This window comes from Clytia hemisphaerica, unplaced genomic scaffold, assembly GCF_902728285.1.
Source record: "Clytia hemisphaerica strain Z4C2 unplaced genomic scaffold, Clytia hemisphaerica genome assembly, whole genome shotgun sequence".
Classification (NCBI taxonomy): Eukaryota; Metazoa; Cnidaria; class Hydrozoa; order Leptothecata; family Clytiidae; genus Clytia; species Clytia hemisphaerica.
The window spans coordinates 102,319-174,407 of record NW_027103384.1 but is presented as its reverse complement, the minus strand read 5'-3'; the positions used below and the strand labels follow the sequence as shown (position 1 = coordinate 174,407).

Sequence of the window (72,089 nt, the reverse complement as noted above, 5' to 3'; positions counted from 1 at the left end):
AAATCCAGATCTTCATTTTCTTCGTCTAGAAAAAGAAGAAGTACTTTCAAAAAAACTTGTTGAACAGATGTGAAGGTAACAAAAGTCTTGTAGGTGCACTACCCAATGGATCACATAATCGTAGTACTACGAATTTTTACCGGGGTTAATGGAATTTTTTAGTTTATCTATCAGGTTCAAAATTAATAATGTGATTTCTCCAGGGTGATTGATTGTTCATTGGGGTTTAAATTAACGCTATTTTTGAGGATATTTTTTCAGCAGGGCTGCATTAATTGGGGCACTGAAACTGATACCGGACGACCGATGAAAAATATAACTTGTCGTAAGCTTATAATTTTTTTTTAAACACGAAATACTTGACTGGTCGTGGCAGGATAGATAGGAAGAATTGTAAAATGAAATCCCTTCGCTAAAAGACAAAATCTCGTACCTTAGGTAAATTAGATTTTGCGTTAATAAATTTTCGGATTTTCGAGAGTTTTGCCCATTTTCGCAGTTTTCTCTCTTAGCGAAAAATTTATTATTGACAGAGTATTACCAAAACCTTGCAAAAAAAAAAAGGAAATCAAGTGAACAAGAGGCGGATTCTCAAAATTTTGCCCATGCGATAATTCACAAGTTACAAGTTTTAATGTTATTTTGAACTTTTCAGGTTTTCGAAAAAAATCAAGAAAAAATAACCCAACTTTTTCAAAAAATCAGGTTAATGAAAATTTTTAATTTTTTTTCTTCCAAAACTCAAAGCTGTTCAAAATGAATAAAAAATATTTTCTATTTTTAAGTAAACTTACAGTAAACTCACTCTTATTCGAACCGCTATTATTCTAATATTTTTCTATATCGAAACAAAAAATTGCCCCCCCCCCCCCCTGGCTGGAAAGTGGTTTAAATTACTCTCTGTCATTCGAATCTTTTTCTAATACGAAGAAAATTTTTGCTCCCATGAAGATCGAATTATAGAGGGTCAACTGTATCGGTATTCATTTTAATTTGAGATCGCTTTTTGCACGATATATCTGGAACTAACTAGGTTGTGCCGTGTTATGTTTTCTGCAGATAGGACAGCTAGTAGTTTTTTATTAGTTTATACTCTGACTGCTTGCGTGACGGCAACGGTAAACCAGTGCTTTTTCATTTGAAAAAATATAGCGCGTTTCTTTTTTTTCGGTGAGATTACGATTTAAAGTACAAACGGTGCTGGGATCCGTATAAATCTGAACTATTTGTTGTAAAAAAGATCCATAAATAAAAAAAAGGTCTGACCATAAATGTATTTTTTCTTCAGTACAGTGGCAGGTATGAACTTTCCATCTTGCCAATGCGCAAGTACTTTATCCCCTTCACAAACTTTCCCAACATTTTCTTCATCAAAGGAAAACAAATCAGTGATTTTAGATAATTTTTTTCCAGATATTTCTACTGGCGAAGGTTCTAATAACACATCAAGAGCTTCATCTGATATCTAAAAATGAATATAGAATCAAGGTGTTAAGATGGAAGGCCAAGAAAGAGGTCATTAGGTGATCATCTTATGGAGAAGTTAGTAGATTAGGGGTAGTAGTGCAGTGGGTATCAGTTTTGACTGCCTCTCATAGCATGTGAGAAGAATTTGGTAGATAGAAGCCTCAAAAAGCCTGTCCGTATAGACTAAACTTTAGGTGTTGCTTTCATAATACATCGTGAATGAGGTGAAATTGAACCAGTTAAATCTGCAAAGAAAACAGTTCCAAAGAGACGAAACTTGAACACTCTATAAAGAGGCTAGCCATCATCAATTAGTAGGGTATATTATACTCTTAGCTAAAGGAACCATGGTCCACTGAAAAGAAAGAAAACAAAGACACACCACTTGCTCCAATTTTCTTTGGTAAAATGCTCCATCCTTTGCGGACTTCGCTAGCAATGTTTGGCCGGCAGTTCCTGGTCGATTACTACCCCCAAATGCTCTATCCAAGGATGAGTTTTCTGGCAGACCGTGATGGCGAATCACTTGGAGCTCCTCCTCTTTTTTGGTGTACTGTACAACATGGAATGTGCCATATGTTTTTTCACTCAAATTTTGCCAGAAATGAGCAGCATTTTGATCCTGTATTCCATCTTTTACATAAACAACGTGGAGAGGACGTCCATCACAGATCTCTTCCACACATTTCTCAACGATGGATCCTTTCTCACTCGGAGGACCATCTGTAAGTAAGACAACACCATCACTATCTTCTTGACTGAATGCAGATACCAATGCTAATAAACTGTTCGTTTTATTTTCAAAAGTTAAACGATCAAGCCATCTTGATAATAACAGTATGTTTTGTTTTGTGCACGGTAAAAGCGATTCTGAAAATGAGGAGTCCTTTTTAGTGAAGCAAGACACATTGAACTCAGCATAGTTGTTTGATTGAAATAAGTAGTGAACCAGAGATAAAACAAATCTTCTTGCTACATTGACATATTGATACATCGAACCAGAATTGTCTAATACAATGTTAAGTTTATTTTCACTGATTGACTTAGTGATTCCGTGAAACTTTCCTTCGATTTCGAAGTCCTTCATTGTGAATACTTTGCAAAACCCTGTAGAGAAAGTATGGTTATTTAATCTCTTAGAAAAACTGATTTTAAGTGAAGATAATGATTTTTAGGTGGTTGATAGCAGTCAAAAACAATGAATGAGGAGTAACAAGAACTGATGCTTGGTATAAAACAGGATGTATTTTTAAAAAAGTAATAAATTGTATTAGTAGGCATCTATTATGTGTATGTGGGTGCAGGTGTTTTAGACGGATAAATAGAGGGATGGTTCGAGATCTTTGCCCTATTTAATCCTTGTGCGATCATAAGAAATAAGAACAACCACATCTTTTTATTGAACGATATTACAAAATCAAAATTGGGAAATTTTGCAAAGGACCAGAAAGGACAGGAAAGTTTCCCACCATATACATGGGTCTATTATTTGAGCTTGTTAACTAGCACTACTAAATGGAAGTAAAATCGAAACTTGCTAAACACCTTGCTAAATTGATAAGTCAGGAATCTTTGAGCTACGTTTATTTGACATCAGGTTTTCAAAATTGCTTCCTTCCTGAGGGAATTAAAGCACAAGATGGAGTAATGTCGTATTGAGTAAACAGCGGGATTAATTTTTGCGGGGATTAAATTTTGCAGATAAGATCTTTTCAAATTTCCATTATAATTTATTTTTGCAATTTTAAGGGCTTTGAACAAAAGGTCAGTTTTGAGATTTTAAGATAAACTATTGTTTTGAGTTCCTTAACACTTTTAACAAAAAATTGTCTTTAAATAAGCGGGGGGCTTGGAAGAAATCTCAAAACTTAATAAGCGGGGGGGTTGGAATAAGAATGTCCTGGGTGGAAAATTTTCATAAAAATACTTAGCAGGGGGACGGCTATTTGACACCCGAGTATTTTATCATGAGTAATTAGCAATTTAATAATAAAAATTAAAAAAAGGGATCCCCCTCAAAAAGGGCCAAGCTCAAGATTTAAGGTTAGCCAAATAGAAAAATTCTCAGTTTTCTCAGACACTAATTTTGAGATTGGACCTTTTGCCTTGATGGCAGCGTTATAAAACTGGTACTTTTTCTTTGGACTGCTAAGCTATAACCTTCAAATTTCACACATACTTTAGGCGTACAAACTTCGCGAGCAGAAACTTTCCCGAGATCGAAAAATTCCGAGATTTATGACGCATTTATATTCGCGAATTTGACAAAAGAAATTTCACAAGCATAAACTTTTGCGAATGAGGTATATTTTTAGTAAAAAATTCAAGTTTTCGATGCATAAAACTAATGTTTTGATCGCTCATATGTATTCAAACCAAATGATGGACTTTTGCATAATATCTACACTAAATTTTATCCTTGTTTTCATTAAAGAGGAAAGTGTGAGTGAATTTTCTTTAAGATTTTTTTTTTTGCGACCATAAACTTTTAAGACATTTACTTTCGCGAAAAGGGGTAAAATTCGCGAAAATCGTGAAAGTTAGTACACCTGAAGTAGGTTTTTAAATTAACTAAGAAATGCTTACTAAAAGATTTTTGAGAATCATAAACTATTTCAATTTTGGTAACAACTAATTTGCCATTAGTTTGTGTCAAATACATTTTCCTTTTTAGGGACCACTCACATATCAATTCTTCCCACAACTAACATCAAATTAATGCTAATTTAGAAAATAGACCCACCAGCCCACATCCCTTGAATTCCAAATTCAAAAAATGTCAAAAATTGATGAAACTCTAAATTTTCTATTTCTTATACAGCAAAACCACTAGCAATTGTGGGAAGAATCAATATTGAGTAGTCATGTTGAATAAGAGTTAAAATTAAATAACTAATTACTACAGCATAAATTTGTTTAATAATAATGTCATCTAATTGATTTGTTTTTTAAAAAACAGCTGTTGCCTACCTTGCAAATGCAATTGTACAGGATTAGGGTAAAAATTTCCCGTAAGCAAGGGCAGTTCCAGAAAAAAATCATGACCTCCCTGTGGACGACAGAGATTTTTTGAAATATTTTTAAATTGAAAATCCTAAGAAAATTTTAAAAAAGATACGGAAAATCCAGGGTTTTTCCTCCTTATTTGGTCATCAGTAGGATCGAAAAATCCATAAAATTTGCTCTATTTTTCTTGCCAGGTATCCTAAAATCAAAGATTTTTCCCTAAGAAATCTTTAATGTAACAGAAATCCTGAAGTTCTTTGAAGGTAAATTGTTACGAAAAATCCATGTCGTCAACAAGGGGGGTAACAGACTTTAACTGGAACCATGAATTTATAGACACTGGATAAACAACGTATAAAACGGTGGAGAGCGAAGCATTGTCTTTCTTTTGTTTAAGAAAACAATCAAGGATCTAGCTTTGTCTGCAAAGGACAACTGTCATGGCAGCTCGAAGTTCTCTGATTTTGAAAAATGATTAATAACCTCATTTCTAAAAAGTCCTCTATTGTTATCTTTTTGTACTTTTACTCGCCAAAAATTTGGAAATAAATGCTAAAATACTTAACGGATACATGTATTAAATCTGGTGAGACAAAAACATCATCAGAAAAGAAAAATCAAACAAAAGGCCTAAAATGACACAGAATTTTAAGTTGGCAAAATCTTTCTAACATCTTTCTGAGAAGAGCTAAGATTGACATATATTAGATATGAGTGTTATGGCTTCACCGTGATATGAAAATATTTTGGAGGCTCGTGGTGGATTGGTGGTTTTATTGAGGTTAAAGTTTGAAACTTTCTGGTGTCAACATTCGATTTTTTATACATAGGATGTTTTTCCTGGTTTTTCGTATCTTTCTTGCGACTTGAAACGTCATAATTAGCAATCATTTTGATGCCTCTCTAAGGAAAACTTAATTTTGATTTGGGAATTGAAATGACTGTGTTAAGATGAAAAAAATGATTAAAATGTTACGAAAAATTGTTTAATGAAGGAAGGAGAGTTAACAATAATGGCATTACTGCGGACAAGGCTAGAACAAGAAAAATCAATGAAAATATAGCTCGTTGTTTATCCAGTGTCTATAATAAATTCTTGCTGGAACCTATAACTGGAACTGCCCAATCTAGGTGTTTATTCAAAAAGTAGGCGAAAAGGTCTATTCAATAGACAATAGACAAATAAATGATAATAACAAGATGACAAATATAATAATTAGAAGCTCCTGCATGAAAATAATATGACAAGGAAATATATATTAGTATATCATCAGAATCTCTATGAATTTCTTCAAATATATATATTACATTATTATATTATGTTTGTTCTCTTTCACATAACTCCAGACGTAATTAATTGAACAAATAGTATTTAATTTTTAATCGAACTTTGTTGTCCAATTAATGTTAGATTATTTTAAGTTCGGTTATTGAACTTTAATCGAATACTCTCAAATTCTTCAAAATATAAAGTTTGATTAAGTTCGATTAAAAAATCGAACCTTATCAAACTTTTTAAAAAGTTTGACCTTGAAATAGTTCAATAAGTTTGATTACATCAATCGAACTTAATCAAACTTTATCCAGTTTAGTGAAACAATAATTTGAGAAAATCCTTCTAGGCCTCTACGAGCAGGCGCAAAAAAAAAGAAAAAAGATCGGGATCTGAATTTGATTAATCAGTGCGTCACAAAAGCCACCAAAACACCAACTTTTTTCGAGTTTTGTCTCGTTTACCCAAATGCTGCAATATCGCATAGGCTTAGGGCTCAAGACTAGAACCGCCAATACAAGACATTTGACTGACCGAAAAAAATTTATGATCATCAATTTTGTCAATTGTCAGAATTGTTTACTCCCTGGAAATACGCAACTTTCTGAAGTTTGATATATTTTCGGTTGTGCTTCATTTAAAAAATAACAAAGATGAAAAATTACCATCCATCCTGCGGGTAAAAAGAGGTATTCCGACTAGTCTACGAAAAGGGCGCTCGCGCATTGCATAGAGTTTCTGGCAAATTAATATATGCATAAAACTGACAAAATCCTTTCTTTTTTATTCTTAGGTGACATTACCATTGATCCTGACTTGACAGGAAGAACAATGGAGAACCAAATTTGACAATGCATATTTTTTTTTTTTTTTTTTTTTTAGCATAGTATTTGCAGTGATAAAAAGATCTAAAAATAGTACAACGTAATTTTGCTTAATATTGATGATAAAGTAAAAATCTTTCCTAAACTAAAAAACATTCGCAGGAGTAAAAAGAAGACATTACTGTCTTTTCACCTAACCCCTTTATATTGTGAAGTCGGGTAACTGCATCAGTGGAGGGAAACTTGCATAGCCATCAAATGACTGACCAATCAAAGGAGCAAAATTTCAAAACAAATGAAATAGGCAGCTCCGCTCGCAGATCTAATCTACCATTTTTGTTTTGATTTAAGTTTGTATTTTAATGACCAGACAGGTCATTCATTTGAGGGCTATGCATGTTTGCCTCCACTGATGCAAGTTACCTGATCTCACGGTAATTATTACGAAAGGCCAGGAAAGTTTGTGTGACGCAAAAATAGAGCGATAAACGAAGCGCTAGAAAAACGCCCACTGAGAATTGAAACTAGAAATTTATTGAATATTTCACTAACAAAGTATCAAACATTTTTTTTTGAAAGTCAGAGGACAATTAAAGTGAATTTAAGGATGGATGGATATTGGGGGATGGGCGTTTTGCACGTTCCAAGATCGGAAATTAGAATAGACTAAAAGACAGAGGTGTTTTAGTACGTAATATTAATTCATCATTTTTTTTTAACGAATGCAAAATGAATTTTTGTCTTTTTGAATTAGGGAGATATTATGAAATATATAATATTTGATTGTCAAGGCCAAAATATTTTTCTTTACTTTAATAATAATGTGCTGTGTCCCTTCAACACTTACTCCCAGATCATTTTAGTAGGCACTTCAGTCATATGACTAAAAGCACATTGTATATGTTGAACCCGACTGACCGTAAGAGTAATTACATAAATTAATGTGGAAGTGAACGCTTGAAACAAATGTTTGGGAAATCAAAAAGACAACTTTTGTAAGAATGTTAAGTTTTTTGAATATCAACGTTTGTGAAATAAGATTATGTAATCTGCACCAAAATTTTTCGCCTGAAAGAGGCGACCAAATAGGCCACTATTTTCAGGGCTTTCTTGGCGATCTTACATCCCGAACATATCCCCAACATACCTACAACATTGTAGAACATTTTTTGTTGCCAAACTTTGTTGAACGGAGTTTTTGCCGAATTTGTCTAACTTTTCATATTGTTGAACTTTTCTTATTATCAAACTTTGTGGAACGTAGTTTTTTGTTTAATATGTCGAACATTTCTTGTTGTCAAACTTTGTCAACAGAGTTTTTTATTATCGAATTTCTTGAACATTTCTTGTTGTCGAACTTTGTCGACCTTAATATGTTTTGTCAAACTAATCTAATAATACTCACAATTTTAGCGACTTTTGAAAAGTTTCAATTAAATAATTTAATCAAACTTTTGCTGTTCGATAAAGTTCGACAAAGTTAAATTAGTTCAATTAAATTGAACTGTTCAATTAATACAGTTAGTGGAAGTACTTTGATCAGTGCGTCACAAAGTGGGATATACACAAAACTTCGTTTATCGCGCAATTTTTGCGTTTCACAAATTTTCTCGGCCCTTCGTAATAATAATTAAATTTGGTTCTTCATTGTTCTTACTGTCAAGTCAGGATCGATGGTGACGTCACCTAAGAATAAAAAAGAAAGGAATTTGTCAGTTTTATGCATATATTAATTTACGAGATATTCTATTTGCTGAGCGCGAGCACATTTTTGTAGACTAGTCGGAATACCTCTTTTTGCTCGCGGGATCAATGGTACAACTTTTCATCTTCATTATTTTTTTAATGAAGCACAACCAAATTTTTTTTTCGGTCAGCCAAATGTCTCGTATTGGGTGTTCTAGTCTTGAGCCTTAAACCTACGCGAGATTGCAGCGTTTGGGTAATCGAGACAAAACTTGAAAAAAGCTGGTGTTTTGAAGCGTTTCTGTGCGATCGCAATATCGCACTTTGTGACGCACTGTTGATTTGCAAAGCATCTCTAGACGGTGTCAATCGAACGAATCGAACGCCGAATCAATCGAACGCAATTGAACGCAATCGAATAATTGCAATTCGATTGTCGAACGCAATCGAATCGCAATCGAATATTACCCAGGATTTGCTGTTTAATTGCTTCGATTACATTCGATTCTATTCGATTACGTTTGATTCTATTCGATTCCGTACGATTGTATTCGATTACGTTTGATTGATTCAATTGTATTAGATTTTATTCCAATTTAATTCAATCCCAATCAAACTCATCGAACATAATCGTAATCGAGCGAAATTGAAGATTAATCCAATGTAATTGACAATCAATCGAACCAATCGAACATAGTCAACTATCAATCGAAACAATCTAACCTTACTCGAACGCAATCGAACACGTTCGATTACGTTCGACAATCGAATCGCAATTATTCGATCACGTTCGATTACGTTTGATTGGTTCGATTGCGATCTTTGTTCGAAGTTGTTCGATTGACACCGTCTGGGCATCTTTATGTCACATAAAACAAAAGAAAATATCAAAAGAACAAAAGAATTACCATTTTGCAACCATTGGGGATCGCGATTTTACAGAAATGAGAAATCCTTTAGTGGTCCTCTGTGGAAACAATTCCTTAGCTGTCTAAAAGCTTTTGAATTTTTTGGAGCGCATACAACTTAAAATATATGTTATTATCATTATTATTATTATCCTCATATCGAATAATAAAGAAGCATCTTCTGAAAATTTCATTATTCTTCCCCCCATAAAAATGCAAAAATGATAAACGAAGAAACTTTTGTTTTCTAATTGTCTTTTTAATCTTAATTTTTAATATTTATATCATTTTAAGTTTTCAAGTTTTAATTGATTGTACTGGGGTCTTGAACTTGATTCAAGTAACTCTCATCCTTGTTGTTGCAAATACATCCTTTAGATGACTGATGTTGTTTTTTCTGAAAGCTTGATTTCCTATTGTGACTAACTGACTAAGAGGTTTAAAAAATGACTAGTTTATCGATTAAAGTACACAAACAAAACCTATGTCAGTCAGGCACATCCTGGCAAATGAACGGGGTATTTTTCACTTGCGATTGGTGGCAAATGCACGGGGTCGAAAACAAAAGTGATGTTATAATAGGACTGAATACCCCACGCAATTGAACCGGGTTGGAAATATTTTGCTTCATTTCAAAGAACTGCATAGATGAAATTTTTTTTCCATGGGTCAATTTTGTCTTCGAAGATTGAAGGAACTTTTAACGAAAAAATAAAGTTCCCAGTTTTCTTCCTTTTTTCCCATTTTCAGTTTGAAGTTCATTTTTATTCATTTTCACGCTTTTAGCCTGAAACGTCCTATCTCATTTACACTGGGTGACGAATACCCCATGCAAATGCTCACCCCGTTCATTTGCCAGGTCCAGGATGTGCCTGACTGTATGTCACAAAACATGGAGCGCTGACTTTTAGTTTTAATTACTTTCTCTCACTCGTTTGGTTTCCGTAATGAAAAGAAAGTCATTATTGTGAACTTTGAACATGCTTTAAATGGAGGTACTTTCACTAACTGAATTACGTCTGGACAACTTCATCATATAATTTTAATCAGTTAATACTTCATCCATCCATCACGTATAAAACAATAACACACACTGATGCATATAATTTATAGCAAAGGTGTGTATTAAATACTTTTCTACCATCATCGATTTAGTGTTGGAGATTTAAATTATTCCATTACTCAACATTGTCTTGATTAAGAAACAAAAACATTAAACTTGTCGTCGTAACGTCGTCGTAATTGAGGGGGATTTGAGATTTCAGCCATTTACTCTCGGCTACCATTATGTTTCGAATAAACAAGTCCCGTGAAGTAGATCTGTATAAAAAATAAATGAAACAACTTTGCTCATCGTGTCCCGCAAAGATTTGCCCCGCAAAAAACAACCTCGTCGTGTTGTCGTGCGATTTTTTTTTCCGTCGCGCCATGCCAGCAGCCGGAAGACCATCAAAACATTTACAAAACAGAGAGAAGGGTGTTCGAATGTTTTCTTCTAGATTAGCAATAGCGTAGAAGCGGATAAAAAATTCCACAGCTTTCAAACTTTGTTGATAAAAACAAGGGTGTTTTTTCATTACTTACGCGCTAGACACAGATAGCAGATAAGTGGTTCTCGTCAACGGTCCTTTTCATTTAATAAATTTGTAGGGGCGTTGTAAGAAAATAGCTGGAATTAAAAATATTCGTGCTTAACATCAGATTTTCAGTGCTTCAGATAACATTCCAGATTTAACGTCGAAAATTGGTCACAAAACCTTTTCTCCTCAAGAATACCGAGGTACAAGAAAGTAAAGTATCGAGGCCGGGGGTACTACTTTAGGCGTACAAACTTTCGCGAACAGAAACTTTTGCGAGGACGAAAAATCACGAAATTGACGACATTTACTTTCGCGAATTTAACGGAAAAATATTTTTCGCGAGCAAAAACTTTCGCGAATCAAGACGTAAAATTGAGAATTTTCACATGAAAAAATGGCTTAGAGACACAAATACTTCTTTGGTTGGCTTGAAACATTTGTCCTTTGACTTATTAGTGCCATATAAGTTACATTTTATTCAAAGTTTGAAGTTTTGCAGATTTTCTATCTTGTCAAGAATTTTTCACGAGCATAAACTTTCGCGAATGGCCCTTCCTAGAATTTTTAAAGACATTTACTTTCGCGAAAAGGGCAAAAATTCGCGAAAATCGCGAAAGTTTCTGCTCGCGAAAGTTTCTACGCCTAAAGTATAGCCCGGCTTTTTCGAAGCAGACCCTTATCGGGACTAGAAAAGATAAAAAATGTTGGAAAATATAATGAATTTTACGATCCTGGGACTAATTTGGTTTATTTTGCTGTTAAATGGAAAAAAATTAGTTTGAAATGAAAGGTGACAAAAAGGATCTTCATAATTCCTTGACTTTTAAAAGTAACTATTAAGTATCAAATAAGGTCAATAAATGAGAAGTTTTTGCAGGTCGCGCGGGCGGGAGGGGTGCTCTTTTAAGTGAACTAAACTTACCTTGCAAAACCAAGTGGATATTCAATGATAAAGAGGTACGGAGGTAATCAAATTTGTCGAATTTGTCAAGAAAACAAATCAAACAGGCCAAGAACCAACAACAAGCCATCTTTTGTAGATTTTTGCTTTTGTTTACTTTTGATGATTTTGACAGACGATTCGAAGTGTGCGTAAAAAATGATAAAATAGTTTTTGTTGCAAAATTTTAGAAAATTTTTTGCCTTGTTGAAATAGATAAATAAATTTCAAGAAATTGCACCGTAAGAGTCAATTTTTCGCCAGAATTTTCTCTGTATTGTAAGGGTCCAACTGTTAGACTATAATTTTCGTCCGCATAAACAGCAGTAGTGGTTACACTGGGTATCCTCTGCTAACGTCATTTCTAATTTGAAAAGAATGAATTATAAAAAAAGAATGAATAAACACCCATGTCGGATGAAAATGTTGGATATTGCGACGAAACGATCTTAAAGAGATCCAACACCTTTCCAAAATTTATCCAACATTTGTCCAACATTTCAATTTCTATGTTGGAATTGTTTACCTCGGCCTTTAGCATTTCTTTTAGAGGGGCAAAACATTGAAATTTTCCTACTATTCCAAGCCAACCCTTATTATTATGGGCGGGGATTTCAAAAAGGCACCCTATATCCTATGAGGGCGACACATCCGTGAACCCTTCGCTTGCCTCCTATAAAAGTGCCCCTCCCCCCGGTTAGCAGTTTATGATAAATTGTTATTACATGGATTTGGATTGGATTGGATTTCAAAAGTGCAATGGACTGCAAAAAAGACTTTCTCTCAAATCAAAGTCAACTACCGTTATTTCTCTAATTTAGTGCGTCCTTTATAATGCAGATTAATTATTTTGGCAAAGTGGGACTAATACACTCTTCTCGAGATGCATAAATTTATTGTTGTCCTCGTTTTCAAACAGATTTCATTGCTATAAAATTACATATTCACAATGATAATTGTGTTGTTTACACCTCATGAGACATTTTGAATTTCAAGTACTTTTAATTTAGAGTTAATGTTTGCCTTTTGGGAATTTAAATTGGTTTAAATGTATAATTTCATGCAATGAAATCTGTTCAAAAACGATGACAACAATAAATTTATGCATCTCGAGAAGAGTGTATTCATTTGCCTTAAAAATTAGTACGGACGCTTTTTCACCTATTTCTGATTTTCCTCTAATTTAATGCAGTTAAGCTTAAGGTCGATTTTTCCTCTACTAATTATAGGGTGAATCATAAAAGATGCTGTTAGTGTTATAACTTATAATTATATTTCAGCAGGATCTCTTTTTCTACAGTCTAAAGTTACAAATCAAAAAAAATCTATCTAAAACTACAAATCAAAAGGATCATCTTGGACTTCTTCTTCTTCTTCTTGGAAGAGGAGGAGGAGGAGGAGGAGGAGGAGGAGGAGGGAGCTTTGCTTCGACATACACTGCTCGTAAAAAGCAGGAACTCCTCACTTTCAGGGGATCCGTGGTGGTGATACCACACACGTTAAAGGACTTCATCACCATGTCTTTGTTTGTCGGACAAGGTTTTGTTAGCCTTTTCCACCCGATTCACAATATCCTGTCGTGTTGGTGGTGGTAGCTTATAATCAGTAGCTGTTTGTCTTATTATATTTCCTCTTATTTAGTGCGGGGAATGACTGAAATTGTCCTCTAGTTTTAGGGCGGTAATAGTAACGTCAACAAAGTAATTTATTTCCTCCTATTATTAGTGCGGCACCTCTAAAATAATTATTCGGCCACGCTAAATAAAAGAAATGACGGACAAATCTGGCATCACTCTTTATATGAGTTTTGAGAGTTCATTACCCTAGTGCAAGCTCCATACCATGTCTACAAAACAGGCTGGTGCTTAAGTATCAGTAACGGATATACTTGTCGCAGAGTGGAAAGAAAATGTTATGATAAATTGCAAACAATTCACCGAAGAAATGAAGTGTGGCGTGAATTGCATCCAGACCCAGAGTAACTATTGTTTTGCCTAACACTGTACCAAATGGACCAAAGAAAAGGCTGATAATCGAAAGGGCCGATATTTTTGGATAATTGTATAGCTTCGCTTTATAATGGTTCTTGGTCAATAGTAAACATGTATTGATACAGTCTGCTCTAGACATTAATGTGGTAATTTTGCTATTCATCTTTGATTCTTTCTACAGTAATTAATTAGATTGACATTATGTGCGATGAAATTTCTTTACTTGGTCGTCAAACCGTCAGACTATTGATGTGTTTTTTGTACAGCTACAGGTCTGAACAAAACGGAACGAAATTAAGGCTCAAAGCGCCAAAACTGATTTCAATTTGGATTAGTTGACTACAAAGTTTTTTTATAAGAACAAACTACCCTTAAAGGAAGAAATTTTGGCGGGAATTTAATTTGGCGGTCGCTTAAAAATTTAACCTTAAGAATAAGATGGCGTCAAAACAGCGAAAAAATAGCAAAAACACCTTAAAAGAGATCATATTTTCAAAATGTTTAATTTGGCGGATGGCGGAAAAAAGAAATTTTGGCGGGAACTTAATTTAGCGAATTTCAGTCAAATCCGCCAAATCCGCCAAATTTTCTTTCCGCCAAAATTTCTTCCTTTAACCCTATTAGCCCCAAGCTTTTTTGACTTTTGTATCCCCAGGGGGGGGGGGTAGAATCTACCACCCTCGATTATTTTCGATCTAGAAGAGCTATGGCCATGAAATTTGGTACAGATGTTCTCCATCATGATACAATTTTCCAGGAAGAAAAAAAAAATTGATTACGTCATTCAGAAACTGATGACGTCATCACAAAATTTCCACCTGTCGGAAAAAAGCCCAAATATATGGTTTACAAAAATGTCTATTACAGTCGAACCAATAAAGATATTTCAATTCTGTTTGAAGATTCTGAAAGATAAAAGACTGTTCTTTAACATAATTGCCGGTTTTGCAAATTCCATGAAGAGTTTTTCTTAAAATCTATGCTGAAAATGAGTAAAATTTTCAAAATTTGATGACGTCATAAATGATGACGTCATCATTTTCAAAAATTTTCTTTTGATTTTTTAAATTTGTATTATCAATGTCTATCACGTGTCAAAATTTGAAAATGATTGAATAAATAGTTTAGAAGTTATCAGCACTTTAAAATTTTGAGTTTTAAGCGATTTAAGCTGGGTTTTATGTCATGTTTCACAATAAAGTCATAAAACCTGATCTGGACAACCTATGATCCTAAAATTTTGCACAAGTACTCTTAATAAGATTTTATTAAAAGTCAGAAAGTTTCAAGTTGTTTGAAAAATTTTTCTCCGAGATATAAACGAAAGAACTCCAGCGTGGTAGATTCTACCCCCCCCTGGGGCTAATAGGGTTAAGGTATTTAAGAGCATCTAATAATAAGGCTTCGATGGGCAAAATGCTAAAATCAAGTTAAGAACATTTTAAGGCTTTGCTTGCGGACTCGAAAACACCCGCTTCGTTAGTAAAATGGGTCAAAATGGAGAACAATTTTAGGCTTAAATTTTGAGGTCTGGGGTCGGCGCTCGAAACATTTGACTTTAAAAAACAAAGGGAATAAATTAATGCAAATTTGGCCCTTTTAGCCCGCCAAATATCAAATTTTATATCAAATATTGCTGATTTTGGAGGGGTAAAGAAACGCAGACAAACACAGCTAATGTTGAGTTAATAGACGATATCGGATTTAGATAAATGCAATGCATTCTGGTTTCTAGGGACTCTCAAAGGAATTATTTATGGATTATTAACCGAAAAGCCGGTCTCTCTGAGGAAATATTGACCGAGGGCACGTGTGCCCGAGGTCAATATTTTCCAGAGAGACAGGCTTACTGAGGTTAATAATCCATTTATAGCCATGCAAAATAAAGTAATAATAAATTAATAAAAGTAATTAACAAGTGTATTCTATTGTTCTACATCGTAAAAATTAACATTCTAAAGAAGTCAATTTCATAACTGGTCACTATGGGGAAATATTAAACCAGCCACGTGACATCAATTATCCAATCAGTTTTCTCAAAAATGTTTGACAGTTGTATTGCAGGGCTATAAAATCTATTATAATCGATCTATTATCTATTATAATTCCTTTGAGAGTCCCTAGAAACCAGAATGCATTGCATTTATCTAAATCCAATATCGTCTATTGAGTTAAGTTAACTCGAATTTTAAATGTGCACCTAAATTTTTCGAGTTAAGTTAACTCGAAATGCATAATGTGACATTCATTTCCGAGTTATCTTGAAGCATCACAACCAAGTAGTTGCCCAAAATATAACGCATTATCGAGAATGAACGTTTTAAACTCGGAAATTTAACCTGTAACTATTGATATGAACAACTCGGAAACTCATTTTGCGTAACTCGACATTCATTTTGTAGACCGAAAAAAATTAATTTCCCACCCTGTGCTGACAAAAAGTCAGAAATGTGCAGTGTCACTTGAGCCTTCTGGGCCATTGACCCTATGCAGTTCTAGTTCACAAATTTTATAAGAACTGGAAGTGCGTGTTTTGAGCCTTCTGGGCCAACGTAATTAATTCCTCAACCCGAAATATTAGCTCTGTAGGGCATTCATAGCCGAGACTACTCCCTAGTAATAAGCGATTTATAGACGTAAAATCTTGTTCATGGTCAAATGTAAGATTTCATGTATTTTTCTAGCTGACAAGAACGCTGAGAAGCCACTTAACCCCTCCCAAATCGAAAAATCCAATGAAGCAAAGTGGAAGTACTGATACTACAATTCTCGCCCGAATTATTCTTATATTTTGATGTCACACAAAGTAGACTAGGGTTTTCCGGGCCACGTATTATGACGGGGAAGAAATCAAAAACATTTTTGAGGTTCGCAATTACGACTGCAACTGCATTTCGTTGGAGATATTCTAGTTCGTTCTGTTTCTTTGGAAAAGAAAGGCAAAAATCATTTGGGACGCTATTTCGTATTAATTTGTTCCGCAAAACATAACTTTATTTAGGGATCGCTCGCATTAATTTATTCCGCGACATATTTTTACTTTCAATCTAATAGTAGAACGGGAATGAAAAGACGAGACCGTTGAAATTCGGGGTATTATACACAATTTTTCTTTCAAAACGAATGACTTAGTCCTCACTCTCGACATTCTCTGTATGAAGTCCTAAAAAGAAAAGAAGGAATAAAATGATTTCGATCAAATTCTATGCTAAATTAATTTTTCAAACTAATTTTCTTAGCAAGTTTAATATACACCATAATGCGTCTAATACAGGAGAAGTATGTGTTGTATGATGATTACTATTATTGTTACGGGAGTCTGTATACTTTCGGGTACCTAATATCCGAAAGGGGGGCTGCTAAAATTTTCCACCCAGGACATTCTTATTCTAACCCCCCCCCTCCGCTTATTGATTTTTGGGAAATTTTTTTTTGAAAGTTCCCTCTTTTGCCCTAATTCTTCTGTATTAGCCTCCTTTTTGAAAATTCCCCCCTGGACATTTTTATTCCACCTCCCCCCGTTTATTACAACCCTCCCGGCTATTAGGTACCCGAGAGTAAACCACTGGAAGACCCCGGTGTACCGGCCTTATAGAAACCCCGGCTAGTTACGCAGAAACTTGCGTAGCGAGAAAACAATCAAGCAACAACAAACTCTCATTACAAAATCAACTCAAATGAAAAACTTTTAACACACAAATCAACACACATTTTTTGTTCAAGAATTTTTTTTGATCGGGAAAAAATTATAATTGCAATATTGACTCTTTTCTTTTGTTTGGAGTTAGCGCACAAAGGTTTCTAGGCGACTAAAATTGATTCCTTCATTACTTTTTGCTTTATTTCTACTATGTCTGAATTAGTCGCCTAGCTTGCTAGACAAGCTAGACTGTACTAATATACTAAAGTCTGTCTCAATATAATTTGCAGCGGAGACAAAAAAGTTTTCACTTTTGATAGAATTCGAAATACTTTAGGCGTATAAACTTTCGTGAGCAGAAACTTTCGCGATTTTCGCGAATTTTGGTCCTTTCCGCGAAAGTAAAAGTCTTCGAAAATTCTTAACAGTACTCTAGGGGCTGAGTTAGGTCTCTATGCGCATCGCCGTATAGTCATTTTTTCTTTTGATCAAGAAAATAGAGCATAAGAAGGAATTATCAAGATTTTTAGTAATGCTCAGTTGTTTCAATAGTTTTATTACAACATTGAATTATAGTACTACAAACTACAACCTTTTCTTGCTGCCAAAAATGCCCAGAAATGAGGGACATCTTCATAAAAACTTGGTTAATATTTGGATTTTTTAAGACTTGACCGACAACCGACATTGTGTTACTATTGTTATTTTTTATCAAACCATTGTAGTTTTAACTTATCTTGTTGTGTTTATTAGGCAAAAACTTGTTTGAAAAGAAAGTTATTTTATTTGTTCTGTTATAAACATCCCTAGAAACGTTTGGGTAGGGGCCATTCAAAAAGTACGTTCATCCAAATTTCCCTATTTTCAGACCCCCCTCCCCTTGTTCGTCAGCGTTCGTTTTGAAGTACACCCCCTTTGTACGTTCGTTTTTATCTCAAAAATTTTACCCCCCCCCCGATTTTTCGATTTCGCCCAAATTCTTACAACAATCACAAATACATAAAAAATTGATAATTGGAGAATTTAGACAAGGCAAGTTCAAAGAATATGATTTTAGCGTTATTCTTTAATCTTATCGCACCACCTTTTTGCTCTCTAATTATCTAATAATTGCTAAACAATTATAACATACACAATTGTTTAGGGGATTAACAATTATCTTCGGTTATCGATTCAAAGAAAAAATGTAATTAGGAGATCGATAGAAAAAGATTTTTCATAGACTAAGTTAAAAGTCACGCTTGTGACAAGCATCCCCCGCAAGAGCGAACGTACACAGATCGACTTGACCCCCTCCCCCCGTTCGTTTTCGTTCGCTTTTTTTGCTGACCCCCCCCCCCCCGGCGACGAACGTACCTTTTGAATAGCCCCGTATTTTTTGTTTGGGAATTCTCTGTGTATTCCTCTCCTGATGATCTTTTCAACGAGGTCAAAACCACTATCTAATTTGACATTAAACCGTACAGCATTTTTTGTCACTGCCTGTTGTAAGAAAAAATTTACCTTTGAATGAATCAACTTTGATGGCTGTTACAAGTGTGTACAATTTGTTGGTTGAATCCTCATCTTCATTCCTTCTGCGAGCTAATCTGACTCTGGCTCTTCGAGGTACATTTCTGAAAATCATGGGGAAGTTTATTTTTGATAAAATAATTGCCAAAACTGGATTTTTTAGGCCATGCATGAGCAATATGTCTTTTCTTCCAATACTTTACCACAAGTAAAAAATATATTTAAATTTGCACTGATCTGAGAAGAGGATTGTTTTAAAACCAATAAGTTATTACCTGACACCATGAGACCAAACATACTTGTTCAGACTTGTATCAATACGGACATCAGGTGTACCCATCATCTTTTCAGCAAATTTTTTGATTTCCCTGATTGCTCTGGGAGCGCGTTTCTTAAATTGCCTGTAAAGTCAGAAAAGTCAAGATAAATACAAATGCAGATATTCAAAAATTAGCAAAATTTTGTTGGAACTATCATTTCCAACTCCAGTTTTTTTACTTTTTGCTTTTATTATCACGAGCAGAAACTGTACCACAATACTAGAAATACTAAAATGCTAATGTAAACATAATGGTAGTCAAACTATACTGAATAAAAATCAAATGAAAGTGACAATAATTGTACAAAAATTCAAAATGGAAAAGTAAAGCTTGTGTGTTGAATAATGTAAAATGGTAAAAGGAATACGAATACGAAAATCATTTAAACCATTCAGGCCCAAAAAACCTTTGAAGCTGTTTTTGGCTCAAATTTGCCCAAAAAAAAATTCCTTAAAAATCTGGCTCTGTCACATTTTGGGCATTGCCATTTTGCATCATTGTGCAAAAAATCAGAAAAAATTATGAGTCAACATTGAGAAAAGCTATATTTTCTTATTTGGTTATGGGGATTTCCCCAAAATACGAAAATCCGTCTTTTAAGGTATGTGTACACCTTTTTTCCGATTTTTTGTCAAAAAAAATTTTTTCAGTCAAAGTGGAAGAGAAGTTACTGGATTTCATTTTGGTAAAATCGCGATCTTAAAATCTTTTTTTGATGCAGAGTTATAACCATTTAAATTTCAAAACAAAGTTCGTCTTATGATGGATTATTTACTCAAATAATTGTCTCTTTCGGAAACATCAAAGACAAAAGAGAGAATTCAGCTGATGTTTATTCTCACCTCTATTGAATAGTAATATTTTTGACACATTTCACTGATTACTCAAATAAACAGCAATCATCTCGTTAAAAATTTCAAATTGATGTAGAAAAAAACGAAATTTTACCACACCATACTACTTTTAACGAAGTTAAAGTCACCCATAGCATTTAGATAGCGACTTTATTCTTTTTTAATGAGATTCCCAAAAGATCAAACTTAAAAAGTGTCTTAGGATTTTATTTCTAACCGAGTTGTTTTTCCTCAATTTACAGTTAACTGAAAAAATCACATTTAAATTTACTTTTTTATCGATATTTTCACAGAATTAAGGATTTCAGAGTTAAATATGGCGCGCCAAAGCGGAAATAAATACCATCTCTTTAAAACAATACTATCTTCGTTTAAAACATACTATCTTTTTAAAAAAATACTATTTTCGATTAAAACATACTATTTTCGTTGAAAAAATACTATTTCCGTTTGAAAAAATACTATTCTCGTTTAAAACATACTATCTTCGTTTAAAAACATACTATCTTTTGTAATGATACTATCTTTTTTTAAACAATACTATCTATTTTAAAACGATACTATCTTTTTTAAAACATACTATCTTTTCGAAAACAGTCTGGAAACGAGGTTGGCACGTCTTGCCTCGCTCATTTTATAGTTTGCATGCATGACCCGCGCATGGTGGGACGGCGGGACCATGCATGCTTGCTGGATGGAAAGAACAACATGCTTTATATGGAAATGGCGGAACAGAAAGTCCAAAATGTGGTGAAAACACCACTGTTTTGGTTTTGATCTCAATGTTATGTGGTCATGTCCTTTTTTTCTTCTATTGATTATGGTGTAAATGCCTGAAAGCTGCTTTAAATGGAGTAGTTAGTTGAACAGGAAGTATTCAGCCCTCAGACAGCGATGAGATTTTAGCTACACCAAGTGCCATATTGTTATGTTGGTCCTGCATGTGGGCGGATGAGGCCATATAAAATAAACACGAAAAACCAACGCCCATTACACGCCCCTCAAAATGAAAATTACACAAATTTGAATAATCGAGGCAACCTATATTCGAAAAAAGATAGTATTTTTTTAAAAGATAGTATTTTTTAAACGAAGATAGTATGTTTACAACAAAGATAGTATTGTTTTAAAAAGATAGTATGAAAGATAGTAAAAATGGTATTATTTTTTAAAGATACTATGTTTTAAACGAAAATAGTATTTTTTAAGCAAAAAATAGTATGTTTTAAACGAAGATAGTATGTTTACAACAAAGATAGTATGTTTTAAACGAAGATAGTATTGTTTTAAACGAAGATAGTATTGTTTTAAAAAGATAGTATTTATTTCCGCTTTGGCGCGCCATAGTTAAAGTCAATCCCAAAAAAAATCTCAAGACACTTTTTTAGTTCAATATATTGGGAACATAGTATCGAAATTATTTTTTCAAAATTCAAAAGCTATGGGTGACTTTAAGTTCTTTGAAGTAAGTACTCTTAGGTTCCAAATAAACGGCCCCCCCGCTTGTTAATTTTTCGAAAATTTTCCAACCCCCCCGGACCCTATTACAGGGTGGCCACTCAAAAAAACAAGTCAAATTCCAGGACTTTTCAAGGACTTTTCCAGGATGTTTTTAAACTTTTCCAGGACTTTTTATCCTAAAAGAAAAGCATTTTCTCTCGGAACTGAGCTATGTATGTGAAAAATATTAACGTAAAAATGAGGTGCAAAGCTTTTTCTAACTTGCTCCAAAGCAACGAAATAGAGAATGGGCCAATTTGATTTCAACCAAGAAGACAAGAAGCCCAGAGGGCATGAAGGCCCAGCGAATAAGAATATGAACTGAACAAGACTTAAGTAACAGAGAGGATTTGAACCTAAAGTCGCTAGTACAAGCCAAAGACGCCTTGAACCACTCACCTATCTCTTATTAGCAACAATGAGAAATAAATCAAAATATTTAATCTTATATACAGAAGTGTTTTGTTCCTAGCACGTGAACAACTGAACTGTTCACTGAACTCTGAACTGTTCACACGATAGAGAAATGTAAAAACAACTTTTTTAAAAGAACATATTCCTAAAGAGAAGAAGATTTGTTACTCTGTGTAAATCACGTTGTTATTCATAAAACGTACTACATCTGTTATATTCTAATAGTTTTAGTAGTTAATTGTATTTTCTCCTTTTATGTTTTTAACCAATAAAGACGATTGCAATTGTTTTTTATTCTGTCAATCATGTTCTAAAGAGACATGTGCTTGAAAACGCGTATCGCCTAGTATATTGTTACACACTGACACCGGGCTGAATGCTCATGAAAGGCCCAGTACGCTAAAGCTAGCTGGGCCAATAAAGAAGATTTGCATAGACAATCACATAGCTTTAAAAAGAATCTTACAAATTGTCTTACTTGTTGAGGATATTTTTAGGCGACAAAGATTTTGTAAAGTGAGAGTTAACCGTACATTACTCTTGTATTTTTGTTTTTAAAGTAACCAATACGGATTACTTTTCGAGCGAAAAAAACTGGGTTATGTTTTAAATTGCATTCAGCTAATTGGTCATGAGGCGCACAGTTAGATTACCATTCAAAACTGCTAGATTGTCAAAAAAATTGCAAAACTAGATTTCAAAAAAATTACCAAAATCTTATTGCAAGCAAAGCGAGCATGAAAAATTTGAAAAATTATTTCACCAAAATTGATTTCAGGGCGAAGTTTGAGACACGCAAAGTCCAACTTTTAATAAGATTTAACAAAAAAGTTTTGGCGCCCCTTTCCCTTTCTCCCCCCAAAAAGCCAGTTTAAACAATTTTAGTGGTGCATCATCTTTTTCCTCAACAATTGGAAAATATCACTTTTCTAGAAACAGAAACATAGGATTATCTCTTTGAAACGCAACAAGATAATATTTTCGAAGATAGGACGTGATATTCTGAAAAACTTCAATGGGTGCATTCATAAAGCTGGTGTTTTATAAGTGTCTCATAGGAACCAGTTTTTAGACGATAATGCTTTTGGCTTTTATCCAAACTACTCTTGGGTACCTAATAAGTGAATCCCTCACTAATTAATTTTTTGAAAAATTTTCCACCCATGACATTCTTATTCCACCCCACCCCCTGCTAATTAAGTTTTGGGAAAATGTTTTTGATAGTTCCCTCTTTTGCCCTAATTCTTCTGTATTAGCCTGATTTTCCAAAGTTTTCCACCCAGGGCATTTTAATTCCAACCTCCCTGATTAGATTTTGAGATTTTTTCCAACCGCTTAATTCCAAACCTCGTCCATTGGTACCCGAGAGTATGCTATCATGTATGACGATTTTGACAATATTTATGACTTCTGCAAACACAGATATTAGAATACAGAAAATAAAAGCAATAAATATCTGATCAGAATACAAATTCTTTCACGCGTGATCGCTTATAGAGAAAGGTTAAATTCCAGGACTAACAAGGAAAAATATTCCAGGACTTTAATCAATTTTCTGAATTTCCAGGACACTTTTCCAGGACTAAAACAAAATCCAGGACTTTCAAGGACTTTCCAGGACTAGTGGCCACCCTGCTATTAGGACCCCCCTGTTCATTATTATTTAAAAATATTTTCAGCTGTCAAAGAGAAGCCCCTTATTTTGCTCTAAATAGCCTGATTTTAGCCTATTTTTACCTTATTTTTGGGTTTCAGAAGTACAATTTCCAACCCCCCGGCAATTAGGTCCCCCCCGTTTATTAAAATCTGTAAAATTTTCCAACCCCCCCGTTTATTCGAACCCCCCCCCCCGTTTATTTGGAACCTAAGAGTAAGGTTAAAATTCTTAAGATTTTAATTATATCCTGCCCAGTTTTTTAAATTCAGCTGAAACTTTTACCATTAGAAAGAGAATATTATTGGCTTTCAGAAAATATATACTTTTGATATATAAAAATTTGTTGTTCTAAAGATATGATCAATTGAAGAGAATGTGTCAAGAAAGGTGAACACATACCTTAAGGCGAATAAGAATTTTGCAGGAAAAACCACTTCAGCCATTCTTTAGAGAATCTTGCCCTCCATCTTTGTACAAAAATCAGAAAAAAGTAATGACAGGATTTTACACAAAGTTCAAAAAACCCTATTTTTAGGCAGTTTTTGGCCCAAATTTGTTCAAATATATTTTTTTTCGAAAATCAGGCTCCGTCACATTTTTGGCATTGCCATTTTGCATCATTGTGCAAAAAATCAGAAAAAACTAATAAGCCAATCCTGAGAAAAGCTGGTAACAGACGAACGAACATGGGTTAATTTATAGAACCTCCACCGGGGTAGGTCCAAAAAAAAAGTAAATTCTTTAAATATCAAAACTTAAGTATCCTAGAATATTGAAAATTAATTGTTATGTGCCCATAAAAACTTGTAAAAATAAACCAAGAAAAGTACTTGGAAAGGTAATCTAACTAATTGTTATCCTTGTTTGTCTAAAAGAACACTCGCAGCATTCATGTGGGTCGCCTACCTATGCAGTTTTATGCCCTTTCACACCACTTTTATCTCAAATTTGTAAAAAGAGAATATTAATATACCAATACGAGTAGTAAGATAAGATTATTATGGCAAATACATGAAATGCCAAGAAACCACACATCAACCAGGCTGGACTTTATAAAAATTGTTAGTTTGCCATCACCCGACCGACCCTACCTCGAAACCTGCTGACCCAAAATATTTTATTTCCATTTTAAAGAAGATTTTTTTTCCTTCAAAAACTTCCAACAATAAAAATAAAAACTTGTATCTTGATTGTCTCAAGCATAATAATCGTAAATTCCCTGCTAGCAGTTGTTTTTTATTCAAAATAACCTAAATGTAAACAAACTGTTAACCCATGGACGAAAATTTCAAAAATCGCCAAAATAAGAAAAAATTCCGACCAACCGACCCACCTAAATCTAAAGTAGGGCAAACCAACAATTTTTTAAGCCCAGCCCCAGCATGAACATCAGAAACATGCAAATCCTTTTGAATTCATCGAAAGTTTGATATTTTCTGATATTTTTCAAGAAAATGAAGTCACTGTGCTGCCAAAACAAAACAAAACGTTCAAAAGTATGGAACATTGGAATGTTTTTAACAATGTTATAAAGTGGGATGTTTTTAGAATACTGTCTAGAAAAAAGAAAGCGGGCAGAGCTGGACAGAGGGGGAAGAAAAGTGCAGAAAATGGAGCATCTGTTCTTGTGATGATGGTTTGGAGAATGTTTTTATGTAAAACAAGGGTTTAAACGACTTTCCCATTTTTACTTACATTGTACACAATTTAAAGCCTGATACCAACAAAAATAAAAAAGCTTCAATGGGATAAACTTTCATGGGGACTTAAATTTGCAGATGAAGAGTTCCCTGACTTTTTTGGTGTAATTTCACAGATCAAGATTAAGTCAAATTTTTCTAAAGTGACTTTGAATTTTGCAAAATTTCTTCTCAAAATTTTCATATGTTAGTGTACGAAAATTTGAAAAATAATGAAGAGATTTTATTCAAAACAGGGTTTGAATGGTCTGATTTGCGGGACGAAAAAAGATTTCAAATTTTTACAGGTACTTAATTTTGCAGGCGAGGCCCTCCCAAATTTCCAATGGGACTTAATTTCGCGGATTTTCGCGAATGACACTCAACTCCGAAAAATTTAATCCCATTTAAAGGGAGATAAAATGGAGATAAAGCTTATGAAAACATAATGAAGGCCCATGACGTAGAAATCACTCAAAGCCTAAAGACGTTAATGTTAGTTTTTGCATAATGTTATCTTTTTCAAGGACAAAATGGATTGAATCGATCATTGCTTACACCTTTGTTACATGTAGTCTGGTTCACTCTGTTAACTCTGCTATAGGGGGAATAAGACCACTGCTCTGACTATTTTGACTATTTATGGCCCTTATTTTTCTCTTTCAGGCAAAGAAATTTTGGTGCCAATTATGTTATCCTTTTAAAGGATCAATCAAAACTTAGATCGCCAATCTTTTTTGCACCAGCTCACAAAGGCCTAGAGAAGAATTAAACTCAAATTACTGTTTGATTAAATACAAAGTTTGCTTAACCCTACCTACTGAGAGCTATTTGGGTCCCTTAGAACTGAAAGGGGGGGCACATAGTGCCCCCCGTGGATAACTTAGGTTAGGAACATTATTTTGTCATGAAATTTGGTACAGCAATGCTTTAACCTATAACAAAGAAATTTATCAAAAAAAATTTTTGAAAATTTAATGCAATTTTTGATGACGTCATCAATTGTATCAACAATTGGCAAAAATCACCCAAAAAACTAAAAAAAAATTATGCTTCTTAAAATTGCTATTGAAACAGATGTAGAAACACATTCTCCTTCATTTTGCTTTTATTTGAAAGCTTTTACAATGTACTAAATGGAAATTGAAATCTTATTCAATAATTTTGTCGTGACGTTCTACTATAGCGCGCCAAAACCGAAGAAATTTTTTGAATTATCAAAACCGCGTAAAATCAGAACATTTCAACTTTTTCAAGTCGGTGATACTTTTTTTTGTCATATTTATATTTATTTTTTGCTGCTAATTCTACTTTAAGATGTAATAGAAGCAGTACAAATAAAATGGACCATTAAAGTATACCTGGTAACATGTTATAGTATCTTGGAGTAAGCACATAAAAAAGAGCAAAATAGCCTGCGCTGCTGTTGTGGGATGGTAGTGGTCACCGACAAACCTGTCATTGGGACTAAAATAATTGACCAATGAAAAAAAATTTTTATTCAAAACATTCCCCATAAAAGTTGATGAAAAGTCATAAAATTTCAGCTTCATAGCTTCATTAGTTAAAAAATGCCAGCCAATTTTCTAACAGAACAACACAAAGTGCCCCCCCTCTCAGTAGGTAGGGTTAAGTAGTTGGATTACTGTAATCAAACTATTAAAAGGCTCTTAAAAGTTTGATTAGTACTAGTAATCGTATGGTTTGGAGTGCAATTAACGATTAATCACGAGTAACAAAGGAGAAAATTTTGCACGAGTCCGAAGAACTCGTGCAAATTACGGTACTTTCTCCTTGTTTGTTACGAGTGATTAATCGTTAATTGCACGACAAAACATTCGATTCCGAGGTAATCGTCATAATATAAACATTCAAACCTTCTTTTTTTCTTTTGTTTAAAAAGAAAACATTGCAGTGTAATTTTTCTTTGTTTTCAATTAAAAGAAGCTATTGTAACGTAAAATTACAATAGAGGCAATATTCAGGTGCATAGAAGAAAAAGACAAGGGACTGTTTTCACGAATGAGTTTTTGAAAGTCAGAGGTTTTGTAGTACTTACAGTTGGCCGCTGTCAGATTGTCGATGTCAAGGCAATTATTTTGACAGTGATCAGAAATTAAGTTGAGATTACGAGCAATATTAATGAGTTTAGGGTTCAAGGTACAAGAGGGGGAAGATAGAAGTTCGGGTTTGAAAGGGAGTGCGCCAAGAAGGCATTTAGGACAGTACCAGTTTTTAGTACTGTTTGATAGAGAATGGAATTCAGCAAGAGATAAACCAGAGCATTTGAGGTGAGTCCAGAGATCACAGGAATCACAAAAAATAGGGTTACCTTCATTAACTGATTTAGAGCACACTGAGCAAGGGAATTTTGTAGGCATAATGTAAAAACTTACTGGTCTTCAAAGGAGTCAAAAACGCGAAGAAAATAAACACAAACACCAGGTCAAAATTGAATTCAGAATGCATGTGCGACCCGCATTAATTCTGCAATCTTGAAATTCAATGGAGAAAGAGAGAAGAGAAAAAAACTAACGGAACCGAAAAAAATCAAAACAAAACAACCCGAGTTGCTGTTCAGACTAAGATGGGTAATCACAGCACGCTAGGAAAGACAAAAAAAAAAGGGGAGTGCTGCCGTAGCGAGCGAATTAAGAAGTTACAGTTGTTTTAAAATCAAAACCTTGAAAAATTGACTGTAATTCCTCTAAGTGTTCGATTTTTGTGTTGACATCTACTCCATTTTCTTTAGTAGAAATAACATAGTTCGCGGGTAGCGATGTTCAGAAAATCTCAGAAAGGGGGGGGGGGGGGTAAGAGAATTTTTTCTAAAAAGGGGGAAGTTTTCAGAAAGGGGGGTTCATCTAGAAAGGGGGGGGGTAAGATGTCAGTGGTATGTTTTTTTTGTGTTTTCCCAAATTAGAAGTTTTATTTTTAATTTACAATGCAACGTCTAATGTAACGTTTAATTTACAATGCAATTATTTGCTTATTTACAATTTTAAAAGGGGGAAGAACCTAGGGTAGGGGGGGGGGGTAGCTCTAGGGTAGGGGGGGTAGTGACCCCCTTCCGAACTATGAATAAAAATTGTACCATTGTAGACCCAGAATCTGTCGATGAGATTTCCAACATAAAGTTTTTTACACTGACTCCACAAGAATTTAGAATAGGGAGCTAAGTTGCAATTTATGAAAATTTTATTAATATGGCCTGCTGATAACTTTTACTATTTGATGAATAAACTGATAGCCAATCAATTGATTAGGTATCCATTTGATACTGATAATTGAATGACAAGTGATGAACAGGATTTTAAGACGGGCTTAATTGCCTATTGATTTATCCAGACGATGTCAATCGAACAACTTCGAACAAAAATCGCAATCGAACCAATCAAACATAATCGATCGTGATAGAATAGTTGCGATTCGATTGTCAAACGTAATCGAATTTCAATCGAACGGCCGATTCCTGGGTAATATTCGATTGCATTTGAGTAAGGTTAGATTGATTGTTAATTACCTTCGATTTCGTTTAATTACGATTATGTTCGATGAGTTGATTGGGATTAATATAAATTGGATCACTCACACGTTAGAGCTTTTTAGCGTGGGCAGCTGCAGGGTGTCTACGGATTTTCAAGGTTTTCAAAGTTTTTTTGGTCATTTTTAAATGGTTTTTCAAGGTTTTTTGCAAAAACTTTGGTCTTTTCAAGGTTTTTTGATACTCAGTTGACATGGCTCTTTACAGGATTTTTTTTTTCAGAGTGGTAGGTGAAAGAAAAATAGAGGACAGCAAATAAAATTTATTCGCTTTTGGTGCTCAGGGAATTACTTCCACATTTAAATTCCTATCTCCCTCTGGAGAACAATACCACAAAAAGAAATACTCCAGCTCTGTAGTTTTCCAACTGTAGAAATAAAGAATTAGAAGCAAAACTGATTGTTTACAGTGACCGAGGAGGCGCAATCATGCTTTGCCCTGACGAGAGAAAATTGTTGACTCTTTCAAATGGCTAAAAAACACCTTGTTTTTGATTTGGTTTTTTACAAAAATCAATTGCCGAAAGAGTTCTTTTAAATTAAGGAATCCTCGAAATTTTATTGATAAACGGCCAGTATTCCAAGATGCCCTGAAGCAATTTGAAAATTGGGATGTTGCATTCGTTGCAACAGAAACAGGGAAATATGGAATTCTCTATAATTATGTTAGAGGTTTGTCGCAGCACGCGGTTTTTACTTAATCTTACTTTTCGAATGACTGGATGGAGCTTTTCAAGGTTTTTAACAATTTTTCAAGGTTTTCAAGGTTTTTCCCAGAAAATTTATAGTTTTCAAAGTTTTCAAGGTTGGGTGGTTCATTTTCAAGGTTTTCAAAGTCCCGTAGACACCCTGAGCTGAGCACTTTAAAGTATCGTACGAAAGCAAATAAAACCTAATACACTTAATTGAATCAATTGAATGTAATCGAACATAGGCGAATACAATTGAACGTAATCGAACCAATTGAACGTAATCGAAGCAATTGAGCAACAAATTTGGGGTAATATACGATTGCCATTTGATTGCGTTTGACAATCGATTGTTCAATTGCGTGTAATTGATTCGATACGATGTTCGATTTGTTCGATTGACATCGTCTGGATTTATTGATTATTATTTATCAATGGACTCTGAAATTATCAATTCATAATCCATCGCCAATTAATGAAACACCAATCAATGGTCAGTCACGTTCAATTACCTATGGGTTATTAATCAGTTATCAATTAAAAAAGTTATCAAATTTATTGAGTGGGAAGGATTTACAGACAAGGTTAGATAACCCAAAACAAAATATTTGATACAACTGCCTAACAGGCTTGGATTTAGTGTTACCACTATGATCGATCATTCTATATGTAAAAGATACATACATTCCATGTATCCTCTTGTGGAGGTGAATTGTGTACTCTCTTGTTACGACTTCATTAACAGGAGACTTGGTACTCTTCTTCTTGTCAGATTTCTTAGCCATGATTACTAAAAATATAGCAAGTAGTAAATCAAATTATATTTTTCATCATCAACTATAAACAGAAATCACTCAGATACTAAGGATGAAGTGGATAGAGATAGATTTATTGACGACTTACATTGCTTTACCCCGATAGGCTACTGAATGTACCTAAAAAAGACACCATTTTGTAAATACAAATTCTTTATTTTGAGTACCAATCTACCGGTTACCGGTGATCAATTCAAGCGCCACATTATAATATTATGCTTTCAGCGCCTCGTAGAAGTTTTTTTTCGATATTTCATTCCGGTAACCGATAAAAATAAAAACATTGGGTTTTGAAAAACATTCGGCACACACAGTACACTGCACACACAGCACACAATCGTCGATGGTTGAACATTGAACCTGTTTTTACCATTTCCTAGGTTTATCAGATTTTTCATACTTTCTTTTGATTATATCATATTGGAAAAAAATTGTTAATATACTTTGATGGGATTCATTTTTTTGTAAATAACAGCTTGGGAAAACCATGTGCTTTATTTTTGATATAGCCCAGGCCAGACGTAATTAATCGAACCAATCAAACGGTATTTGTAATCGAACTTTGTTGGTCGATTAATGTTCGACTAAGTTCGGTTGTCGAACTTTAATCGAATACTCACAAATTTCTCAAAATACAAAGTTCGATTAAGTTTGATTACTGAAATTGAACTTAATCGAACTTTTTTTAAAGATACCTCGACAGTTCGATTAGTTTGAATACATTAATCAAACTTAATCGAACTTTGTCAAGTTTAGGTCAATTACTTTTTTATTTTCTGGTTTACGGACATTTTGAGGAAAAGTTTTGGACAGGAGGATGGAAAAAAAATAACAATTAAATTAACGTTTAAATTTTTTTTTAATTTTCTTTTTAAGAATCTGAAATCGGGGAGGAAATAATAAAATAAAATTTTGTCAAATTTCCTAAGGTAGGTATGGACTTTTTAGATTTTAAAGGCAAAAGAATAAAATGCAAGATGTTGTTATAGATGATAGAGTCTATGGATAAAAAACACTAAAAATAAACTGAAACATAAAAATGTACACATAAAGATTGATATGTGTATATGTAAAACTGACATAGGTTCCCATTTAAGGTTCCCACTTTAGGGTTCCCACTTAGGCTCCCCCATCCCACTTTTCTAGTATGACTATTTTTATATCTACTCTTGACTATCTTAACAATCACATAAAGGACTTTAAATAAAATCGATTACAAAAGAAAGAAAAAAATGAAGAAAATCCACTGTGTACAGAGTTATTATAATAGACCTTTTCGCCTTTGCGTCCGCCATACCGTAGGATCGTCTAATCTCGACATACGTCTTGCAATCTCGACACCGGATCTGTAAAATAATCAAAACAAACCTTGAATGAAATTCTTGGTATCATTCTTATCGAACAAGTTCATCCATCAAACTAGAAGTTCAGTATCGAACATTGCAATCCTTTCAATTAAAAAAACAGCCAAATTATAACCACAGTTTTACACAACACACGAAACGCATGCAAACTTCCTCGTACTGTAACTTTCTCGTGTCCATCATTAAAATTTTACAACTTTATTACGCTTCAAGTCACGTGATAAAAATAATTAATTCGCGCGCTTAGCCTGGTTTCCCCTTCCTTATATATAAAACACACGCTCTAGGCGCTAACAGGCCGCACGCCGTGATGGCCAGTATGGCGGTCACATTAAATTCAAAAGGAAACCGGGTTCTTTTTATTATTTTCGGTTCACGGTAAAAATGTCTAGTAAAAAATTCCTCGCGTGCAAAATGTTGTGTTGTTGTGATTTGGACATCTTCGTTGAAAGCATGCTAATTAGTTTTTAGCGATTACTACATCGTTAAAGTTTTCTTTTCAAATATAAGTAATAACACTTCACATTTCTCATATTATATTAACAATCTGTGACGTGATAGAGAGAGAGTACATTTTAGTGATTGATTGATAACTTTGGTATGTATTTGTTTATGTTTGATTTTTTATTTCAAAGACCAGCCTACAGCTATGTCGAGATTGCAAGACGTATGTCGAGATTAGACGATCCTACGGTATTGAATTGTATGCAAAAATACAGGAACGAAAATGCCGTGGTTGGATATAGTTGGAATGTATGCAAAACATATGCAAGTTTACACAAAGATTAAAAAGACAACAAAGCATCTTATAAATAAATATTATAATCATTAGAACAATAAAAGATGGAATTTCTTAATCCAAAACGAAATATTTACAGAACAACAAAAGCCTTTTAGGAATTTGTTCTTAAAGACATTGCATATTCTGTTTTCATGCCATTAAGAAATTCCACGAAGACGGAGTACACACATCAAACTTTCAAAACACGCAAACTGAAAGCAGTAATTATGACGTCACACTTTATCAATGTTTTGATTTGATCATTTGGCGGCTCTATTCCATTGAGTTTCAAGCCCGAAGGGCTAGAGGTCAATCTCTAACCTTTCTCAGGCAAGAAAAATTGAAGCCTTAAAATATGCGCCGTATTTTTGATGACGGATTGAATCTAGCAATTCCTTTGTTTTCGAGTGATATATTTTTCGAAATTAAGCGGTAAATTTTAGTTTCAATCTGTCATTTGTGTAAAAATCAGGCGGGTCGCTCAAGACCGCGCAACTTTGGTAGGATTTGTTGGCTTCAAATCCTACCAAAGAGATTGACCTCTAGCCCTTCGGGCTTGAAACTCAATGCTCTATTCCCAGGAGAATAATTTGCCGTCAGCCGAATAAGGATTGTTTTTTACCTTCGCGGGTGATTTTTCAGTTTGAGATTCTGTCTAATGTTATGGTCTTTTGAAGTGCTTGTTCTAAGAGATGAGTGAATATAATTGTTTTTAGTTTTCAAGAGAAGCAAATTTAATCTTTCTTCTACAAGATTACACTTTAATATAATGCCAATTATGCATGTAAGTTTTTATTTAATACTTTCTTTTTGCATATCTTTTGCATATACTTTCTAAGGGAATTTCACCACGGCAATTCGGCAACCATACATTTTGCATACAATTCAATATGGCGGACGCAAAGGCGAAAAGGTCTATTTAGTTTGTTTTTTGTGGATAGGAAAATTCCATGGGGAAATTCCATGGGGAAGTTCCCTGACATTAAGGGAAGGATCAAAGTATCTTTACATTGGCAGAATAGGGCACAGCCGTGTTAAATCATTTAACCCCCTCTCTCTTTCTCTTCTTTTCTTTTGTTTTCCTGTTTAAATAAAGGTTTTTTTTATTAATTTCTTCTTTTTTAAAGGTCGGAGGGGGAAAAGTTTTTGAAATCTCTACCTATTTTATTTTTTTTTTATTTTGCCAAAAATAACGTCGGCGGATCCGTAAACAAATAAATAAAAAAGTATTTGCCTAATCGAACAAAGATTTGAGAAGACCCGAGCAACTGAAGGCTGCTCCACTTGCGCGTAATTTGATCGCACTTTTTGCCGCCACTTATCTATTCTATTCTACTCTATTCTATTCTATTATGGTTGAGTTACAGGGGGCTCTGGGAGCCCATTCTCGCAACTATAGATGCTTTGAGTAAGCATCCCGTCAGCACCTTGAACTGACTACCCAATTCCCCTCACATGGCATGGGTTGACCCGGGCGAAGGTTTGTTCACTTGCCAAGTGAACCGTTGTGAGTGGGAATCGAACCTTGGTAGCCTGTACAGGAATCAAGGTTGATGTCCACTATACCACAACGCCACATTGAGCAACTTTGATTTGAAGCACCCCCGCGCGCGCTGGTGCAGGCATGTACCCTCACATCCCCCTGACCAGTGGGCACCAATCAAACTTCTCGGAACCCCGACCGGGACCCCCAGGGCCGTCCACGGTGGTACCCAAATGAGGTCATTTTTTTTCCAATTTTGACCAATCTTCGCCAATTTTCCAATTTTTGCCGGCTTTTGACGACGCTTTGAGGAACTTTGAAGGACCCCCATTGGTGCAGGTGTGTACCTTCACATCCCCCTGACCAGAATTTGTCGAACCTTTCTTGTTGTCAAACTTTATCGAACAGAGTTTTTTTGTCGAATTTGTCGAACATTTCTTGTTGTCAAACTTTGTCAAACTTAATGATATGTTTTGTCGAACTTAATCGAATACTCACAAATTTCAGCGACTTTTTTTTGTCGTTCGATTAATTTCGACAAAGTTCAATTAGTTTGGTAATCGAACTGTTTGATTAATTACGTCTGGTATAGCTAAATCCAGTCTGGAAAGAAGAGAATATTTATGCCAGAGATTTCTTGGCGTAGCCTTTGTGTATTGCCTATGAAATCCAAAGTCTGCGCCGGAGATATCCAGCATACATGCTTTACTTTCCAGACTGGAGCTAAATATTCTCATATTCTTTAGAAAGAGGGGCCACTATCGATTTTTCCCATGCTTAGTATGTTAGTGTCATTCTGACACTAATTAAAAAACCCACCCACCTCCTACCCTTAGCATCATATTATAAAAGATACCAAAAATAGATGATAACCTTTTTTTCCATTCTCACTTCAGGTATTGAGGTTCCACTGCCCCAGAGAAATTGCTTCCCCCTTATCCCCCAGACGGTTGTCAATCGAACAATTACTTTGAACAAAAATCGCAATTGAACCAATAGAACGTACATTAATCGAACACGATCAAATAATTGCAATTCAATTGTTGAACGTAATAGAATCTCAATCAATTGGCAGACTCCTGGGTAATTAATATTCGATTGCATTGTGTGTTTGATTGCGTTCGCCCCTGTTCGGGTAAGCCTTTGGGTGTTTAAGATAAAAACGGCAAATTATTATTGCTCTTTTTGGCAATTATATTCGAAAACGGCAATTTTTTCAAAGATGAAATGCTGAATCAACAAAATGTGTTGTCGTTATATATAAGGGCAGAGGTGTTTGAAAATTGTAAAATTGCATCAAGAAAAAAGGTTTTTCAGATTTTTAAAAGTGATTTTAAAAGTTTGAATACAATCAAACTTAATTGAAGCAATCAAATGGCAAATCCTGGGTAATATTCAATTGTGATTCGATTGCGTTCGATTCGATTGCGTCGACAATCGAATTGCAATTAAAAAATTGCAGCTAAAAAACACTATTTTTCTCTCCTGAGAGTTTCCAGAGCAAAATCATTTTTTACATGTTTTAAAAAACTGTTTAAACATGGTTACAAAAAAATATTGTCCCTAGGTGATGGACTTAGGTCAAATAAAATACAGTCTTTGATTTGAAGATGATGGTTCAGCCATTATTGAAATTGAATTTGTCACATTATATTCAAAAGCATCACTGCTGAGTCTGCTGTTTTTTTTTAAATATGCGTGTGCACAGTTTTTAAGTGATTAGCACGACGAGTGCTATCGTAATTATATCGCAGATATCTTATTCCAGAAGTGCACCGGAATGTTCCAGAGTGCTGGTGCAGACCAATCATCGAAAATCGTGCTCCGAAAGTACAAAAAAATGGCACTTTTTGCTGCTCCAGTCGTTTCCGGAGTGTCCTCCTCCTTTAGAGTTAGGAATAATATGGTTGGAATTGCTGATGGAAACTTTTTTTCTTTGCTTTTAGCGATCATAGAGGAAAAAATATTTTGTCTGTCAGTGATTCCCACCTTCCTATTATTCCCTAATAAAGGGTGTCGAAATTAAAGGAGAGATGTTGACATCAGACCAACTTATGGTAGTTTTCTGGAAATTTGAACATCTCTTGGGCCTAGAAAATAGATATCTTTAGTAGATTTTCTTAGCGTCACTCGATCCAACCTACCCACCCGCTATAGTGTCGGAATGACCCTAAACGTAGGAAAAATCGATATGTGAGTGGCCCCTAACGCCTCTGACAGCTGACAATTAGGCTAGGCTAGACTAACGGTTGTCACTTGTTCAATTGTGAAAGACACATCTGGACTTATTTTCGTACTTTTCAGTATCATAGGTTTTCTGACTTTTTGGGACTTTGTGAGTTATTTTCTATGTTTTTCAACTGTTTGAATGATTTTCCAAAAGATCGCCACCTGGTGGGATTCAACAGTTGGGTGTTTTAAGATAGAAACGGTAATTATTTCTCTTTTCAGCAACTATTGCGGAATCAGCAGAAAAGTAAAAAGTAAAAAATAAATGAAAATTGTTGTTTAATTGCCAATTTTTGCTGTTTTTGGAAGTAAAGTTGATTTTATTATTGATACGTGATTCAGAAAATCAACAAAATCCCTGACATTAAAACCCCACAAAGATTTGCAGTATATAATAGTAAGGTCTGGGGTGTTATCATAATTTTTCAGTAGAAATGGTGGTTAGTTATAGTTATGGTTAGTTATAGGCAGTTGCCTCCATGTGAACAACTTGGATTTTCCGTAAAGCGAAAATAAAAAAATGTAGTGTTTCTATATGGTTCATCATAAAGAAAATCAAGTTGACTGTTCAAGCAATCAAATGTCCTTTGGTTAGATATTCCCGCTTGTAAATCAAGTTTTGTTTGTTAGTAGTTGATACATTCGTATTCAGGGCTTACTTCATACTGTTTGTACATAAAAGTTATCGTTAAAGTTCTATTTCAATGATCTTAAGTTATCAAAAATAGGAAGAAAAAAAATTTTTTTTTGGCTGGCTGCATGGGAGCTTTTTTCCTTCACTCGCATTCCAGAAACACTACATTTTTTTGTTTTTGCCTAACATTGAAGATTTTTAAGGAAAAATCTTGGATTTTCTGATACTCAGCAAGAAAATAGAGCAAATTTTATGGACTTTTCAATACAAATGACCAACTAATTACGAAAATTTCTCAGGATTTCCAAGTGAAAAGAAATTACAAAAAACACTCTGGTTGTCCACAGGGGGTGGGTGATGGTTTTTTTCTGGAAATGCCCAACTAGGTGAGAGGTCGAAATAGTCAAAGAATAATTTTTGTTGTTAGGTCTTCACTGGGGTCTTCTTTTAATAACTAATAACTACTACAGAAATGTTTTGCTGATAATCTTGTTATATAATAGACCTTTAGATAACTAGGATACAATTTTGACTCCATAATAAATATCAGCAGCAGAAACATTATGTAATGTATCTAAAAACATAACTTAATCTTGCGACAGAATGATTCATCCCTTTTATTAAAAACTCCATCATTAAAACAATGATAAGAAAAAAATTAGTAGAATCATTTATTATTTTTCATATTTTCACTTTCAATTTGAATGTTACAAGCACTGCCCCGTCTGAAATCATTTCGTCCTTCACCCCGCGTTGGGTAGTCTCATTCGATCCTTGATCCTACTACAAATTCTTCCTGACTTACAGCTTGGGAAATATTGTGTGTTTTTATTTTCAGAAATGAGAACATCACCGCTATATCAATTGTTTTATTTTGTCCAATCAAATGAAGGTAAAGCGCATTCATCCAATTAGAAAGGATTCTTTGAAAAATGCTTTCATCAAATTCTCGCTTTCGTTTGAGATTTAAAGATAAGAACTAATTCAACCCTTATAATAAACAGTTGAAACAAATAAAGTTACATGACTGCTCGTCTTCCAAGGCGCCAAAAAGCCATTAGGGCCAAAAATTTGGGCTTGTTGTTAACTTTCATGATACACGGCAATCTCATTGGTATAAATCTAAAAAAAGACTTTCCGATGGAGCGACTTGTGGAAGTCACTGAGGAAGAGATCACTCACTTTTTTATTGCAGATTTTGATATAAACATTGCATGGGGAATACTTCTGTCAATGTGTATTATGTGCCAACTATGTAAGCATTGTATTATTGTTGGAATAGGATAGAGAAAAGAGGTAAGTCTAACCTAGCCTGTTTGTCAGCTGTCAGGGTGCGTTAAAAGAATATTAGAGCTTATTAATATCAAAGACAAAACACACTGGTACTCATGGTTTGAAAATCCATTTTTCTGATATTTTTTTCACAGACTGATCGACTGACTCATTTTTTACCTCAAAACTATACAAATACAAGTTATTTGTAACGGCCACCTTACTCAAAGTTTAAAAAATGGAATCAAGATATTTGTTTCCCAATTTGTTCTCTTTGTTTTTTCTTTATTTTGGGATTTTTGTTGTTTTGTTAATTGTATGTGCCCCATGTAGAGACCATGTATGTAGACCTTTTGCTAGGCGTGATACCATTTTGACTCCCTAATAAACAGATCTGCCAACTTGGAATGTTGCGCGAGATAAAAATTTCAAAGAAGGAAATCTTAAAGACTTAGCCCGGCATTTCCGATTTTCGGAAATCAGAAATCAGGAAATCTTTTCAAAAAATCAGAATATCAAAGAAACCCTTTTTCTGAAAATCGGGGAATGTGGGAATTTAAAGATTCTATACAAGGTATATTTACTGATTATTAAAATATATACTAATTATAAATATTTGATACGTAAAATGTGCTTTTATAAAATAGTTAAAATATTAAATAAATAATGAAAATCATAATAAAGAAATGATTGGTAAGTGATATCAAAACCTAGGTGTAATGAGGTTAGAGAATATACTGAAGGAATTTGTGATGACTTATTCAGAGTAATTGTCCTGAAGTTATTCAAGAAGTATTGAAAAAAACTTGAGGCTAAGAAGGTATTATATGATGATAATGGATAATTTCAAAATTACATTATGACTCCAAAAACATTACGTTATCCTAGCGACAGAAAAACCTGAGCTTTATTTTTATCTTAATGGTTATACTCATTTAGGAATACGCAACAGTCTAGATCTTTTGCTAGACGTGATGTCTTGTTGGATAATTTAAGACTCCAGCACTTAAACAATGACGAGAAAATAATTAGTGCACACTTATGATAATTATTCATTAATGTGTCATTGTTTTTGTGCTGAAATTTTCAATTATCCAACATGACATCGCATCTAGCAAAAAGTCTATTAAATAAGAAATTGCTCAATCATACATTACTTTCCCTCATCCAATACAAACTGGATAAATTATTTTGTCTCTAGATAACAGCTGTTTTGTGAAATACAAATCAATTATTATGGCGTTATCATTTTAAAGTTTCTACTAAAGTATTAGTTATTCAAAAGACCATCGCATTCTCCCAAACAACTATACAAGGGTCTGTACCCTAACCTAGAAAATACAAACACAGTCACGGACTTTGCAACCTAACAAATGCATGTGTACTTTTAGAGACATTGTGCTGACACTTTTTCAAAGCACATTAAGATTAGAATTAAACAGGTGGATAATGATCAACTATCATTTTAACATGCTGTTTTTTGTGTGGAGTCATTGCGTAAAGTGTTCACCGCTAATTTTTATAAGAGTCAAAATGGTTTCGCTCCTTGCAAAAGGCCTATAACACTTTAGACTTCTGCTTATCTTCCTACAAAAATGTTTCTGATATAGTCTCTCATAAAAAATTCATTTACTTTTAAGTCTGTTCATTATAAAAGTACTTTCAGAATATTGGTTTGCATGTTATGCTATCATTCAGATAATTCATCATGGCAGAATCCAATCCAGATATTTCTAACGAAGTTTTCTCGTCTCGGATGCTTTTCAAAACCATACGAAGTAGGTTTCCAAAGGTAAATCAAATTTCAACAAATTGTTTTGAAGAGTTGCTTCTACAAAAAGAATCTGAAGAAACTGTTTTAGTTGTAGATGTTCGAGAAAGGCAAGAACAATCCATCAGCAGTTTAGAGAATGCTGTTTTCATTTCACCGAATAATCAGAATATGGACAAAATTTTATGTCTTATCGAATCCAAACCAATATCAAATGTTGTTGCATTCTGCTCAATGGGTTATAGATCTTGTGAATTTGTTCAAAAATTGTACAAATGTTTGGATACTTCTAAAAGAAGTAGTATAACTTTGTACAATCTTGAAGGTGGCCTTTTCAAGTGGGCAAATGAAAATAAACGCATTGTTGACGATAAAGGTATGGAAACAAGCTTTGTACATCCTTACAATGTTGTTTGGGGAAAGTTTTTAGAGTATGACAAAAGGAAGTATCAATTAGATGAAAAATGATATTATCTGTCATATTTTATGTTTTGAACCAGGTTTGAATAATTCAAAATTTGGCGTCAACTGATAATATGGATTGTTATTTTTGTTAAAATTATTTAGAGCTGGTGCAAAATTATTGTTTAGGCCTTTCTGTTAGGAGTAGTATATATACGTACGAATTCACATGAAGTTTGTGCATTCCTTATATAAACATGATAATAAAGTTTTAACAAGCTGTTCAAAGTTTACTGTAAGTAAACCCTGATATATCATACCTTAAGGGAACTTTTGTTGGTGAAAACTGATTTTGACGAACGGTCGATTCAAAAAAAAATATTTAATTTTGGCGAGAATTAATTTTGGCGAGCCAGGAATTTTTTTAATTTTAGCGAGAACTTGTTTTGGCGAATCAACGGTTTTTAAATTTTGGCGAGAACTTATTTTGGCGAATGACAGCGTAAATCTGTTCTATTTTGCCTTGTTTGAAGCTTTTTTTGTGAACTCAAGAAGTTATTTAGGCAAAATACCAAAATTTTTAATTTTGGCGAAAACTTAATTTGGCAAATCAACGATTTTTTTTAATTTTGGCGAGAACTTAATTTGGCGAATGACCTAAAAATTTTATTTTGGTGGGAACTAAATTTGGCGAATTTCGAGTTCGCTCGCCGAAATTTCGCCAAAATTAGTTCTCGTCAAAATAAGTTCCATTACGGTAACAAAATGAGTTCAGTTCATATAATTGATCACTTTGGTATTTGTTGATGACTTAAGGGTTCCCCTGTCTTTTCCATTTTGGTTGCCTAACTGCTGAAACTGATCGATTTTAGCTGATTGTGCTATTCAGCTTAAATTTTAAATTTAAAATTAGTGGAAAAAAAGTCACAGCCACACCATATACTAATATATATTAGCCTATAACGATAAGAACATAAACATGGTTAACAGACTCCCCTCTTTTAACTCTTTTAAGAAGAGAGATAATCAGGTCGTCACATAAAATAAACTATCAAAACATATTATCATTTGTATCATGTCCGCCAAGCAAAGCATACCAATAAAACAAATATCAAAACCAAAGATCAATGGACGGTCATGTGTAACAGGTCCATTTGAACATATTCAATATCAACTGGAACCAATTAAAACAATTATATCCATCAATAATCGATCGTGTACCAGAAATTTGATTTCAATAACTCAAAATCATCATAAATTTTCAAATACCTATCTCATTAATATAAACCAAAACCTTTCTCACCATGCAATAAACATATCAAAATACCGATATCAAATAACATTTAACAAAACTCTCATGGTTGACGCAACATTCCGGAAACAAGAACTTGGTTTAGATTGCGGGATGACGCTCCCCGTTTCGCAAGGGAGTCAGCTAATTGCTTCGCAGCTTCGATCCACTTGATGGACATTTTATTATCATGTATCATTTCGTTTCTTCTCTGAAACCATTGTTGTCGAATGAACATTTTGTACGAGAGACTTGTTATCAGCAAATGATTTTATGGGGATTCGATTCTGTTGATCAGATTTTCCGTAAATCAATTCTGTTAGAAGGTGTCCGATAACGAAAACACCTTCACAACCATCAGCAAGTGACAATGTTTCTACAGCAAGAGTGCTTCTTACAATACGTTTAATCTTTGTAGACGACCAGGAGGTGGGACAGCATTTATCTCCTTCGCCGAAGAGAAAAACAACTCGACCACCAGTGCTGGAAGTTCTGTCAGGGAGATTTGCGAACGATGCATCATTGAATAACATAAGTATGAGAATACGAAGTTCTCCAAGACGCGGGCACTTGATTTGTAACACTTCAGATTTCAACTTTCTCATGACTTTATTCGTTTGAAGTAAATGATCGACTGTAGCTCGGTTGGTTATCATACTCAGTTCGAGAACGCCATACGAAAGATCTGGTCGTGTCTGCGTTGCCACCCAATTCAATTGACCTATTGCTGTTCTCAAAAGTTTTTCCTCTTCGGATGTCACTTTATCGTTTTTTCTTAACTTTCTTGATGGTGAGATTGGGATCTCCTTGATTGATTTTACGTACATCGATTGCCATAAAGTTGTTTCATTTTGGTTAGTCGAAACTTCTAAACCAATGTATTTGAATATGTCAGTTCCCTTAGAACCAACTTTGTAAGTTTCACACACCTTTTTCACAACAGTTTTTAAGAAGGTCTGTGAACCAGAGTACAAAAAGTCATCAACATGCGAGATAAACATTCCTGCAAGCTGGTTGGATGAATCACACGGCATGAACAGCGCTTTGTCGATGGTCGATTGTATACATCCAAGTTGTAAAAGTGTTTCTCAAATTGTAAAATACCAATTTCGAGATGCATCATTGAGCCCATATACTACTTTCCGTAGCTTCCAAACTATGTTCTCAGCTACTTTAGCTTCCTTGGGCGGTTTGACAAAAACCTCACGATTTATGTCTTCTCCTTGACTTTATGTCAATCATCTCTAAAGGTCATTGCTTTGTGGATGAAATGGCAAAGCACGTACGAAGAGAGTCTTTGGAAATTGTTGATGAATCACTGGGAATGTTGGAAGTCTCTTCAAATCCTCTCACTACTAGTCGAGCTATGATTACTAGATTAGGTTCCGGTTGTTTTTCAGTTACTACCCATCTTGTTGAAATTAAAGGTTGATTCTTGAATTCGACCTGATCGTAAACATCAAAAGTTTTCCAGTTTAGAAGCTCTTTTTCTTTGGCTTATTTAACTAGTTCTTTCTCTCGATCATTGGCAGCACGAAATATCGCATTGTAATTGACACTTTCACCATAAACCTTTTTATCCTCCCGTTCAACTGAGGAGAAATCAAGGCATAAACGTTCATTATTGTCCAATGTTTCAACATTAAACCACGAAGCAAATTTTCCTGTCTCTTTACCCCCTCTACTGATTATTCGTGCAGATTTCCATTGCTCTGAATTTTTATCTTTGATCCTCACAATATCTTGTAACTTTGGAAGATGCTTTTCTTTAGGGCCAGAGTTAGCGGGTAATGTAGTGGTCTCGACAGAGGTTGGTGGTATTGGTTCATCATCACAATGTTCTTGTGGTGATTGGTCCCAGGTTCATCGATAATACCATCAGAGTCTATTGGACTAGATTTCTTCGAGGTAATCTTGTTAGTTTCATCCTTGGTTTGGTCACTGGTTTTGTTGCTAAATTCTTCGCCGACTTTGAGGATTCGACAGTTAGGGACTCTGACGTAAACACTTCCGTGATGAACAAAGATAGTTTTGCCGTCTCGACCGATAACTTTTCCTGGACTCATCCATTTGTTACTCGATTCTCGTTTGTGGAATACAGGATCACCAGTTTCAAACTTTTCGCTATGACTTCGCAACTGATGTCTTAAGGCTCGTCTGATTTGTTCAGATGATTCTGCTTGTATGAACGCTCGTCTCCCGGAATGTAAGCCATTACGGTGTTTGTAAAATTGTTCAGATATGGTTGTCCCTTCGAAAGCTGGTGGCTTATCAATGATCGCAGATGGTAGGTTAGGATTTTGCCCAAACAGGAGTTGATATGAGCTATATCCAGAGTTCATTTGTAGACAGTTTTTAGCATGAATTGCTCACACTAGCAGACACTAGAGCAATTTCGAGTTTCATCTTGGGATTTTTTTCCAAAATCTTTGTAAACATTCGTCAACAACGGCATGGTTATGTTCGCATAAACCATTCTGCCAGGGACTTTGCGCCGCAGTATTGCGTACTTCAATGTTGAGATTTGCACACATGTCCTTGTATTCCTCGTTGGCAAATTCGCCTCCGTTATCTACAAGAAATTTCTCTGGACAACCAAATAAACCCTTTAAACAGTTTGGCGAAGGGTGAGCAAATTGTTTATGAAGTTTTGTAATAACATTGGAAATTTCCTCATCACTCTCAACACCGGTAAAACAACATTAAATGTCAATAGATGTGTCTCTTAACGGAATACAATAATGACCTGCTGACGTACTTTGAAGGTTAACAGTTTTTCCATAAACTTCAGCTTTATCATTCACTAAGTCTAATTTCATCCCTGCTTTTTTCATTGCGGAATTACTCAAAAGCATGGGTATATCACTCTCAATTATGTCTGTTTCGATTGTACATTTCTGTCCTGCAAGATAACAAGGTAACACTGTTTTGCCTGTTGATTGGAGTCGTTCACCATCTCCGAATTTATACACGGTATCACTGTCCTTGTAAATAACTTCAGCTTTCTCAACTTCATTTAATGAGTCAACGAAACATTCAATCCAGTCTTTTCCAGCAACCGTCGACGAGCATCCACTGTCAAGGACAGCAGAGTTAGTAGATTCAGTCAACAGAACGTTCAATTCGTTATTGTTTTGCCCTGTGAATAGAGCAAACTGTTCAGTCTCGATAAGGAAAGATTGTTCCATATTTTCATACGCATGTGGGTAATCTTTCACAAAATGTAACTTTGAGTCACACATCATACAACGCTTCACATTTCCTTCTCCGTCTAATGGATTTGACTTTCGTCCTGTTGCAGGTTGATTTCCATGGATCAACGATCGGCCTCGATTGCTGTTGTATCGACCTCGACCACGACCACGACCTCGACAACGACCTCGACCCCGACCTCCACCCCGACCTCCACCTCTGTTACGGAACTGCTGTCTGTATACTACATTGGCTTCCTGTTCTTGGCTCGATTCAGGTGATTCGATTTTGATGCTTTGATTTTGCTCAGGTTGAATGGGTTTTGCTTGTTGACCGAAAAACTTTTTTAACAAACTTTTCATTTGTTTGTATAGCGAGTCTTGCTTGTTATAATCAGCTCCTGTTAGTACGAGTAAGCGATCGTTATTTTGAAGTCCTGAATTTTCAAGCAGCTTAAACGCTAAAACACTCTCAGGTAGTTGCATCTTGAATTTTTTGGTTTTGTTGTACCGCTTTTCAAATTCGAGAATATAACTATCCATTGTATCATTTTCAATTTTCTTGTATCTGTCAAAGTTCACATAGTGTTCATACACTTCCGCTAGCTCGTCTTTTTTGAATACTGTGTCAAAAACGCTATTAATGTCTCCACGCCGTCATCTTTCTTGAGATCGTCCATATTAATCTCATTATTACACTTTGTCTCTGATTTGCGATTTGTCATCCTCTGGCAACGAGAGTGCAATGACTACTCCTTGCTTCTTCTTTGCGACATTAGTCACATATGTCCATGCACGCAATTCTTCTACATATCTACTGTAAGGTTTGTCGTCACCAAATGCTGGGGGCTTATTGAAGTTCTCTGATGTCGCCATTTTAATAACCACTCGCCGCTACCATGAAAAGTCGCTAATATTCAATGTGATATAAGCCCCACAGCCACACCATATACTAATATATATCAGCCTTTAACGATAAGAACATAAACACGGTTAACAATATTTCCCAAATGCAAGTTTTGGTGGTAACGGAGACAGTTTTAATAGCACTTCTTGGCCTTTTCAGTATATGTTTTTTGATACTCTCATCAAAATAATGGCACAATAATTGGGACAAAGCCTTAAACACCTGTCTTTTCAAAACATGCTTTAAAATTTTGAAATCCCCGACAAAAAAACAAGCGTATTGCTTGAAAATTCACATGTTGATAATAAATCTTAAGTAGTTTGAGGCCACAGAAATTTTGTTTTGTCTAAGTCATTTTGGGCTCACTCAACTCACTTCATACTTAAAGATTCATTGGGCCATTAATGACATTAATGCTCAACAGGACACTACATTGTTTGACAGAACTGCCAAAACAACAATTTTGTCTTTGTATAATAAAATCACCTTTGATAAATTATATAATAAATATTAATTAGTAAAGAAATTTTGCTATACAACAATGCAGTAAGTATATTGCAGATTTTATTCATTTTTTATTCAGGATACTCACTCAGATTTTTCAAAAATTATTTTTGAGCAATTTGTGACACTATTTTATTTATTGTTGTTAAATAGTAATTAAATGGTAACAATAAATGATATACAACATATGAGAGGTAGAGAGTCTATCACCATATTTCCCTAGCACCCTGCCTTGAAATGCTTAGGATTCGAACACAGTCCATTGCGGTGCAAGTCTGTGATCGAAACCTTCACACTACCAATCAACCGAATGTTATTGAGACAGTGATATCCTTATCCAGATTGTGAGTGAAAGTATACCGAACTTATCGTTCTACATATATACCTTAACTTATATATCACTCTTTCTCAATCCGGCTGATAATCGAAGTATTGATTGGCGTCAAATGAGCTTTACTAAGCCTCAAATTGCAGATGTAGAACGATCAGAAGCGCATCTTCATGGCTGAAATAGGGTTTCAAGCAATTGTTATATTTTGGGGATTCCCAGGGGGGCATTGTCTTTGCCAAATACGGCTTCTGGGGGCTAAGAAAATTTTGGAGGTTGCTACTTAACTAGCAAATGTTGAAAATAACTAAGATAAAAGAAAAACTAGCAAGCATGTTTAATTTGATTTGTGTCAAAGACTAGCCTAAGTCGGCTTTTTATTTTTTTGGAACTTTTCATTGAATTAATTACCGACGCCCCCCCTCTGATAAGACATTCTAACAATCTTTCATTAGCTATGTTTGCAGGTTTTATGTTTCTTATCTTTCTAAACTTTTAAATCTTTTTTATTTAGAACTCCAATTCAATACAAAAATGTAAAAAATGTTAACATAGTTTGTAACTGTATGCTGGATGGAATTTCCAAAACTTGGAGAGCATTGTGCTCTTCTATCATGCAAACAATTAGGTAACTGATCATACTTAACTTGATTGATAATCAGTTTTTTAGTTAGTGGTTATTTTTGTAACAATTACTTACTCTAAATCGGGTCACTAATCGAAAGGGGGTCTGGAATAAGGGGGATTTGGAAAATCTTTCAAAAGTAATTATCGGTCGATGGAAATGTCCCGAAGAACTTCAAAAAATAAGTTAGGCGGAGACGTTTATTATTAGAGACCAGAGACTACGAAAATATATTACTTAGGTAAGAGAAAGGGGTGAAAGGGGTAGCTAACATCTAAGAATTTGAGAATTTTGTTTTTCCTTTTTAGACTTTCTTCCGTTTAACTGTGATGCTTGCTCAAAGATTTTTTGGTAAGTTAAGATTAGCCCTTCGACCTATTGAATAATTAACATTTGCTTTGTTAGTAAGTCTGTATTTGATGGTCACAGATCATGTGTTAGGATCAATGGCCAGTTAAATGAAGAATTTAAGTGTTGGTGTCCATCAAGAGGCTCAGTCCTAAGACCTCTGCACAAAGGAGAAACTCCTGCTAAAGCTTCCTTGAGTGGCAAAAACAAGGAATAAAAGCACAAAATACAATACACAAAATGGAATTTTGGCGTATAGTATAATATAAAGGCGTAGGGAGCAATCCTAAATAGTAAAGTAAATATAAAATAAACCTTTAAACATAAAATTTGCCCTTAGATAAAAATCAGCTTTTAAAAAGTTTAGGGAGCTACTCCAAGTCCTAAAATAAAAGGTATTCCTATGAGATATCTTAGTTGTGTGTCAGTTTCCAGCAAGCTACCTTCTAAAAGCAACCTTCGATGCAAGAACTAAATAATTAAAAGTACCTCTGTACCAAAAACAGAGATCCCACTAAACATGTATTTCATGATTTTTGGGATTTTAGCATTTTTTTATCATTTTCAGCATGTTTTTGGCCAAGTTGGCATTATGTTTCAGAAAATCTAATCTTCAAAAAAAAGTTTGTTTGTTTTGGACTGAAATAATTATTTCGAAGTTTGTATAGTTACTTATTGTTACTTAGAATCTTCATAATTATGTCATTTGATTTTGTTCATTTTAGAGAATACAAAATCAAGTGTTCTTTTCTGTTTCCTCCTTGAAAGTATTGCTTTGTAAGAGGCTGTGAAAAATATGTAACGAGATTGACAATGATATAATTCTGATTCAGTCTGGTATAGAAATAGCTGAGACATCAATTTCAGAAGGAAATGAGGAAATGGAGCTATTGATCAAAGGCCAAAAGTTAGATCGAGCACAAGCTTATCAAAAATCGATATGGATGTTAAACGAAAAACTGAACTTCAAATATCATTACGAGAGCCAGAGGCCAAAAGAAAAAGTTTAGTTGAATTGATAACGTATTGATACTATGTAGTCTTTAGACATTTGTTAATATTGCTTTGTTATACTTTGTATTTGCTTTTGTTTGCTCTTATTTCTGCTAGGTACTCATATCCCCTTAGAATGTAGTTATATTTCTTTAGATCCCAGTTTTATGAAGAATGAAATCACTAGGAGAATCTTGAACTTGGTTTTTAGGCTGTTGCCGACAGTAATAGGGTTTTCAGTAATCTGAACACTACAATAATAGAAATCATTTTCTTCATTTGTATATACTAACGTTATTTTCATATGTTATCGGATACTTGTACCCTTTGCTGTCCATTTTTCGAAAAAAAGTTTTTTAAGGTTTTCACCAAGCCCATTTGGTTTTTCACACATCCGAGACTTTCAGTAGCACGTAGCACTTCGGTAGAGATATCATTACAGAAAATTTTGATAGTCTGTTTCGATAGATTTAGGGAAGATTCAATTATGAATTGCCTTGCCTTGCCTTGCTTTGATTCATCCGTGAGGTGAAGCATTAACAAAGTCTTCTTTCCATTTTATTTTATCTGACGATTGCCATATATTTGTTGAATTGTCAGAAGTTATCGCCAAGAGATATCGTAAACACTACGTAACATTTTAGTGTAAATTCCATCGAGACGTTTAATTCGCTTGATATTTAGAGACCAGGATACGAATCCGTAGAAAAGCATTGATTCTACGCTAGCTTTAAATACATTAGCTTTTGTAGATTTTTTTATGTAGGCTTTCCAAACCTTAGAGATGGAGTGTAGGGCACTCCAAGCTTGACCGATTCGTACTTCCATGTCGTGGTTGTTGTCAGTGAAGTTCCCGAGATATTTAAAATCGTTGACCAGTTCAATTTTGGATCCATCAGAGGAATTTAAATATGTGTCCGAGAATGGATTGAGATGCATGTATTTTGTTCTTGGTGCATTCAGAAAGAGACCAACGTCTTGACATGCATTTTCAACAGCTGCTAACAACTCCTGAGCAGCAAAAATTTCGTTCTCGATTAAAGTGATATCGTCAGCGTAATCTAAGTCGGAGAGACGCTCATCTGGATGGCGGCGACTTTGACGACATTTTAGTGTGAAATCATGGTTAGAAATAATAGAAGTTCGAAGAACGTAATCCAAGACGATGACGAAAAGAAAGGGTTGTGTCTCTGTACATGATTTTAATGCCGTTAACGATAGTAACGGTAAGAATCTCAAAGGTTTTTCGAAAATCGATAAATGAAATGACTGCTTCCTTCTTAAAATTTTTCATTTCTTCGACGATTCTTCTGAGAGCGAGTTTTTTCTCTAGTCTTGGGCATCGGAGCCAGGGGCTTTTCCGTTTTTCATTTGTTGAGCGACTATTTCTTCTTTTGAAAATAAGTCAGATGGTATTTCATTCCAATCATCAAAAATTTTACTTATAAGATTAGAAGCAGTCTGATTTTGAGGTTCCGAATTCGAAGGTTTTTAAAGATCCCATGCTTGTTTTACTGAAGATAATGATGCAGGGTCTTCAAATGATTTCAAGATGTTATTTATACAAGCATTTCAGATCGGTCGTAAGCGTTCCTAAGGTTGATTTGAGCTGTTTGAATAGCCCTGGTTGACGCTCTTAGAGTGGCTTTCCGAGCTTTCGTCTGCAGAGTTTGTCTGAAGAGGACGATCTCTTTTGGGGAGAAGTTGAGAACGAATTTTGTTGGCAATTTTGACAAACGAAGAGTAAGTTTGTTGGTTCCTTGGAATTTTATCGAACTGGGTTTTCATAGATTTATCCAGGTGGTTGGAGAGATTTTAGTCACTAGGTAGATATTACCTTAGTTATTCACATTTTGAGAAGGAGGACGACGACACTGTTTTTCCATCTTTTACGATAGAGGATGTAGTCGATTTGAGACAGTGTGCCTGTTGGAGATCTGTATGTCCAGAGTTTCACCGAAGGTTTCTGAAAGGATGTGTTTCCAATGATTAAATTGGAAACCATTTGTCGGTTGCAATATGTAAAGAAAATCTGTTGTTCCTTTGAAAGTTGTTGTTGTTGTTCCTTTGAAAGTTGCGATAACAATACGTTCGCTATAATTTTTTTTACTGATAAAAGAATGGGAAGTAGTTTAGAGTTGATGGCGATACCAACACTGTGGATAGCAGCACCTTGGTCGTTATGTTTGGCAGAAGCAGTGAACAGTGTGAACGAGCCAATGTTGCGAGTGACGATATCAGGGTCTGTTGGTTTATGAAGAAATCTGTGTTCTTTGATACAAATAATGTCCATGGATTGTGAATGCAAAAGTTTATTGAGTTCAACTATGGACGAGTCGGTTTGCAGTGTTCTTTAATTTAATGATGCGACTTTGAATATCTTTGAAGGTTTTGAGAGGCCATTTTTACGATGTCGAACATTAGAGTTTCTCCGCCGATTAAGGTTGAGGATAGTCTCCTCATTGGTTACATTTGTAACAGGGTCGGATCGTTTTAATGGCTGAGAATCAAGGGCTTTTTCTAATGGCTATGAATGAAGTGAGCGGCTCGCCACACCTGTTCACCTGATACGGTTCACACGTGTTAGGGCGATATGCCTTCCCGTTATCATCAGGAGATGATCTTCCGCGAAGCCAAGTTGTTTCGGTACCGAAGCATCTGTCTGTTGATGAACGCCACTGGAAGTACACACTACCCGTAACGAATAATTATAAGTCGGGTTATTTTATGGAGAGCTTTCTTCCTCTAGATCGGCTGTATTTGGTTCCAAAACAAGGGGACCACGTGAAGGCAACTGGCTTCTGCCATACACAGCAGTCTGAGATGGTGAGTGGCTATGTGGTACGCGTCAACCGTCCCTGCTTACTTTTGCTCCGCTAACATCACCTCTGGTTCCCGAAGTACAGGTTGAACTGATGTCGACGAAGTTTATCAGCCGACCCCCATTATGGCTTAAAAGTAGTTATTATTTAAGGATACATTGAAAAACACTCTTTTATAATCTCTTTTATAATTTAAAGTAAATTATAAAGAATGTAACGGTATTGGTAAAAGCAGAAATGAGTGCTGGGTATGTGCGTGCCTTAACACCTTTCAAAGTCTCTGTAAGGGTCGGAAAAGTCAGAAATTTTTAAATCAGTCTCTCTAAGGGTCGAAAAAATCACGATTTTTAGGAATTTTTTTTGAATTTGAGAGAAAAAATTGTAAAAAAGTTTCTCTAAGGGGAGGACTTTTTTCAAAAGTGGAAGAAAATTTTTCAAAAAAGTCTCTAAGGGTCACCTTTTCAACAAAAATTAGTCTCTCTAAGGGTCGGGTTTTGGAGGTCCGGTACGCACATACCCAGCATCCCTCAACCCTAGTATCCCCCACCCCCGGGGGATTAAAACTTGAAAGCTTTTGAAAATGGCATTTTCTTCAGTACTAGAATCTGCTAGAATGGCATTTTTTAGCATTTTTTCTTGGGGTTTTTGGCATTTTTTCATGCACGTTTTTTTTTAAAAGCCAGTGGGATCACTGCAAAAATGAGGTTTTAGCGCTAAAGGATAAAAAGCCATTTTTGGAAATACATCGGGGGCTTCTCTCGAGATTAGATCATTAGTTTTTGATTTTTTGCACAATGATTCAAAATGACAGAACCCAAAATATGACAGATCCCAATTTTCAAGAAAATTTTGTTAGTCTAATTTGGGCCTGAAACTGCCTAAAAATAGTGTATTTTGGGCATGTATATGGAATGATGACGTTATTGTTTTTTGTCGTTAATGGATGTGCTATCTGTGTCTCCTTGGTTTATAAGAACTAAATCGAAGCGAAAAATATCCTTAACCTTAAAAGTGTTTATAAGATTCAATTGAAGAACAATTACTTTTCAAGTCTTAAATTTTTCTCACTGACCTCTCTAATTAGCTTGTTTGGAGTATATTTTCATAAATTTCCAATCAATTTTTAGAGATTTAGGACAAAATAACGCACATTTTCCGACAAGAACTAATTTTCATCTAAATACTGTTGTTTTTCGAATGAAATTTTCACAAGATACTGCTTGAATATTTATTTAATACCAGTAAGAATTTTTTTTAAATGATCAGGAAGGCATTCGAGGCATTACGGCATTAGAACATCAGCTCTACTCATTCAAGCCACGGCTTTCTTATACTATGTATAGAGGGCAAGGTTCTATGTAGGTTTTAAAATAAAAAAATTTATCTGTAAAAATCGGATTTTCTTATTTGGGGAAATAAAAAAACTTACTATTGTCGCCTTTTTTTCTATTTCCTTTTTACGTTTGCTAGCCCTCAGGTAGGTCCATTCAGCATGTAGCTTGTTTTGAATTATTTTTCTTAAAATTATAGTGCTCGGCTTGGTAGAGAAATGTGACAGATCCTTTTGGAAATAATTTCCGGACAAAATTTCTAAAAATAAACTTGAGATTACCTTAGTAAGTTGTTTATTAATTTTTTAGCAAAGATCACGTGTCTTACGAGAAACATCAATGTGGTCCTGGCCTTTTAAAGGTATGGAGTTTCTATTTTCATCTCAATATGTGGCACTTAAAATATATAAAATGAATTATTATCCGACGCGCGTAAATAGTGATATTTGATTGGCTTCTTTGTTGTCCAATATTTTCGATAATAATCCGACGCGCGTAAAAAGCGACATTTGATTGGCTTCTTGCTGTCCAATACTTTTGAATATATAGCTTCCATGGAGGCTACATATTTCAAAAATTGACGTTACGTCACAAAATAGAAATAAGACTTTTGAATAAAAAACTATTGGATTCGACTTTGTCCAATAACTGCTTAATATCGTCTGAAAATTGTCAAGCACAAAACATGGAATGTACCTGTCAGTAGCAGATTTTTAAACTATTTGTCATTTCCTTTATTTACTGAAGTCATATAGCTCTACATATTTTAGAGAGCTAAAGGTGGAAAGGCTGCGAGTGTTGATTATTCTCGAGCACTGTTAAAGACTGCAAAGATATACCATGAAACAAAATAGTACAGTGTGTCTGAAAAAAAAAGTTAAGCAAAAGTTATTTTAATAAAATACTTCTCTTACTTGTCATATTGGTAATGACCTAATTACTCAATTTCTTTTTTATTACATTTTGGAATCTAAAAATATCTATTGGTTGAACAAAAATATTCCATCTTTCTTAATTATTCTGAACTCAATTGAGAGCAGTTTTGAAGATTTTGATTAATACAAAATCGGCTTTCGCTTTTTCCGGTCACACTGTATAACACAAGCTCCTTTCGGAACAAAATTGGAATCGGGAAGTAGAAGGACAGGTTTTGTGACAGTGTCTTCATTCTTTAAGGACAGGAAAGTGCCAGTGTGTCCACTTTGCAACCAACCAGTGTCATTGTCTGCTACTGAAAATCCTGATCGAAAAGTAAGTCCATCGTTGTCTCTCTATAAAGTGGCACTTTTATATAGTCCGGGAGCCAAATCCTATCTCTCCTTACTTTTGCTTAACCCAAGATTCTACAGGATAAACTATACATTTTTGGAATCCTCGACTATCCTAGTTTTGGAAATGGTCGGTCCCCAAAGCTAACTCCTGGTCAATTTTTCATACTGGGCCCGAGTTTAGGGGGTACTTTTTACCCTTTGTAAGGATTTTGTTAAGGAAAATGCAATTCAGGATGAATTTGCTGTATCTAGTCAATCAGTTGACCAATTGCTTTGAAACTTTGCAAAAAGTTTCAAGGTAGGCTGATGATTATTTTCGGCAAAAAAATTTTGTGAAAAATTATTTTTATAGGTTTGCCTGGGGAAAAAAAGGGAAAATTTGGGTATTTTAACTAAATTTTGACCCTTTTTAAGTCTGGGACCTACCCAAACAACTTTTAATGAGACACAAACTAGGTGTTATGATAGACTTTGATGCAATACATCAGAAAAATTTCAAACAGACAGTATTTAGTATTATTTTCAGGCTGCAGGGGGGGGAAAATTGCCCATTTTTTATGGGTTTTTTACCTTATTTGAGCAATTTTCACCACTACTTTCTTGTTTTTTTAAAACGTTATCAAAATAGTTTTAACTTGCTTTTCGTGTAGTAGTATATCCTGAAAGATTCCAATGCTGACTTAAAACTAACAAAACCAGGGTGCAAATGGACAAACCAGGGGATAAAAATGCCCATTTTAGGCGATTTTTATCGTTTTTGGACCTATTTCACCCATAAAGCGGTTTTATGGTGTACCAATTTTATTTCTGACCACTGAAACAAGGATAATTTTGTAGTAGGAGCAATGGGAAAGTTATTTGGGGTTTTCATTGTCTGTAATCAGGGTCACTGTGGGCAAATCAGGGGGTAAATACACCACTTCTTGGTAGTTGTTGCCTGAATTTGGATGTTTTTATTGTATCGTAGCCTCAAATTTATATACTTTGAGATTGAAACCCGTTATATACCCTTCAGTCATTTCTTATTACTTTTGTTAACAACCTACACAAAATAATGACGGATTTAACTTAAGTTATGGCCAAATTATAACATTTTTTGACGTAATTTTGTAAGGTGAAATTTTTCTGATGTATTATGCATCAAGGTCTATCATAACACCTAGTTTGTGTCTCATTAAAAGTTGTTTGGGTAGGTCCCAGACTTAAAAAGGGTCAAAATTTAGTTAAAATACCCAAATTTTCCCTTTTTTTCCCCAGGCAAACCTATAAAAATAATTTTTCACAAAAAATTGTTGCCGAAAATAATCATCAGCCTACCTTGAAACTTTTTGCAAAGTTTCAAAGCAATTGGTCAACTGATTGACTAGATACAGCAAATTATATCATCCCTGGAATGGCATTTTCCTTAACAAATCCTTACAAAGGGTAAAAAGTACCCCCTAAACTCGGGCCCAGTATGAAAAATTGACCAGGAGTTAGCTTTGGGGACCGACCATTTCCAAAACTAGGATAGTTGAGGATTCCAAAAATGTATAGTTTATCCTGTAGAATCTTGGGTTAAGCAAAATGCCATTTTTTGGGTTTGGCTCCCGGACTAATATATGTTTTGTATACTTTTTTTGGTGCACACGGTAGTACCAGTGGATATGTTCTTATTTGAATCAGCTTGCCTTTGTGTCTTTTGTTTTGGTTAATTAAAGAAGTTCCGTGTCTCAAAAGTACCTATTTTATTTGTACCCTATCAAGAGAAAGTGACAACGAATATAAGGAGTGTGACCAAATCTTTCATCGACAAGCACTGATCTGTTAGTGGGTATCAGCAGCCTCTGTAGTAACGTGATAACGTGATGTAGCGAGATCTCTCCCGTTTCGGGCACGTCACTTTGAAAGTCCTCAACATTTACAACCCTCGCATGAAACGAAGGCTTTCAGTGGCTTACTAAGAATATTATATGCATATTATATTATATTATTGCATAGGTAATGTGGTTTTACCTTTCTTCACAGGTCAATGAACACATTGAAAACGATTGCAAATCGGACTTGGCAAAACATCGAAGATCTGGGAAGTGCAATGTCAAGGGTTGTAAGAAAAGAGAGGTATTTTCAGGTTTCTCATCCAAAAATGTCTACCCTGTACGTCATTGCCTTCCCCTGAAAATAGTCCATCCAACAGCATTTAGGTGATGAATTCTTAAAAATCACCAATTCTTAAACCAATTTTTGAGAGTTGAACGAAAAAGGGAGAAACATTTTCAACTCTCAAAAACTTAACGCCGCTAGCTTCGATTCTACTGCTGGCTGTTTAAAAGCCAATGCACATTTTAAGCTGTCAATAATAATCGTATTTCTACCTTTTGCGACGTAACACTACAAGACGAAAGAATTAATCTCAAAATTAGGATCGCAAACGCTCTTATGGAGTCCGACTTTATTACAGCTTCCAATTATGGTGAGAAGGTGCGTCTCTGACTACTTACTTATTCTATATGAATTTATTTTGGACGGTTTTCATTAATTCAAATTCATAGTTGATTCCGGTGAAATGTGATCGATGCCAACGGAACTTCTGTCTACGCCATCGCCATGAAGCAGATCATGACTGTAAACCCGACCACCTAACCAGGTATTCCTCATTGAATTAGATTCTTTGTTAAATTTTCAAATCTGATAGATTGCGTGGATGAAGCGAGTGAGTGAGTTGAGTTGTGGCGTTGATTATATTTTTCTGTGGGTGCGTGTGTAGAAGTATTTTTTTACATGCGTCGAAACATTTTTTGTAATGGTCATTTCTTTGCGCAGGAGCCAGGTTTTTGGGTGTGTGCGTGGATACTTTGCTTTGCAGACATTTGTAGATGTACTTTCCATATATTTCTACTTATTTGTGTATTGCTTGCCTTCCCCCTACGTTGTGAGTGTACACCCTTTTGTCAGGCTTAAGTTCTTAAAGTATCCAGGCATAGCTTAAGCTTATTATATGCTTATGAATCATGCTTATGATTCACCCCGAGCCAAGTTTTTAGTGAAATTTCAGAAATGTTGTAAAAATTTGTTCAGATTTTGGGAGCAGTGGAATGTAGCTAGCCGTGGAATGTCTTTTTTTACTTGACCTCTACCAAACCTTTCTAAACGGATGACAACTTGAAAAATATTCTAGGCTGACATATATGCTTATGTTATGCGTAGGAATTCTGCAAATCTGAGCCTTCATATGCTTATAAAAAAACATGTATGGAGGACGATCGGCTTTCCTTTTGCTGATTTCTTCGAAATGCGAGTTTCGACTTACGATTCACGCTGTCTTTTTTCGAATGTTTTTTTTCAGTTTTCAAATGTTTTTGAAACTTTTAAAATGATTTTAGACTACATTTTGCGGTTAGCAAAAAGGTTTTCGAACCGAAAGGCTCACTTTAAAATTTATTTGAAAGAATTTAAGTTCTGTTACAGATGTCAAAGACTGTTAATCCCAAAACCTGGGCACGTGGTTCATTACGAAAATGTCAGAGCACACCGTTTAATCAATCCTCGTTATATAAAGAAGTTATCATTCTAAAATAATTCCTGCGAATTCCAGGAAGGTTTCATTCCAATGGGTAACCAAATTCCTAAATTACAGCATTAATCATCACAACTGTCCTTCAATGATGCTTGTACAATGATGTATAGATAGTTGATTTTTGTCTAATTTTAGAACTCATCAAAGCTCTGCTGACAGACAAGCCGGGTAAGAATAGTTATATGCTCAAGCACAGCATTTCCAGGTTCATTAAGTATGACCAAATCTTGAATATTATACCAAGTTTTCCCTTATTTAGTGCTAAGATCAACAGGGTACAAGCATGCCCATTATGACACAAATAAGGTCTTAAATTGAACAAAAACGGTAAAAAACGTTGTACTACAATTTCATCAAATATTAGTAAGAAACAATCAAGGTACAAATAGAAGTAACCATTTTAACTGAGCACCTAGAAAGCAAGGGGAGCTACACCCTAAAATTTTCCATAAAAACGAGGGGGTTAGAAGTACACCACTTTTGGACTGATGTTCTTGGGGGAGTTGAAACCTCATCATTTAACATGGATGCTGAAAACTTCAGCTTTGATGGTTGGCTTGCCTTCAATTACTCAAATTAAAGCTCGTGAAGCTTATAATTTTTTACATAATTTTTGCCTGGGGCTAAACCCATGCTGACGCTATGTTTTAAGTTAACCGGCCAGATTGGGGTATGGGGTTTTAGACTGAATATTGATTTTCGTTCAAATGAGTATCTTAACAAATCCTAATCTCTCCTTATTTTCAGACCGCTTCAATCTATTTTAGTGCACTGAAATTAATCCTCTAAGTGATGATCTGTTAATACTTTTTATCGACTTTTGTTTTATATTTAAGTCTTGCAGCAGTCAATCGTTTCCAGGCTTCTTATCATTTACCGAGTAATCCCTCCAACATCTCAAGGTGGGTAGAATTTTATCTTGTCATGCGATTTCAGTTGTTCCAATGTTGAACATATTACTGAAAGTTATTTGATATTTTTTTACGATTCACCCTTCAGCGGTAGACCAAACAGGGGGGGTCGGTACTAAAATCTCAGACATCATGACATTTAGTGACGTGGTTGTACTGCAAAAAAGCTCAAAAATAATTTTAGTACCATGTGTACTAAAATACCAAAAAGGGTGGTCCCTTAAAGAAATATTTGAAAAATCTTAGTATTTTGTTCTAAAATCAGCCAAAATGGAGCATTTTTTTTTCCAGGAATTTTCGAAAAAATCTTCAGAAATCTTTCAGAATTTTTCCAATTTTTTAAATATTTAAAATAAATATTTTTATGTGCAGTTTAGCACAGTTTAGTAATAAAATTATATTATTTTGCAGATTGATGCGCTAAATTCGACTAGGTTTGTAACAATGACCCCATTTTGGTAAATTTAAACCCGTAAAAGGGCAAAAAATGGGTGGTATCTATGTTAAATTGCTCAAAATAATTTTAGTACATGTCTACTAAAATAACATTTTCGAAAAATAGGTGGGGGTATGTCAAAAATTAGCGAAAATCCTTTTAGTACTCATATATGTCTTACATTTTAGTACTGACCTCCCCCTGGACCAAATGCTAATTAATTGTCTTTGGCATACATAAGCTACAATCAAGGTCATAATATTTGAGAATAAAGGGAAATCCACCGGGAAGTTTTTGAACCACAATCGATTTGTAAGTGCTCTATAGTAGGTTGGAAGGGTAGAGTTTTAACTCTGAGTTTTAACATGAGACTTAAGACTTGGGAGCTTAGGATCTGAGGATCCAAAAGTTCAAAAATAGTCCAATAAGACTCAGAATATAGCCTGGAAGTCTGCCAACCCCTCCCAAATTGAAATATTCGATTAAATTAAAAAGATAGCCCAAAATCGACTTTCTCGCCAGAAATTTAAATCTTGAAAAACGTTAAAATAACCAAAATTCTCAATATATTATGACCTTAATTGTAGCACATACATTACTGCTATTTTTCTTACGTTAATGGAACAGGCAACAAACTCAACAAGCACGACAGTCAAGTAATCAGATGGAGAGTTTTCAGGCGAGAAACATGGTGAGCTGTCTGCTTCCCTATCTTCTCTCATCCGACATTTTCTACAAATAATCTTGCCATCATAAAGCGATAGTGATAATCCATGGTTAAAATAAATCTTGAATTGAAACTTGTCCGTTTCCTTGCCTGCTATGACAATTTAATCAAGCTCTTAAATTTAGATATCATAAATGACCAAATCTGACGTAATTTTATATGGACATTATCTACCAAATATTGAAATCGATCACGAAAAATTATCTCATTAAAATAGTAGCGAATGCAGGTTGCATACTATATCAGCCTATTATACCAATAGGTGTTATTCTTATAAAAACATGTAGTTATTCCTTAGTTTTTTATTTCAGTCAGAAGATCAGGCTTTAGCGTTAGCTTTGAAAGCTTCAATGCACACTGCGCAGCAAGGCTCTTCAACACAACCACAAGCCCAACCTCCACCGGTGACATCATCAGAAGATGAAGACGCTGCATTGGCGCGTGCTATCGCTGAATCAGAGCACGAAGAAAGGAGGCGGCAACAACGACAAGAGGTGTATATTATAACCTCTCTCTCTCAAAATGACAGGCTATAGGTTAACGTCCAACGGAAAGGATTAAATTTCACTGTTCTTAAGTATAACAAACTTGCAGAGTTGGAAAACTCTATTGCGATTTACACCGAAAAAATGACATACCGTATTACTTCGAATAAACGCCCGGGGCGTTTATTAAATTTTTTCGATTTTAGAAGGGGCCTTTAAAAGAAGGGGTGTTTATTAAATTATTTTAGTCTAAAGTCGAATATTTAGAGCAAATATACCCTTTGGATTAGTTCTTTGTCAGGATTTTAGTGCAAAATTTCTTTGGCTCAACGATTAGAATTGCATCGAAAACTGCTCTGGTTACAAGAAATGACTAAAATCTTCCTTTTCAAACCCAATCAATACTGGTACTAAAGTATTAAAGTCATAAGTTTCTAATAAACGCCTCTCCCCTAGAGGGGGCGTTCATCCGAAGGGGGCGTTTATTTGAGGGGGGCGTTTATTAAATAACTTTCCTTTTAGGAGGGGCGTTTATTCGAGGGGGCGTTTAAAAGAAGGGCGCGTTTATTCGAAGTAATCCGGTAGTTTAGACTGTGTAAGCCTGTGAGTTAAGCATGTGGGTATGTATTAATTTTTAGCATTAGATAGAAAAATTAAGCCCCTGTTATAATTTTTCCAATTTTGACTTTCTCCTTCATTGTCCAAATTTAGGTATGTAATGCTCAAAGCTAGCATGTCAAGAACGTGTTTCAGCTGCTGAATCTTTTCAATCTCGATTTCGGTGAAAAATTGTTGATTGAGGCGAAAAAACAATGTATGGTTTGCTTCGACGGAGAAAGTTTTTGAGTTTACTAGTCCTAGTTTAGATATTTTTCCTGTTATACTTGATACAATCGGTAGAATGAATAAATAGGTTTCTGTCTATTTTATTTTTGCATGCTTCGAATTTTTTTCTTTGATCAGGTGATAGTGAATTTCAAGGTTTTTTTGGGGTTTAATTTGATTTAAATGTTAGAAGAATTTCCACTGTTCAAGAAAGATACTTGTCAGTGAAACGTTAAAGTTGGATTTGAAAAATATCAGGTATACGCTTTTCAAGATTTCTAGGTCCTCATTAAGTTTTTATAGAAAGGATAAATCAATTAAAGTTTAGTTTAGTCAATTTCATCGCAGCGCAAGTGTAAATTTGTACATGCGTTTGGGATAAGAAATGAGGGAGTTACCGGACTTTTGTAGCCGGATTGCAGACTATAAATTTTAATCGGGCTTGAAAATTGCAACGACATACCTTATTACATGAATATAAGTATTGAAGTATGTAACGGCCTTGAAATTAACACGACAAAAACTAAAGTTCCTTGGTGGTAATTAACACCATTTTGTCAAAAGCTCATTCTTAAACTAGCCATAGCTTTCACTAACTGCCACCCGCTACAGATGCCTATTTATAAGCATTTATAAAGACTAATTAATGCTTATTAGAGCTTTTTAATGCTTTATAGCAAAAGTTTGGAAATGATTATAGGAATAATTCGAATGATTCTTCTCAAAAGCATTTTCTTTGAGATATCAACGATAAAGCTAACATAAATGAAATATATTTTTTTCTAAAAACGTGAATTACTTTTACAAATAATAAAATACGAATCTTAAAATATTCATTAGCAAAAGTGTCCAGGTAGAGTCAATTACAGATACTAAAACACTCAAAAGACAATGTTACTATATTCCAACCAATTTGTAATATAAATGACCCATAGTAGAACCAAACAGCATAAGTAAGAAATGCTATGAGTCAGAAACATAACGAGCTGGAACCAAAAATTGACAGGTAACAACGTACTTAGGAATTTTCCCAACGGTTTAACAAAGGATATCGTGATCCAAAATTGTTTACATTATATGGATTTACCAGTAATCTAGAAGCTGTAACAGCGCCGTGTAAAGGATGGAAAATGATATGACGTAAGGTGGTAATAGTAGCAGTAACGAGGCAATATTGATGAGCAGAAACCAGGAAATAGCGTATCCAGGACTTTTTCCAACGGCATGACAAGGGATCTCATGGACAAAATTGATATGCCAGTTATCTTGCAGTTGTAACAGCAATATCGTGTAGAAGGATGGAAAATGATGACGTAACGTGGTAATCGTAGCAGTAACGAGGCAATATTGCGTTGTCAAAGTAAATGAATCCTCTTTCATAAGATGAGCTTAAATGCAAAATCAGAAACATGAAATTAGATGATAATATAGTGAGTGTACTAAAATTTCCTCAAAATAGTTCACAAGTTTCTTTCAATTTTTGATATTAATTTCCCAAATAGTGCCTGGTAAGTATCAACAAGAACACAGGTTAAACATAAAAGATTAATAAAACCAAGTCCTATAAAAGTACATAATGAAAAAATTATTTGTACTTACTGTCAAAGTTCCATAATACAGGATTTTTAAGCATTGTTGTTGGGAGTAGAGTATGCTGAATGACGATTGTCGAATAATTTTCGTTACAAGGGAATTTCGTTGCCAATTCAACCACCATTCATTCATTGTTCTACTATTATCATTTTTATCATTGTTCATTATTGTTCTGTGGTAAAGATTAAACATCAATTCACATTCACATTATTGTAATCAACTTGGAACTTGGAAGTAATAAATGTAAATTCAATCAATCAAATAAAATTTGTACAAAATCATAAATAATACGTAATTTCAATAATTCTGTATAAAAATATAATATCCTTCAAATTTATTATAAAGATATAAAAAAATTCATGTATTACAAAACAATATAAGTTAGGATAAAACAAAATAATGTAAGGATTTGAAAAGTCTAGGCAAGTATCCCATGAAAAATTCCTCTTAAAACAAAAGAATGTTTTCATCTATTGTTCTGGGGAATTATTCATAGGACACCCTGTAGTTGGATCAGTTCATCAATTTTTTCATGATAAAAAGTACTAAATAATTTCACTCGTTGGATAAGAATGTATTTCAAAGGAAGAGAAAATAAAGGAGAAAAGAAAAGAAAATATTGCTTTTTGCAAAATACCCTTCCCTGCCCTGAGCCCCCCCGTGCAATGATTTTGACATGACATATACTAAATTATTCCATCTTATTACTTCTAAGGCTTGTTTCGTGCTGCTAATTCTTCCAGTCTGCTTTCTTCGCGTACTCTAAATTTGAATCTTTTACCGTCACTCAATTTATTGATTCTTTCGAATGGAAATGATTCAATTACCATGTCACTTAGCTTTTTCACACGTGATAATGCAACATAAGTTAAACCATCCATGCTTTCTTTCTTTCCCAAATCCACTACAACTTTATCCAATGTAAGACCTTGAGATTTATGAATAGTTATCGACCATGCAAGTTTCAAAGGTATTTGCATTCTTTCTTTCTGTACGTTATCTTCAGATGAAGTTTCTATAATAGGCACAATTGGAACACAATTATCTTCGTCATCAAAAAAACTTGGCCCTGTATATCTATCAAATTTTACTATAACAGCTATAGGAAGCGCAGGTGGCAAGTGGTTTCTTTGGAATATTATGTCTTTGACAATGCCTAAACTTCCGTTACAAAGTCCCACATCTGACCACAAGTTTCTTGTAAGCATTACTTTAGCACCTTTGGCAAGGAAAACTTCATTTGCTAAACCAAATTCTTCTGAGGATGATTTTGACGCACTTGGTGGAGTATTTTTTGCTTTGATGACTGCAATGGGTGATTGTAAAGAATCCAACATTTTCCCATTATGTTCTCTGACAACTTCATTTGCAAAAGATAGCCTGATGCATTTATTATAATCAACAGGGTTTTTTTCAGGTTGTCTGGTCAAGAAAAAATTCCAGTCTTCCATTGTTGATTTTCCATTCCTCAAATTTTTCAAAGCTTTTCTAAATTTCTTTTGTGACTCATCCTCACCAGCAGATCTCATATTTGCTTTAAGTTTTACGACAGTTCTGAAACAACAATAGGCCAGATAACCTGCAACTGCAATTTCATTTTTTGGAAAAGAATGGTACAATACATCATCCATGACTGGTGGTAACTGTGCAACATCTCCTACTAATATAATAGATATTCCACCAAACAAAGTTTCTAATTTTCCTGTTGCTTGACGACAGCGACTATCTATCCAGCCTAGCAATCTTTGGCCTACTACAGAGAATTCATCAATAATAATATACTCTATGTCTTTAAGGCCAGTTTGTAAATTGTCAAGTGACTTTCCTTTGAGTTCATGCTTTAACTTGCTTCGAATTGGCAATTTGAGAGTGCTGTGCAATGTTCTTCCATTAATATTAAATGCAGCAATACCAAAATAAGATGTCAATAAACACTTTTTACCAAGGAGTTTTTTAATGCAATTTATTAAATATGACTTTCCACTTCCTGCAATCCCAGTAATTATCATTTGTAAAGGGTCAGCATTTATATTTTGAGCATGATCATGTACAATATTGTAAGCTTGGAGCTGTTCTGCATTTAAGTTCTCAACTTGATATTGACTATAATCTGTGGGATTATCGTTTTCAAAAGTCTTTTTTTTCTCTTCAATCCAAAAGGGCATTGCATTAATTTGATCTTGAGTATAAGAATCATAAGAGTCAGTCCAATATTGTTGATTTTCTGTAGAAACATTATTGGGCATGGAATTCAGGTCTGCTATATCCATCCAATCTTCACGTAAAAAAATATTTTCACTTTCTTCCTCTTCATTTTCTTCATCTTCAACCTGATATTCAAAATTGTTTGCATTGATGTAATACCTTTTCCAATTCGGAACTAATTCTCTTCCTAAAGAGCTGTTAATGAATTCTTTCCATTTCTGGCAATATGTCTCATTTGTTGCTTGTAAACCTTCCCAGAGACTGTCTACAGAATCATTCCATGGTTTGTACTTGATCAATTGGAATTTACAAAATAAAGGATAACTGTCACTCTTTGGGTTTGGACTATAATTTGGAAAAGTACGAACAACAACTGCCTTTTTCCTCTTTTGAATCTTTTTGTCTTTAGCACTTATTTTCCAGTTCGAAACAAAGTCTATGAGGTTACTTTGCCTAATCTCATTGTCTTCATAAACATATCTGGAAGCATAATCATCTAAGAAAGAGGTTTTGGTTTCAACGCCATCATTTTCAATTTTCATTTGTCTTGATCCCTCAAGAGAGCAACTTACAACATCAAATGAAGAGCAATGTAGTTTCAAAGACATAATTTGATGCATTACTTCTTGAGCACTAAAGTCTCTTTCACCGACAGATTTGATAATCAGTTTTCGAAAAATATTACCAGAAGTTTCCTTTCCTGAAAGATTACCAATGACAGATGTAAACGCTTCTTTTGCGACATCAGATATATTTTCTGCTTTTGATGCGTACTTGGCAATATAATTCAAGCAAGCATTGTGGTCAAGGATGATTTGTATATCGCAATTAGCTCTCCATGATTGTAATTGAAGTTGTTGATGTCTATTCATTCTAGGATCATTTCTTTTCAGAACAATGTTTGGAACATACTTTTCACCGCCTCCCTTCAATTTCACTTTTTCAAAGGTTAAATGTGTTTTCTCGCAGCATTCAAAAGGAAATTTAAAACGACATTCCTGTTTGCCATTCTTAGTTCTTAGACAATAGGCTGAACTACATTTTGTATGCCGTTGCACGCTATTTGCTAGATCTATGTAATCTTGTTCTAAATCCTCTTCAGGTATATCCTCAAGTCTTTTTTTGCATGGATGAACATTTGGCTTTTCCCATTCATCAACAGGTCCTTCAATTGGATTCATAGCTGTCATTAAAGAATCTACATAATCACAGATTTGCCTTTCAGCATTGTTTCCCTCGATTACAGCAAGATTTAAAAGAGTATTATTTTCAAGGTCAATCTCTGTTTGATTTGATAAAGTTTGTTGAGCCAAAAAACCTTGCAGAGCCTTCTCAGTCAACTCACATATTCCCGGATCATCTTTCAATTTTGCTAAACCGTGACAATGTATAGAACCACGCATAACAGCAAATTCAAACCTATACCAATGCCATTCTGCATTCAAAGATTCATATAACCAATGTTTTACAAAACTTTTTACTCGTTCAGTGAAGAGCCAATCTACTATATGAGGATTATCAACAATGTTTTGTCTAAAATCAGCAGATTCAGATTCGTCATTTGAAGAAAATAAATCATGAATGTCTGGCCAGTGAAAATCAGCCATACTCAATGTCCAAAATATAGTTGGCGTGCCCATTTGTGTTATTGTGGCCTTTAATTTTTCCTTGACATTGCGACATTGCACCAATAGGCATTCGTACCTGTTACATTCTTTGAGTATCTTTGTAGTTTTTTCATTACTACGTAGTGATCATTATCACTAACAAGATCTTGTAAATCTTCAATGCTCAAATTAGCTTCACCTGGGTTTTGCTTGATAAAAAAGTTTCCTTGACTAATCAATCTTTTTCTATACAGCATATTGAAGCCCCAAAAGGAAAATCTTGGATGAGATGCAAATCTATAAAACCATTTTCCTTTGTCGTCAATTTCGGCAAATTTGATTAGATGTTTCAATTTTTCAGCAAAACTCTCTGTTTCACTTTTTGCTATTTCCCTTATGATTGCAGGATTAGTTGGGTCACCTTTTGTGTCTGGAAACAATGTTGGAAATGCAAGACTTGCTAAGTAGGGTGTATTGAATTCACTAAGTGGAGTACTTCCTATATCAACTTCATTTTTTATATTCAAAATTTCACTTTTTGTTAAGTCAGCTTCCTTTGCTTTCTTTAGTTTGGATGGTAAGAAACTTTTCATTTCAGTGTTTTCATCAAAAACACGTTCATCGTTATCATCATTAACTGGGCCTAAATCTGGTAATTCTTCATTTTCACTGACATTTTCATTTTCAATGTCACTTTCATTTTCTTCACCGCTCTCAATATCATTTTTCTCATTCATTTGTACGTGCAAGTCTGGTAAGTCAATGAATCCATTTTCAGGCAGCTTTTGTAGCCTTTCCATATCTATATTGATTCCACTATATAGAAAATTATTAGGTTCACCTTGTTCATCTTTTCCTGTCAGCCATAATAATGCCTGTAAAATCTTTTCACGTCTAACGACAAGTTCTTTTGATGTATTATTTTTCCCATTTATTTTAAAAATCATTACAGGTATGTCACTTGGTTCTCTTGGAAGGACATCCGCAATTTTTTGTACATTGTGAGGCAAATTCAAAACGTGACCTTTGTAAGCTCTTTGACCTCCTCTTGGCCGGGTGTACACTTGCATTACAGGAAAGGCTCTAGCTATTAGCATTTCTTCAACTTGTGTGAGACCTTTTAGTGCTTCTGGCACGGGACTTGGTTTCATATTATTTTCGACACTGAATTTCTTTGGAGTTCCTTTGTCTCTTTTGCAACGTGTACAAATATAATCATCGACTGAGTTTACTTTTGGCGTAACTTTTATCGGCCAGGATTCAAAACATGTTTGACATTGAGTTATTGAGAACTTCATGGATTTCTGAAAATCTTTTATATTTCCATTGAGCTCTGTTTCTTTTTGTTGGGTTTTCGAATTTTTATTTTGTTTTAGCGAATTGTACCTTTCTCTTCGTTGTTTTGGATCATATTTTTCTTTTCGCTTTTGTGAATTATAAATTGGCTTTTTCTTTTCTTTCTCATAGTCAGCTTTTCGCTTATCAGGGTTATAAGATGCTTTTTGCTTTTCAGGGTCATAAGACGCTTTCTGCTTTTCAGGGTCATAAGACGCTTTTCGTTTTTCAGGATCATAAGACGCTTTTTGTTTTTCAGGGTCATAATATGATTTTCGCTTAGCAGGATCATAATTGGCTTTTCGTTTCAAATGCTTTACCTTTTTGTCAATACTTTGAAATAAATCGTCAAGTTTAATTTTCTTATTACTTTTACTACAAAGACCTTCATAGTTAATTATGTTTCTCTTCCGATTAGGATATTCTTTTTTGGGCTCATTTTTTGGAATAACTTTATGAGTTTTTTCGTCATTTAAATTATTTTCTTGAATAGTCGTGGTGTCTATAACAAAATCAATCATTTCGGAAGCTTTTTTATAAAACGCAAAGAACCATCCTCCATTATCTTTTGAAAACATTTCATTAATGTTTTGATAAAATATTTTGTCAGGATTCAAATCATCAATGTAAATCCATTTATTTTCAATAAATATACCACATGCAAAATGGGCACCACAATTCCTTACAATGGCATGTAATTTATAGTTAGTTTCTTTCACTAAAATCTGCTCAAAAAATCTGCAATTGTTTATGCATAATGGAGTAGAAAATTCTATCAAGAGAAAACTTGGAAGATCAACAGCTTGAACCTGTGCCGGTATATTGACAGAGCAAGTATTGCAATTTATTACTGAGCTTGGATTAATAAGAGAATTCAATAAACAGTTCGGCCATGAACTTGCATCAATTATAATCTCTGGATACATAATTTCTGAAAGGATACTAACAATGTTACCTGTTTCTCTACGTTCTTTTTCACTACCGCAACTATTACAAATACCTTGAATTACAAAGCTCGCTTCAAAAACGTGTCTCTCTCCTTCTGATAATTTCTTGAAAATATTACTTCCAAAAATCTCTTGGAACTCTGCGTCACAATTTCTTTTCTTAAACGTATCACAATGTTCCATGATCCTTGACCATAACGGATCTCTAATTTCATCCAGCAGTCGAAAAGCATTACTTTTAATGTTATTATTATTATCAAATGGAATTTCCATTGACCCACTTATTTGAAGCAAAGTAAAAAATTCACTTGATTCTTCAAACAACATCTTATCTTTAATTTCTGGAAGAAGCAAGCGGTAACATATTTCAAGAAAACAATCAACAGCGCAAGAAAAGGTATGTCCAGCAGTTGTTCTGCTTGAATTTCGAAAATGCGCAACACTCAATGCAGTGTCTAAATCAATTAAAAAGTCTTCATCTTCCATGACTGAGAAAAAATTTTCAAATTTCTTTGTTGCAGAAGCTGTAATTTATTAGTGACACTGAAATTATTCTTCAAAACAAAAGTTTCACAGAACGTAATTTCCCCTAATATTTGGCTTTTCTTTTATAATCAGACTTTTTTAAATAAGCAGTGTAATTCAGTTTCAATAATTCTTTTACTTTAATTCACTTTCAATCAGCTTGAGGGTGCTACTCAAACTGGGTTTGACAGTGTTTATCCCAGCCCTGAGTTTCCTCTCAGAACTGTGGCAGTTTGAACGTGCTGATCAAACTGTTTGGCCGAAAAATAAGTCAATCTGAATGTCTAAGACAGGAGACAGATTGTTTAATTTGACTGTCAGCAAATTCACTGTGTTTTATATCTTATATTTTTGAAAAAAATTAATGCAATTCGACTGCTGAAAAATTAATGCAATTCGACTGCTGGACTTTCTCAAAGAGCTTTCAGAACAGATTTAAAAATCAAAATGGCCTCTTTAATCAAAAACGTGCAATGTCTAAGAATTACCTGCTTTTGAAAACTTAATCCGAAATCAATCTACGAGAAAAAAACTCCGAAGAGAAAAATAAAGAAAAACGTCCGCCGCTCATCATGTAAAAGGAAAAGCTATTTGCTAGGCTATGAATGCTACCGGAAAATCACGGAGTAGTAAATTGGCCGGAAAGCCGATTACGACACACAAAAACAATTCGCAAAAAATCGAGATTCCAGTCCAATATCTATGCGTGAAGCTATGAGTGCCTCCTCGTCGCTGCGCTCCTGCGGGGGCAATTATTTGTTAAAATAAAAGCAAAGTAAGGAAGCTACTAAAGCACTAAATAATTAATGAATCAAGTATGTTTTAGTTTTAGGAAATAGAAAATACATTGGAACTCTATAATCAAATGTCGTTTGTGATTCGATCTGAGGGCGATTTTGAAAATTAACACTAAAAATAATTAAGGAAAGTTTTTTTAGACATATCCCTTTATTAACGGAGGATAAATTTATCAAAAATTACGGGGGTTTTTATTAACACGGAAATTTTCCATTCGTGTTAATTAAACGTCTCCTAATATTCATGTAACAAGGTGATTTTAACCGGGTCATTGACACAGGGGTGTATATGTAGCAGATTAAGAAAAAGTTTATTGAAAATGTTTATTCTTTTTAATAGGCCTTTTCATAAATTACATCACGAACATCACTTGCCTCGTTTTGAAATTATTGCCAAGGTGATTGACTCCCAGCGGATTTTATTAAAACTACTTTTTATTTATAAAAAAATCATTTAATGTCTCAAGGGACAAAATCACCATAGTAATTGTTTGAATACGAGGCAAGTGATGTTCGTGATGTAATTTATGAAAAGGTCTATAAGGTTATGCAAATTCATTAATCGCTTTTTTGTCAGAGGATAAGATAAAAAGTTATCTACCATGATGTGATTTTGAAAGTTCTGACAATAAACAATATTTATAAAGATTATAGACTTAAGAAACTGAACTACGAGGGTTAATTCTCTCAACTGTGACATAACGAGTTTAACCGTCTGGGCGCCTTTTCAACGAATAGAAACTTTCGTTCTCGTGCCCTCTTTCATTTTCGTTGTCAGAAGAAAGTTTTTCATATCTACCCATCTTTATGTTAATTTTTTGTTTATCTTCATTCTCATTTATCTCCTACATTATACTTTCAGTCGACAGAGAAAGATAAAGACAGCTGCATTTTATCATGATGATAAAGTCAATCAAGAAAATTGTTGAATAAGCTATCCTATTTTGGCCTGTTCTCGAGAAACTGGACGCAAATATACAACAGCGCAGGTGAAATCTGCCCAGGTTGTGTGTTTAACCATCCATCACGGTGCACTCTGTTCGTGGCATCTTTCAACGAATCACTGGAACAATAGCTAAACAAAAATCAAACAGATTCAGTCGTTTTGTTTAATTTGAACACTTTTTTGCCACGGTTGCTTCACATTTGGTAATTGTACTGCAGTTGACTCTCTCTAACTCGATCTTCAAGGGACCAAAAGTTTTCTTCGGATTACAGAAATATTCGAATAATAGAGGTTCGAATTAGAGAGAGCTGACTGTACTTCTCCACGATTGACGAAGTTACCTACGCTACGCTACAGTATTAATAAAGCCTGATCAACCATACGATCAACCATTAACAAATCAGTTAATTTAGTTTTTTATCACTTTATGCTGTCTTAGATTTTATTTAAAATGTCGTAAATATAGAGTAATTTAAAATATTTTATACGATTTCACGCAATCATATGTATATTATATCATGTATAACCTGACAAAAGGTTGTTCCATGGAAACACCTGTCTACACCATTTTCATTCAGGATTGTTCAAAGATATTTTCTGTTAACTTTCTTTCATGCAATTATTTGCTTTAGATTGCAGCGCATACAATTATTTGCTTTGACCAGATTTGAGAAGGTTTGGTGAATACAATGACATTTCAGAGTTTTCTCAGGCGAAGTCACAACATGTGTGCGGAGTTTCAGACTCGAAGTCTTTTTAAGTTCAAAATCACTAGGAGCCTTTTCAAACTTGAAATGAGGTCTATTCTTACAATCATAGGTCAGTCGGTGAATGACATATGACAACCCCTAGAATAGGATTGCAGCGCTTTAATGTTTTGAGAAACTTTTTAAAAAGTGTACTCTTCAGGTAAACTGTAACGAAATCCATCGGAATGATAAAAACTCCAAAATATGGCCCATGGTCTTTTTTAGTACAGTGCAGTTTGATAGAGTTTTACTCCACAAATTAACGGAATGACAATTTTCGCTTGCTAAAAAGCCTTTTTCTCGCCTGTTAATAATTCTAATTTTCGCTTGTTAAAAATCAGGGAAGCTATAAAACCCGGAATAACCTGGAATAGCATGGAATAGACTGGAAAAACCTGGAATACGTGTTTTTTTATAAGCATAACGCTTATAAGCATATGAAGACTCAGATTTGCAGAATTTTTAAGCATAACATAAGCATATATGTCAGCCAGAAATATTTTTTAATATTTTTTTTTTGTCATTTTTTTCTCTGTTTAAAAAGGTTTGGTAGAGGTCAAGTAAAAATTACACATTCCACGGCTAACTACATTCCACTTC

The 72,089-nt window shown here is 34.5% G+C and overlaps 4 protein-coding genes and 1 long non-coding RNA gene across 6 annotated transcripts in view; 2 read left to right on the top strand and 3 right to left on the bottom strand.

The window, feature by feature from the left end:
- Positions 1-2,594, bottom strand: part of LOC136824781 (uncharacterized) — a 16,972-nt gene extending 14,378 nt beyond the window's left edge. Inside the window, exons 1-3 of one of the 2 annotated variants that reach the window (XM_067080757.1) lie at positions 1,850-2,594; positions 1,267-1,465; positions 1-25 (exon numbers count right to left, since the gene is read on the bottom strand). The exon at positions 1-25 is cut by the window's left edge and continues 260 nt beyond it. In XM_067080757.1, the coding sequence (XP_066936858.1) occupies positions 1-25; positions 1,267-1,465; positions 1,850-2,554 (929 nt within the window). In that variant the 5' untranslated portion in view covers positions 2,555-2,594. The remainder of the gene's footprint in view (positions 26-1,266; positions 1,466-1,849) is intronic. The other variant, XM_067080756.1, reaches the window with a different exon arrangement.
- Positions 2,595-16,762: 14,168 nt separating this feature from the next.
- Positions 16,763-30,493, bottom strand: LOC136824779 (large ribosomal subunit protein eL31-like). The gene is made up of 5 exons (XM_067080754.1): positions 30,387-30,493; positions 30,168-30,273; positions 19,103-19,228; positions 18,819-18,931; positions 16,763-16,838 (listed from the first exon to the last, which is right to left on the bottom strand). Exons 2-5 carry the CDS (start codon positions 30,266-30,268, stop codon positions 16,804-16,806), a joined length of 375 nt encoding a protein of 124 aa, XP_066936855.1. The 5' UTR covers positions 30,269-30,273; positions 30,387-30,493; the 3' UTR covers positions 16,763-16,803.
- A 6,978-nt stretch (positions 30,494-37,471) lies between these two features.
- Positions 37,472-46,318, top strand: LOC136824776 (uncharacterized). The gene is made up of 2 exons (XM_067080747.1): positions 37,472-38,085; positions 39,760-46,318. Exon 2 carries the CDS (start codon positions 39,770-39,772, stop codon positions 40,298-40,300), a length of 531 nt encoding a protein of 176 aa, XP_066936848.1. The 5' UTR covers positions 37,472-38,085; positions 39,760-39,769; the 3' UTR covers positions 40,301-46,318.
- A 652-nt stretch (positions 46,319-46,970) lies between these two features.
- LOC136824774 (AN1-type zinc finger protein 2B-like) lies at positions 46,971-71,354 on the top strand. Its single transcript, XM_067080746.1, has 11 exons — positions 46,971-47,083; positions 47,389-47,431; positions 52,884-52,935; positions 53,751-53,825; positions 55,853-55,945; positions 56,377-56,471; positions 57,537-57,569; positions 58,238-58,303; positions 59,376-59,439; positions 59,787-59,969; positions 70,657-71,354. The coding sequence occupies exons 1-11, from the start codon at positions 47,029-47,031 to the stop codon at positions 70,693-70,695; spliced, it is 798 nt and encodes a 265-aa protein (XP_066936847.1). The 5' UTR covers positions 46,971-47,028; the 3' UTR covers positions 70,696-71,354.
- Positions 62,088-62,751, bottom strand: LOC136824772 (uncharacterized). Its single transcript, XR_010849167.1, has 2 exons — positions 62,385-62,751; positions 62,088-62,173 (listed from the first exon to the last, which is right to left on the bottom strand). It is a non-coding gene; the product is annotated as an uncharacterized lncRNA (long non-coding RNA).
- Positions 71,355-72,089: the final 735 nt, after the last annotated feature.

Coding starts and splice junctions, on each gene's coding strand:
- LOC136824779 (XM_067080754.1), bottom strand. CDS start 30,268: ATGGCTAAGAAATCTGACAAGAAGAAGAGTACCAAGTCTCCTGTTAAT. Junction 19,229..30,167: donor CACAAGAGGATACATGGAAT/GTATGTATCTTT, acceptor CTGACTTTACAG/GCAATTTAAGAAACGCGCTC. Junction 16,839..18,818: donor CAAAGTTGATTCATTCAAAG/GTAAATTTTTTC, acceptor TTTTCTTTTTAG/GACTTCATACAGAGAATGTC.
- LOC136824776 (XM_067080747.1), top strand. CDS start 39,770: ATGGCAGAATCCAATCCAGATATTTCTAACGAAGTTTTCTCGTCTCGG.
- LOC136824774 (XM_067080746.1), top strand. CDS start 47,029: ATGGAATTTCCAAAACTTGGAGAGCATTGTGCTCTTCTATCATGCAAA. Junction 47,084..47,388: donor TCTATCATGCAAACAATTAG/GTAACTGATCAT, acceptor TTTCCTTTTTAG/ACTTTCTTCCGTTTAACTGT. Junction 59,440..59,786: donor GTTTTCAGGCGAGAAACATG/GTGAGCTGTCTG, acceptor TTTTTATTTCAG/TCAGAAGATCAGGCTTTAGC.